Here is a 72089-nt window from a genome sequence, read left to right on the forward strand (position 1 = left end):
TAGAATTGGTTGCATTAATACAGACACACACATAGACGTACAAATAAATTATTTATTTTTCTCTCAGGTAAAAGAAGTGCAGCCATTGATATTGATATAATAGCTCTGTGAAGTGGTGAGGGCCCCAGGTTTCATTTAGGTAAAGGATTTTTTATTTGTTTTGGTTGCCCTATGGAAGAATAATGGCTGGGGACCATTAAATTAACTATATGTATATCCAGGGGTGATAGTCAAAATACTTATCAATTGCTAGAGAGGCTGTCAGTTCTCAGTGGCCCAGCCATTAACCCTTTAGTTGACAGATGGTGGAAATTTCTAAGGGCTCCTGGGGTAACAGGAAGGATATTCAGGGATCCTAGGGGCAGAGCTACTTACCAACCAGCATAGAAGTATTTCAGTATTTCTGTATCTGTCTTCTCTGTACTCTACAACTAGAAACCCTGGTAATACGTTACCATGCTTAATTTTTCCTGGGTTCATAAGGTTGATATGAGAGAGGTTTTTCATCCCAGTGATGTTTATGGTGATGGGGAATTTCTGCTAGTCTGGGTGCCCGTCATTGGAGAGTGGATAATGTACACAGTAATAAAATGGGGATACACACAGACCAATGGGGATGGAGGTAAAAACCACAGCACCATATGGAATGAAACACATGAGAAGATTGAGATAAAGGCCAAATGACTATTTGCATAAATTTTAAATGTATGCATTCAAAACAGCCATACATATTTTGCAAGGACACATGGAAACGAAGGCGATCAATAAGCTCATTAGAATGGCAGCCTACGAGAGCAGGTGGCAGTGGCAGTGTGGAAGGGGGGATAAAGGCAAAATAAACAATTAGAACAGGAGAGAGGCCTTGTGTGCTAATGATGATAATATGATGTAACTGAGGAGTATGAGTAATTTACCTTTCTGTAACCAAGGGAAGAAAAGAAAGAGGAAAGAAAGATGAATAGTCAGTCGAGCTGACCAACGCTCATAGGTGACTGCAGCTGAATTTTAAGAGGAAGCATGGGTGTATTTGAAAGATCCAAAAAGATATTTTGGTTTCCTTTGCACCACCATATCTTGTTAGGGTAGGACTGCCTTATTATTATGGTAAAAAGGTGTGATTTTTTTTTCCAAAATAAATTTTTATAGAAAATTTCTCCTGTCCCAGTGGTGGCAGAATGTGGCTTCCCAAATGGCTCAGTGGGTAAAGAATCTGCCTGCAATGCAGGAGACACAAGAGGCGTGGGTTTGATCTCTGGGCCAGGAAGATCCCCTGGAGGAGGAAATGGCAATCCACTCCAGTATTCTTGCCTGGGAAATTTCATGGACAGAAGAGCTTGGCGGGCTCCAGTCCATGTCGTTTCGAAGAGTCGGACATGACTGAGCAACTAAGCACAGTGACTGAATGGGTCACTTCCACTGACGTCCCATGGGAAAGACCTCAGTTGTATGCTCTCCCTTAGTGGTCCTAGAGGCTTGGACATGTAGACTTTATCCCTGGCCAGCAGTGTAACTTGTAGGCTGATCAACTGTCCTGGTTTGCTTGGACCAGGGAGGTTCTTGGGACACTGGACTTTCAGTTTTAAAACTGGGACAATCCCAGGAAAACCAGGAAGAGTTGGTTACCTTATCACCCAGGTAACCATTGGGGATATTACTACTGAGGAAGCAGAAGAGAAAAGATCACAAGGTTGTTCCTAGCAGTCTCCATCACAGAGAAAATCTTCCTTCTTCTGGTTGGAAAAGAATGCTATCATACAAATAGTTCTATCATACAAATGAAGGATTATTAAAACAGGTACAGGATTCCCCCAAAGGAAAACCCACCAGGTTCACTCATCAGAGGTGGTCCTTGGTGCCTCTGAATTTGCTTTCCTGAACCCTCCCTGAAGCCTGAAAGCCTGTATTCCATCCTTGTATCCATCATCCATCCATCCATCCATTCATTCATCCATCCATCCATCCATCTCATTCTTTTATTCTTAAAGCAGTAACAGAGCATCTATAATGGGCCAGGCTTTGTGGTATTGAGCTGAATAATACTACATAATGTCAATCTTCAAGGGCTCACAGTTTAACAGAGGAAGCTCAGTCCAAGGAGGCAATAGAAGTACAGAAGTATAATTGTACAAAGTAAAATGGGACCCAGTGGAAGGAACAACTAAACTGGATTTGTGGGTTAAAGGAAAGCCTCAGAGAATGGGTGGTAATGATACTGGAGGTTGAATTGGCATTTGCCAGATAGAGAAGGGAGCATTATCAAAATAGAGTAGGTAGAGTGAAGGCTCAGAGAGCGCACAAAGAGCCCAGGGGAAGGATGGAGCTCATGTGTGAGGCTGGATTGCAAGAGTGAGGAGTGTGTTGGAGTGGGGGAAGGTGTATAGGCATGGGTAAGGCAGAGAAAAGAGTGTGACACTGACGCTGGCTGAAAAGGTAGGCCTTGGCCAGATTACGAGCAATCGAGAAGTCCATCCCTTGCAGTATTCTTGTACAGACCTGAACTTCTCTGACAGAGCCTTTACTGTACTAAACTGCACTGTGTGTATTGACAAGTGGGATGCAGTATGCATTTGCCCAAAGCCTTTGACCAAGGCACAGATGTGCCACGGAACTCACCTTGGGGGTTCTCAGAGGAAATCTCCAAGTACCTAGGAGAGCATTCTTTTAACCTGATAAAAGCTAATAGAGGAAAAACAGTCAGTTCCCACTAGGAGCAGATTGAGTTGAGCAATCTTATGACAGAGCCACTGTAAATCACTTCACAAATAGGCATATCTTAGAGAAGATTGTGGAAATTCAGTCTTCAAGGCTCTCATTGCCTGGTTGCGCATAAACAATTAAAACTTATTTTTGACAAAGGAGGCAAGAATATACAATGAAGAAAAGACAGTCTCTTTAAGAAGTGGTGCTGAGAAAACTGGTCAACCGCTTGCAAAAGACTGAAACTAGAACACTTTCTAATACCATACACAAAAATAAACTCAAAATGGATTAAAGATCTAAACATAAGACCAGAAACTATAAAACTCCTAGAGGAAAACATAGGCAAAACACTCTCTGACATAAATCACAGCAGGATCCTCTATGACCCACCTCCCAGAGTAATAGAAATAAAAGCAAAAATAAACAAATGGGACCTAATTAAACTTAAAATCTTTTGCATAATGAAGGAAACTGTAAGCAAGGTGAAAAGACAGCCTTCAGAATGGGAGAAAATAATAGCAAATGAAGAAACAGACAAAGGATTAATCTCAAAAATGTACAAGCAGCTCCTGTAGTTCAATCCCAGAAAAATAAACGACCCAATCAAAAAATGGGTCAAAGAACTAAACAGACATTTCTCCAAAGAAGACATACAGATGGCTAACAAACACATGAAAAATGCTCAACATCACTCATTATCAGAGAAATGCAAATCAAAACCACAACGAGGTGCCATCTCACACGGGTCAGAATGGCTGCTATCAAAAAGACTACAAACAATAAATGCTGGAGAGGGTTCAGAGAAAAGGCAACCCTCTTACACTGTTGGTGGGAATGTAAACTGGTACAGCCACTATGGAGAACAGTGTGGAGATTCTTTAAAAAACTGGAAATAGAACTGCCATATGACCCAGCAATCCCACTGTTGGGCATACACACCGAGGAAACCAGATCTGAAAGAGACACGTGCACCCCAATGTTTATTGTGGCACTGTTTATAATAGCCAGGACATGGAAGCAACCTAGATGCCCATTGGCAGATGAATGGATAAGAAAGCTGTGGTACATATACATAATGGAATATTACTCAGCTATTAAAAAGAATGCATTTGAATCCTTCTAATGAGGTGGATGAAACTGGAGTCTATTATACAGAGTGAAGTAAGTCGGAAAGAAAAACACCAATACAGTATATTAACGCATATATATGGAATTAGAAAAATGGTAATGGTGACCCTATATGGGAGACAGCAAAAGTGACACAGATATAAAGAACAGTCTTTTGGACTCTGTGGGAGAAGGTGAGGGTGGGATGATTTGAGAGAATAGCATTGAAACATGTATTTTATCATATGTGAAACAGATCACCAGTCCAGGTTTGATGCATAAGACAGGGTGCTCAGGGTGCTCAGGGCTGGTGCACTGAGATGCCTGTCTTATGCAGGCATCTGGTCCCATCACTTCATGGCAAATAGATGGGGAAACAATGGAAACAGTGAGAGACTATTTTCTTGGGCTCCAAAGTCACTGCAGGTGGGGACAGCAGTCATCAGTCACCAGACTTCAATTCAGTCACTCAGTCGTGTCTGACTCTTTGCCACCCCATGGACTGCAGCACGCTAAGCTTCCCTGTCCATCACCAATTCCTAGAGCTTGCTCAAACTCATGTCCATCGAGTTGGTGATGCCATCCAACCATCTCATTCTCTGTTGTCCCCTTCTCCTCCTGCCTTCCATTTTTCCCAGCATCAGGGTCTTCTCCAATGAGTAAGTTCTTTGCATCAGGTAGCCAAAGTATTGGAGCTTCAGCTTCAACATCAGTCCTTCAAATGAGTATTCAGGACTGATTTCCTTTAGGATTGACTGGTTTGATCTCCTTGCTGTCCAAGGGACTCTGAAGAGTCTTCTCCAACACCACAATTCAAACACACCAGTTCTTCGGCGCTCAGCTTTCTTTATGGTCCAACTCTCACATCCATATATGACTACTGGAAAAACCATAGCTTGGACTAGATGGACTTTTGTTGGCAAAGTAATGTCTCTGCTTTTTAACATGCTGTCTAGGTTGGTCATAGCTTTTCTTCCAAGGAGCAAGCGTCTTTTAATTTCATGACTGCAGTCACCATCTGCAGTGATTTTGGAGCCCAAGAAAACAAAGTCTGTCACTGTTTCCAAAGAGAGAGGAGATGTATCATTCAGGACAGGAAAGGGGTGGTTTTCCTGTAGAGGGTAGTGATTATCAGTTGAATGGTGTGCTAACAGAAGGGGAGTTTGTGGAGCAAAGAAGGATTTGGTAGAGGGTTTAAGGAGAGGAAGCGCCACTGTGAAGATGGGACAACATGATAAAGGCTGGTGAGTTTAAGGAATTGTAAGTGTTCAACGTGCTCAGATTGGCTGGATTGACATTCAAAGTGCTGGATAAAGACTAGCAAATAAGAGCCCCCAAATGAGTAAATGTTGCCCATCGTTACTAATACCCTCTCACTCTCCACCTTGTTGCCAGAGATGAGAGCCTCTTCCTTTTCACCTGTAGACTTGTCCCCATTTAAAAACAAATGAGTACTGCTATTGCCTCCAGGGATGCTGCCCAGCTGTTTTCTGTCCTTTGTACTTTGCTGAGAACGGAAGGTCAAGGACAGCTTTGGGCGGGGAGAGGGAACAGATCACAGAGACTTGTGGGTGAGCGGGTGAGAGAAGGAGACCCTGAAAATGTGAGGTATCAAGAGCAAGGAGGATATGGAGCCCTGGAAGACAGGCTGCATGAGGCCCACTTGCTTGAGACACCTCCACTAACTCTGGGAATCTTCTCTGAAACCATGGAGGGGTGAGTCCTAGCGTCAGCTGGTGATTAACCCCTTCCAGGCTGATGCATGGCTTGTCCAGGTCCCGTGGGCAGGGTTAGTGAGAAGAAAATGGGGTGCCATATCATGGGGCAAAAAGACATTTTGGTGGGGTGGGAGGTGGGCGTATGGGAGGAAAGAAGGGGTCAGACAGATCAGAGCATGGACTTCAGTGATGGAGACTGTGGTCAGAGGAAGGGGCTTTAGATTGGGGGGGGTGGCGAGAGTGTGGCTGTGTGTGTGTGGCTCAGTGTGTGTGTGCATTCACCACTTGGCCTGGCTCAACCTTGGAATAGGAAATAGACATACTTTTTATGGTCCACGCAAAGCTTTCCTGTTATTTCATTGGCTTCACATGATCACCCTTTGAGGGAGAAACTTTTCTTATAGATGAATAAACCAGGGCTGAAAAACCAAGTGACTTGCTCTCAGGGCTCCCCACAGGATACAGCAGGATGAGAACTCAGTCTGGCTCTCCAATCTGTGCCCCTTTTACCCTACCCCCCCCAAATATGCCCAGCGTGGAGGCCTGTCCCTTCTGCCCCCAGGCCTCACAGATGCCAAGTAGGGGCTCTTTCTGAACCCCCTGTATGTGCCATCCCTCCAGTTCACATGTGCCGGCCAGACCCCATGGGAAGGACCTCACTCAGACTCTTCTGCACTGCAGATGCCTTCTGCAGTGCTTAGAGATACTTCATTCTCAAGTAAACAATGCTGGACTTCTGGGATAAACTTGGTGATAGTGATTAAACGGCTAACTAACTGCTGGGAGAGACCTGGAAGCATTCTTCTCAGGTGCTGATACAAAGTAAACATATTTTTAGAATAATCTTAGCTTTGATGATAGATGATAGATGGTGCATGAAAATTTACCTTTCCAGCCCACTTGCTAAGGCAGTGTAGATAAATGCTTTGAATCCTCTTCCACAAGAGATGGGGCAGCCTAGAGGGTTCAAAGAGTGATGGGATCAAGGTGAGAGAGCTCCCCACAAAAACATCTGTTCTCTAGTCATCTGCATGCCCATCTCGCCTTCCATGAATTCAGCATCCTTTCCTTGTCAAATGAAAATGCTGGAGGCTGAGGGCAGACGACTTTCTCTTCTCTGCCATTCCTGCTGGCCACCATCCTCTCCTCTAGCCAAACCGCCCTGTAAGGTTCAGGTTTGACCTCCTTCTAGAAGCCTACCAGACTTTATAAGCACTGTTCCCTTATCTGATTCCCACTGTGCGCTTTGATCAACCAAAAATAACTTGAGAAAACCCCCAAAGACACCATGGGGTACTTCGGTGAGGTCAGAGAAAGTGTCTTTCACTCTTTCTTCACACCCCTTTGCCCCCATCCCCTCCCGAGGGCCTGGCTCTGGGCCTGGAACTTAACAGTGTGTGTCTGGTCTTGCTAGGTGCTGGTCTGGGACAAGTGATGGGAGAGAGGGTGCTGAGTTGGGGGCGGTTGGCAGACTGCGAGATACGGGGCGGGGATCTGAGGAACACTGGGCGCCTACAGCTCGGAGCAGCTGGCTCCGAGGAATTATTGCAAGTCTGCACAACTTAAAAATCTGCAGTTTGGGGGCGGGAGGGGGAGCGCGGGGGTGGGTCCCCGAGCATCCCATTTCGCCTCCGGGCGGTTAGCTGAGCGTCCTAGCTCAGTGCTGACGGGCGGGCGAGGCCTTCTGGCCCACACGCCGCCCTCGCCGGGGTTCTGGGTTTGTTCCGAGGCGTCTCCCTCCGAACCCCTCGTCCATCCTTCGGGAAGGGGACCGACTCGTCCTCCTTTCCGCTCAGTGCTCACGTCCGCCAGCTCTTCTGACTTGGTAAGTGGAGAAACGGAGCGTATGAAACAATCTTGAAGACACTGTGCACGAGTCTTCAGGCAGCGGGGCTGGTGGTAAACAGGATCTGGGGCTGCTTCCTTCGCACTTTGTTTTAAAACAACTTGGGGGCCCCAGTCCTTGGGAATAAAATTCCGGCAAATTCGCAGAGCTGTGCTTGAGGGCGAAGAGGCGTTGCGGGAGCCGCCGGGCCCGTAGAGGAGGTCATCGGTCTCCCGCAGGGTCAAGGTGCACCCATCCCCGGAGGGCGCGCAGGTGGGAGGCGCGGGGCGCGCTCCTGCTGCTCCCGCCCGGACCCGGCGCGCCGCCCCGGGGGTGACTCTGCACTTGGGTCCGGGCGGGGGCGCGCGCCCTGTGGGGCCGCCTCTCAGTCTATCCAACAGTCCGCTCGTCGCGCGGCCGGAGTCCCGCAGCCGGCTATCGCCCGCGGCACCGCGCCGCGCCCTCGGCCCGGAGCGCCGACTGAGAGCCTGAAGCCAGGCGGCGGGCGGAGCTGCGACCAATGGGGCGGCGGCCGAGAGGGGGGCTCCGCCCCGCCCCGCCCCGCCGGCGGCTCCCGGGCGCCTAGCTCCTGCCGGACTGGACGGACAGACCGACCGACGCAGGCCACCGGGCTCTCCTCGCCGCCGGCGCGGCGGGCGCGGGGCCGCGCGGGGACGCCTGATCGCTGCAGCGCGGGCGGGCGGCCGCGCGGAGCGGAACCAGCCAAAGGCGCCGGGACGCCTGCAGGTACATGCTCGTGTCCCCTCCTCCCCGCGCGCTCCGGAGACTTCTCCGTGCGACCCCGCAACTTTCCCCATCATCTGCTGCCCAGCCCCGCCGTGGCCCAGGTCACGAGTGCACGACCCCCGCAGACCTACAGCTGCAGGGAACTTGGCGTTCTGCGGGGTGCGCCTGTCTCCGGCTCGCTCCATCCTCCGGTCCCCAGAGCCCGTCGTCGCTGGACCCCTAAGGATCCGCCTGTTGCGCGAGCCGCCGGCAACCGAGACAGTGTCTGGTCCCTCGGAAAGCCGCAGGGAGGGTGTCTAGAATCCATTCTTGGGCGCCGGGTGGGGGACGGATGGAGGCTGGAGAATCCAGGAGCGGCGTAAAGGCGGCAGTTCGCGGAGGGGCAGCCCCGGGGCGTTTCCTTAGCCGGGAAGCCGTTCCTTCTCTTCCTAGAGAAGAGGAGGAGGCGCTTTCCGGACGGCTGTAAGTGCTTCCCTGGCCGCCTGCTCCGCCTTCTCCCTGTCATTCTTCCCTCCCCTTTGCCCCGCAGCGGTGCAGGGCGCCCCGCGACAGTTGCTGGGATGAGCGCACCCCGGGCGCAGGGCGCTGGCTCCGGTGCCGCGCTGCGCCCGGGGACTGCTGGCCCGCTCCGGCTGGGAGCCGCTTGGGGCTGGCAGGGCCCTTGTCAGGTCGCCCGCCGACCGTGCGTCTGGATCAGTGGTCGTGATGGGAGTGGGTACTTCGGGGTCGCAAACTTCCATTTCCCGCGCCCGGCTGGTTGGCTGCCCGACTTCTCGAGGTGAATCGGCTGGCGAGCGAGCCAGACCTGCTGGCAGGGGCCGCGGCGAGCCGGGCTGGGCGCCTTTCGCATTGCAGGGATAATTTCGAACAACCTACCCCCCGCACGCACCCCCACCCCGCGCGCTTCTCCTGCTCTGCCTCTTGTGGTCTCTTTAGGGAAAGGAGCACCCTTTGCGCCATTGGTGTCTGAGCGTCTCGGCTAGGGACCTTGAGACGGTAGCCTAGGTCAGGCAACCCAGGACAGGGGTGGAGGGCAACGGAGAAGCACCTCTACCCGCCAGAATGACCCTGGAAGTCCTGGTTTGAGGCTGGGGCGTGGAGGGGGTGTTTCTCATCGCCCTCTGACTTGAGTTTTGTCTTTCATCTCACACGCCTCCAGAGTAGGGCAGGTTAGAAAACCAGGTCAGAAACCTTCCCATCCCTTTTCAGGTATTTGCTTAAGGGATTTGCATAAGCATTCACTTAGAACTGGGTAAGTTACCCCTTGTTGCTCCCTTTTCTGACTACTTGCAAATACCTGCCCAGGTAAACAGAATGCAAGCTTTTTCCTGAGCACCTGCTGTCTTGCTAAAAGCAGACTCCCTAGTCCTTCTTTCTGCACATGTCTCAGGCTGAGAGAGGGTGGCATTGATTGTGTGGTTGAACTTGCTGTACTAGGTTTCATTCTTTACCCGGCTGGTAAACTGCTTAAGGACATTGATTCACTCATTCTGTGTTTACAACCAGACCACAGCGGATGGGCCAGGCCTTGGTCATATGCAGTAAGGTGAAGTTTCTGCTCCTAGTTTTTTTTTTTTTTTTAAATTTCTCATCAGATTCCTTTCTTCTCCTGTTCTAATATTAAGTTAGTCATTTCAGAACTAGGAATGATCAGTATTGGGGTAGGGAGAAGATGATCATGAAGTACTCAGAAACTCAGAATCCAGAGCTTGCTGTGAATATTTTAAGGAGACTTGCAGAATCTGTTTTGCCTCTGTTTTGTGTCTGAGCCATCATTACCTGGAAAATCAGCCTGAACAAGAAAAGCCCTTAATGAATGCAGCAAAGCTAAGGTTTTGCTGGTCAAGTATGTGAGAGCAAATGGGGAGGTTGGAAGCAATCTTCGTTCTGTTCAGAAATATTAAAATATTAAAAAGCCAATGCTTTGACGCTTGAGCTTGCCAGCAAAGCACCGGCTAAGTTTTTTCTTCTTCCTTATAATTTTAAAGAAAAGGAGGGAAGAGGGGCACTTCAGCCACCTCTTCTGTGTTCAGTGAATTTTGCCTGTCACTGTCATCCTTCAGAGACTGCCTCCCTGTTCTACCAGAGTTCTCCATCTGCCCTGTGTCTGGCATTTGGGGCTGGGATGTGTGTCACCTCTAAGAGAGCAGGCATCACAATGGTTTCCCTCCTCCTCTTTTTTTTTTTAGCCATGCCTCGAGGCATGTGGGATCTTCATTCTCCAGTTCCCCAGACAAGGGGGAACCCAGGCCCGCTGCAGTGGAAGTGTGGAGTCTTAACCACTGAACTGCCAGAGAAGTCCTCTTCTTTATCCACCTGCAATGTGGGAAACCTGGGTTTAATCCTTGGATTAGGAAGATCCCCTGAAAAAGGGAAAGGCTACCCACTCCAGTATTCTGGCCTGGAGAATTCCCTGGAGTAGCAAGGAATTCCATGGAGTTGCAAAGAATTGGACACAACTGAGCGACTTTCGCTTTTCATCACAATATCTGCCTATAAAACAAAAGCATTTATTGGCTGGATAACATATGCCAGCTACTCTGCCTGGCACTTTTCCAGGCATTATCTCATTTAATCCTCAAAACACTCCCATTGGGAAGTGTGGCTTCCCTTCTTGGTCACAGTGTTTCTGTGGGAACCAGCAATAGATGGAGCCCCTGCAGGGTGCCCTGAGCTGATGGGAGACCGCAGGATGGGGCTGGACCCGAGATCTCACTAGCAGGCAAAGACAGCTACCCAGGGGGGTTTGCTTACTGTCCCTGCTGATCAGGTGTCAAAAAGGTAGATCTGCCCAAGTACCACGTGTGTGAAAAACCTACTAAGACTGGGGACCTGGGCTCCAGCCTGATTTCTATGTGCTCATGGCTCCTAGACTTACTTTGCTTCTCATTTAGCTGTGAGGATCTTGATGCTGAACATTGTTGTTACCCTGAATGAGGCACTATGATGAAAGCTCTTGATGCATTAACTCATTTCATCCTGATGACAACCTTATGAGATAGGCTCTTATAACACCCCATTTTTTATTTTATTGGCTTAAATGACAGAAAAAAAAATCTACAGTTCTAGGGGCTAGCAGTCCCAAATCAAGTTTGCACACAGGCAACACTTCCTCCAGAATCTCTATGGGGAATCTGTTCTTGGCCTAGTCCAGTTTTGGGTGGCTCCAGGCATCCCTTGGCTTATTGCTACAAAACTCTGATCTCTGCCCCTGTGAATCACCCTATTGTAGATGAGAAAAAAGAGACAATTGAGTATCATGTGCAAAGTCACATAGTGAGGATGATGGGAAGCTAGAATTCTGTCCCTGGCAGTCTGGCTGTGAAGTTGGAGCCACTGCTCTATCCCCTTTTGTGTATCACTGTAGCCCTGACCCTGTGCCCTGCGCTTAGTAGGACTCAGGCTGGGCTTGTTGGATGGTGACCTTGGAAGGTGGCTTGCTGTTACGAAGCAACTTTTTGGTTGCTTCTCCCCTTGAACTCCCCATCTCCCCTTCCCCCTTTTCCACATATCCCCTTGAAAAGAAACTTGAAAACTATGCTAGAAAAAAATATCCTTTTTTCTTTAGCCAATGTTATCCTCTCTCCAATGGAACTCTGCCCAGCTGGTAGGGAAAAAGGGAAACAGACCATAAAGGTCATGGGGTAGGTAAACATTATGGCTATTTCCAGAAAGGATGTTTATTATCAGTGAGAAATCCAGGAAAATCACAGGACATTGCCCTTTCTGTCAAATCCATTAAAAAAGCCAGCCAGTAACCAAGTCACAAAAAGTTATTGTGTGATTACCTGATGCTGGAAAAGATTGAAGGCAAAAGGAGAGGCGAGCAGCAGAGGATGAGATGGTGAGATAGCATCACCGACTCAATGGATGTGAATTTGAGCAAACTCTCTGTGAGATGGTAGGACAGAGGGGCATAGTGAGCTACAGTCCATTTCACAAAGAATCACTAAGTACATGACTCAGTGACTCAACAACAACAATAACCACCTTGTGCCCAGTACTGCAGGCACTAAGGACAGGCAGAATCTAAGATATATTCTGCAAGCTTGAACTTACAGTGGACTTGGAGACTTAAGATTAGCATGCATAAGACAGAACCACACAAAATACTAAATATGAGTCCTGATAAAAATCACATTGACTTTGTCATCTTGTCTAGCCTATTGCAGTTTGCAGAAACCTCACAAGGTTATCTGGAGAAGGAAATAGCAACCCACTCCAGTATTCTTGCCTGGAGCATCCCAGGGACAGAGGAGCCTGGTGGGCTGCTGTCTATGGGGTCGCACAGAGTCGGATACAACTGAAGCGACTTAGCAGCAGCAGCAGCACAAGGTTATCTCATTTCAGTTCTCGCAGTAATCGAGTGCAATAAGTGACAGGCTAAGGGAAGGTTAGGAAGTCCAAGTTACAGATGAAAAAAATAAGGCAAAGTGAGTGAGACTTGGATTTGGCCATTTCTAGGAAATGGCATCCCAGTCCAGTATTCTTGCCCGGGAAATCTCATGGACAGAGGAGCCTGGCAGGCTCCATGGGGCTGCAGAGAATTGGACACGCCTGAGCTAGCAACACACACAGGAGTCTTCTGACTCTAGGCCATCATTTTTGTGTCTCATAAGGAGGACAGTGGGTGGGGAGGGTCTTGGAGGAGGTGGAGTTTGAATTTCATCCTGGAGCTGGAGTTTGGCTGTTACTCTTGGCTAGCTAGAATGCTTAGTTGGGGCAGGGGAGAAGAAGAACCCTTTACTGTTGTTGTTTTATTTTTGCTTTCAGTGACCTCGTAGGTGAAACTTGGAGAGAAATCACTATTGTGATGAACACAACAAGAAAATTTGGAGTGTGCAGTCCAGTGTAGAAGCTGGTTTAGAAAAAGTCCATCCTTGTCTTCCTTTATCATTTCTTAAGATCAGCCTTTGCAACTTTGCAACATACATCTATGGGCTATAAAAGTTAACTCCTCTTGCTAAGCTCTAAGTAGTTCCTAGATTAGTGTGTAGTATTTTTTTTTGTTTGTAGACAAAGGGGTCTTGCTCTCCTTGGGATCCTGCAGAGCCTTGCTTGATGTTTGTTTTATCTTTCAAAAGTTTTTCCAGCACATTTCTGCTTACATCCTATTGATCAGAATTATGTAAGAGGCAGAGAAAGAAAGCAGCCTTTTATTAAAAAATTAAATATAATTATTAAGCTTTTTAACTGTTGTATAGTTGATTAACAATGTTATGTTAGTTTTAGGTGTACAGCAAAGTGATTCAGTTATACATGTATATGTATCTATTCTTTTTTTTTAAAATTCTTTTCCTGTTTAGGTTGTTACATAATATTGAGCAGAGTTCCTTTCTGCACCATGGTTTGTTTGCAGTAGATACCTTATAAAATTGTCTTTAATTGCACACGTGTTGGATGATAATGACCCAAGACCTCCTTTTAGCCAGTAACACTATAGATAAGCAATGCATTTCAATATTCTTGCCTGGAGAAGCTCATGGACAGAGCAGCCTGGCGGGCTACAGTCCGTGGGATCCCAAAGAGTTGGACACGACTTAGCATTATAGATGAGCAGTTAGTGCTGATAGAAGCTGATAGCAGCTGATAGCAACTGGCTTCAGTGTGTTTGCTGAAGTCCCCAACAAATGAAGCATCCTGCTGATGTCCTGAGCAGATCACCTGAGCCCAGCTGAGCACCCAGCAGATGCTCACCCACGTTGACTTAATGATTAGCTTCTGTGGTCGTATATCTATCCTCTTTACATACACAGATTTGCACAAGCTTTTATTCAGCAGGTGTTTGAGTACCTACCCTGTATTACGTACTAGTCTGGGGCTGGTGAGGAGACAGATGTTAGACAAATGAATGCAAGACTTAAGTAGTGGCAAGAGTGCTAAAGAATTGCATCTGGGAGAGTAGCAGGGATGGGGGTGCGACGCTAGTTTAGGTGGGGGAGCTGGGAAGACATTACTGAGGAAGAGACTTTTCTTTCTGAGAGGCGAAGAGGACTTTATCACATTGAAAAGGCAGAGAGAGAGATTTCCGGGCTGCGGAGGGTGTGAAGATTCTAAGACAGGAATGAACCTGGACAGTTGGAGGTACTCTAGGAGAATCAGCCAAGGTGCTGGGAGGAGTTCAGAGAGGAAAGCAGGGGCCAGGTCACGCTGTGCACTTAGGGCCAAGTTCAGGATCTTAAGAGTTTATCACCAGGGCTCTGGGGAGGAGTTCATGGATTTGTGGCAGGGGAGTGTCAGGAGCCAGTTTATGGTTCTAGAAGATCACCTGTGAAGGCTGTGAAAATGAGATTAGAGATGAAGAGACTGGAGAGGTTCAATGGCATGGCCATTGGGAGGCTGGTTAGAGGCATTTTGGAGAGGTGAGACTTCAAGCCAGCTGGGACTGAGTGAGAATGAATAGGGAGTGAGGAAGTGTAGATCCTACAGGTGTAGGTCAGTTATGAAAGGAAACAGACACGGGGTGAGGGCAGGGGAGGCCTGGCGTCTATGTCTGTCCGTGTGGAAGGCGACTGTGGCTGAGGTTAGGAAGCTGAATCCAGCTCCTGCATAAACCATCGCGCACACATCTCTGAATGGGGAGTTATACAACACTAGCTTCTCTGGTGGCTCAGAGGTTAAAGTGTCTGCCTGCAATGCTGGAGACCTGGGTTCGATCCCTGGGTCGGGAAGATCCCCTGGAGAAGGATATGGCAACCCACTCCAGTATTCTTGCCTGAAGAATCCCATGAACGGAGAAGCCTGGTGGGCTACAGTCGGACACGACTGAGCAACTTCACTTACTTACTTAGCACTTCTAGAAGGTTAGATGTTCCTCTGGCTTGGTCTCCAGTCACTGAGTAAGTTTGAGTGTGTTACTTGTCCTTCCCTGCTTTTCTCCCCACAACCTGGCAATTTTATGATTAAAAAAAATAGATGATCTTTCTACAAATATTCTTCTTCCATAGAGTCATTTAGATGTGTTAATTTGGATCATTTTTATAAATTGAATTAGGAGAACTGTGAGTGGGTATGTGGGAACATTTGTGGTGAGATTCTAAGCATTTGCTCTTTGATGATCACCAGCAAGCTGCTTTCAAATTGACTTAAATGGAAAGACATCCGTGATCAGTGTGCTGCCGGGGAGATGCGGAGCCTCTCCCAAGATGTATGGGGGCGAGGCCCGATGGGGAGCGTCAGGCATGGCTAGAAGCCAACTTTTTGCATCTCAGTGGAATCCTTCTTTACCGGGTCTTCCTCATCACATGGGACTCTTCCTCTGTACCCATGGGGATCCCGTAAAAAGATGCAAGAGAGTGACATATGGTCTATCATCTGGGAACCCACGTGTAGCAGAATATGCTGGCCTGAAGATCAACAAGGAACATCACAGGGAGCCTGATGGAGTCTTGAAGAAGTGATGAACTACCCAGTGACCAATCAATCATTGAAGGGAATGACAGCATAAACAGGACCATGGAATTGAAAATTCCTCCAAAGATCAGTGAAGAGGCATCTGCCTCTTGAAGGCTGCTTTCAGTAGTGCTCACTTATATCCTGACAAATCATTAGTGTGTTCAGATGAAAGAATGCCAGCAGACTAACATTTTGGGCTTGAACATGTTTGCATTTTTTTTTGCTTTCATTCTTCTGTCATCTGGTTTGGCTTTCCTAAGTCCTGATTGGCCTGCCAAGGTGAACCTAAAATCACGTGCTTGGGCTTTCCTGGTGGCTCAGGTGGCAAAGAATCTGCCTGCAATGCAGGAGATCCCAGTTCAGTTCCTGGGTTGGGAAGATCCTCTGGAGAAGGGAGGGGCTACCCACTCCAGTATTCTCCCATAGACGGAGGAGCCTGGTGGACTACAGTCCATGGGGTCGCAAAGAGTCGGACACAACTGAGTAACTAACAGTTAACACTTATGGTTTACTTAAGATAACAAATTTATTGGCTAAAGAGATGGGAGAACTCCAGGGTTAAAGACTGTAGTTTGCAGATTTGGACAGAGACGAGATGCCTGGATTCTGGCAAGGGTATTTCTGTGTTTTGGTCTTTGAGGTCAATAAATCATAGATTCTGGGTAGTGTTTTTCTTGTGGGTTCTTAAGATCCCAGTTTCTAAGTGTGGTACCCTCATGAGGGGGTGTCATGAGAATCCACCTGCCAATGCAGGAGATGTGGGGTGGATCCCTGGGTTGGGAAGATTCCCTGGAGAAGGAAATGGCAACCCATTCCAGTATTATTGCCTGGAGAATTCATGGACCCAGGAGCCTGGTGAGCAACAGTTCACGGGGTTGCAGAGAGTAGGACACAGCTGAGCGACTAAACAATAGCACCAGCTCATGAGGACCCTGCCCACCCTCCTCCTCTTAGTGATGAGCTCTTGCCTGACCAAGACTTAGCCCCTGGCTGTTTCAGGGTTGAAGCTTCTTGGTGAAGCTTGTCTCCTCATCCCTAAATGTGTAAATAAAAAGTGTCATCATGTAAGAGTGTCTATCTTTCTATCTTTGCGGAAGTATAAAAAGGTATCAGTATCCTCATACCTTCTCATCACCTCCTTAAGTCATACATCCTACGGTGTAGGCGCTCCGGATATGCAAAAATAGGAATCTCATGAAAGTTCATATGGTGCCTGAGAGCTTTACCTTTAAGCCGTTTCCCCAAGCTTCTGGATCTAATTAGAAATCAAATGTCAGCGTGGTGCCTCTTTTTGGTGATGAGCCCTGAATTCCCTTCTTCCAGCTCCTCCAGACTTAAAATGTGGAAGCTGCAGCACACTTTGCCTTCTCATCTCATGTCTTTTATTCGGGGCTTTGAAGTAGAGAGTATCCAGTAAGATGTACAGTTATGTAACGTGACCCTCACAGCTCCTGAGTTAGCTTTTACTTGCTTTTTTACCAGTTGCTTCTCTCACCCACATCAGCAGATAAGAGCTCACCAGCAAACCCTTCATTTGTAAGTTAGTATCAGCAACTTGGAAATAATCCCCACTTAAATGCTATTTCTGTTGCAGGGCGGGGCTGTGTTCCCTCCCTGTTATTTGACTGGAGGGCAAACTATGGTGGAGGTAAGGAAGATAATGGCGACCTCCTTCATGCACACACTGCTACACTCAGCGCCCCAACCCTCCACTAGGCCACCGCTGACCCACTGCCTCTGCCTGAGACTCCTGGACACTCACGGGCAAGTCTGGGTCAGTCTCTTGTGGGTCATGGCTCCTTTCTCCTGGGTCCTGGTGCCCCCAAGTTTCTATTTGTGCCCTCCAAGAGTCTGTTGCCCCAGTCCTGTTTAAGTTCTAGTGGCTCCATGGTGAGTTAATGGTGACCTCCTCCAAGAGGGCTTATGCCATACCCAGCTCTAGTGCACCCAGAACCCTTACCCCCACAGCGGTCCACTGCTGACCTGTACCTCCTCAGGAGACACCCAAACAAACAAACAAAAAAACAGTTCTGTCTCAGTCTCTGTGGAAGCTCGAATCAAGATTGCCTGGAGAAATATGAAAAACCTCAGATATGCAGATGACACCACCATTATGGCAGAAAGTGAAGAAGAACTAAAGAGCCTCTGGTGCTCAGTGGCTTGTCATGTCTGACTCTTTGCGACCCCATGGACTGTAGCCCACTAGGCTCCTCTGTCCATGGGCTTCTCCAGGCAAGAATACTGGAGTGGGTTGCCATGCCCTGCTCCAGGGGATCTTCCTAACTCAAGGATCGAACCCAGATCTCTTAAGGCTCCTGCATCACAGGCAGATTCTTTACTGCTGAGCCAGCCGGGAAGCCCCTAGAGCCTCTTGATGAAAGTGGAAGAGGACAGTGAAAAAGTTGGCTTAAAGCTCAACATTCAGAAAACTAAGATCATGGCATCTGGTCCCATCACTTCATGGCAAAGAGATGGGAAAACAGTGGAAACAGTGTCAGACTTTATTTATTTTTTTTTGGTCTCCAAAATCACTGTAGATGGTGACTGCAGCCATGAAATTAGAAGATGCTTGCTCCTTGGAAGAAAAGCTATGACCAACCTAGACAGCTTATTAAAAAGCAGAGACATTACTTTGTCAACAAAGGTCCATCTAGTCAAAGCTATGGTTTTTCCAGTACTCATGTATGGGTGTGAGAATTGGACCATAAAGAAAGCTGAGCACCAAAGAATTGATGCTTTTGAACTGTGGTGTTGGAGAAGACTCTTGAGAGTAACTTGGACTGCAAGGAGATCCAACCAGTCCACCTAAAAGAAATCAGTCCTGAATATTCATTGGAAGGACTGATGCTGAAGTGGAAGCTCCAATACTTTGGCCACCTAATGCGAAGAACTGACTCGTTTGAAAAGATCCTGATGCTGGGAAAGATTGAAGGTGGGAGGAGAAGGGGACGACAGAGGATGAGATGGTTGGATGGCATTGCCGACTCAATGGACATGAGTTTGAGTAAACTCTGGGGGTTGGTGATGGACAGGGAGGCCTGGCATGCTTCAGTCCATGCCTGTAGGCCAGACGTGCATGCTGCAGTCGCAAAGAATTGGACATGACCGAGCAACTGAACTGAACTGAACTGAACTGAAATGCTATTAGATGTTGGGGTTAAGATTCAGAATGCCCCATGAAGGCAGAGTTAAGTCATAAGGAGTGGAACTGGAGGTGGTTTTGAGCCGTGCACATCTGGGACTGTGTGGTGTAGACAGGAGGGGATGGAGTTGTCTCTCTAGGGTACAGGGTCCTACCCCACACATCAATCTACACAGACACACACCCTACACACTCTAGAGGAGGAAGGGTCCCATTAGTGTGGGCTGATTAGCTGATTGGACAAAGTAGACAGATCCACAAAAAGTACCGTATCGGGTAGAGAGTTCCAGTTTTAAGCATGAAAAGAGTTCTGGAGTTTCAGATGGTGTTTGCACAGTATTATGAATGCTTTTAATACTGTTGAGCTGTATACTTCAGAATGGTTGAGAGGGTAAATTTTAGGTCATGTATATTTTACCACAATAAAAAAATCAGAAAAAAAAATTGAGATTGCATTGCTGTGAAATTGCGTTTTCAAATGTTTTGGTCTCAGGACCTTTATATGCTTAAAAGGCTTTGTTTTAAACTTTTGTTAATGTGAAAGTTGCTCAGCCGTGTTGAACTCTTTGCAACCTCATGGACTATGTAGTCCATGGAATTCTTCAGGCCAGAGTACTGGGGTGGGGAGCCCTTCCGTTCTCCAGCAGAGCTTCCCAACTCGGGGATTGAACCCAAGTCTCCCACATTGCAGGCAGATTCTTTACCAGCTGAGCCACCAGGGAAGCCCAAGAATACTGGAGTGGGTAGCCTATCCCTTCTCCAATGGATCTTCCCAACCCAGGAGTTGAACTGGGGTCTCCTGCCTTGCAGGTGGATTCTTTACCAATTGAGCTACCAGGTAATGTTTATATTAGAAATGAAAATAGATACATTTCAAATTAATTATTAATTCATTTAAACTAATGATAATCTCATAACATGTTAACACATGGCATATTTTTATGAAAAATAACTATCTTTTTTAATTAACAAAATTATAAGTGACATTGTCTTTCACTTTTACAAGTTTATTTGTCTAGGTTAATAGAACACAATGGAATGCTTAGATTTGCTTCTCTGTTATGTTCTCAAATATCATATATCATCTGAAAAACTCCACAGGACACTTGCGAGAGAATGAGAAGGAAATAGGAAAATAACATCTTAGTTTATTATGAAAATAGTTTTGACCTCCTGAACCCTTTAAAGAATCTTAGGAACTCTAGAGGTCCCTGACGACACTTTGAGAACTACTTGGCTGGCTTGTGTGCATGCTCAGTCATGTCCAACTCTTTGCAACCTCATGGACTGTATAGCCTGCCAGGCTCCTCTGTCCATGGAATTTCCCAGGCAAGAATAATGGAGTGAGTTGCCATTTCCTCCTCCAAGGATCTTCCTGACCTGGGGATCGAACTCACATCTCCTGCGCTGGCAGGTGAATTCTTTACCACTGAGCCATCGGGGAATCACTTGAGAACTACTGCTACGGAATAAATCCACAGCCAAATTAACTTTTGGTTATGTTTTGTTTCTTTTCGTGTCATACTGTCTGATTTAGGACCTTCACAATTCCCTGTATTGTTTATCTATGATTTCAAGTGAAAAAACTAGGTGGCTCCTGAAAAAGAGAAGTATCATATCGTTCGTTGTTTTCAACCGTGCATTCCTATTTACTGTGGAATGAGGACTTCTGCTTAGAAGGTCAGGAAGAAAGTCTGCACTGGTCCAGAGATGGTGCCAAAGCCATCTCTGGGGCTCTGTCCACATCACTGCTGTGCTTGCTGGAGGGCTTGGGGTCTCTCCTTTTCTTCCTTCCTGTTCTACCCCGCCTTGTTCTTCCTTGTATGGAAAACTTTGAAACTCAGAGAGAAGTGAGCACCCTTAGGATATAGACTGGAGAAAGGAGAGGTGTGCAAATTAATTTTGATAAGTCAAATTGAAAACTCTTTTTTAACTCACTTTTTAATGCAACAGTAACAATAACAATTGATGAAAGCAACCACAGGATTGGAGACAATATTTGCTCTACCCATATCTGACAAAAGAAATTCTAGGGCATTTTAGGAATTTTTAATTTCTATGCTAGTCTACAGTTTGAATTTGCGACAGGTATACATGATCATAGGGCTTCCCTGGTGACTCAGACAGTTAAGAATCTGCCTGAAATGTAGGAAACCCAGTTTCAATCCTTGGGTTGGGAAGATCCCTTGGAGAAGGGAATGGCAACCCTCTTCGGGATTCTTGCTTGGAGAATTCCAAACTGGGGCTTCCCAGGTGGCCCTAGTGGTAAAGAACCCATGTGCCAATGCAGGAGATGTAAGAGACGCAGATTTGATCAGTGCATTGGGACATTCCCCTGGAGCAGGAATGGCAACCCACTATAGTATTCTTGGCTGGTGAACCCCGTGGACAGATGAGTCTGGCAGGCTATAGTCCATAGGGTCACACAGAGTTGGACATGACTGAAGTGACTTAGCATGCATGCATATGATCAAAGGGAAGAGTTTATAATCAAATATGGGGATCTCTATGTTATTGGCATTTTTGTTATTTGAGTGTTAAGTATTTACTCAAGGGTTGGCAAATTTTTTCTATGAAGGGCAAGATAGTAGTATTTTAGAATTTGAGGACCGTGCATTTTTGGTTATATCTATAAATGGTCCTAACATGATATTTTGATTTACTGTTTTTCAACTTGATGATGGTGTGAAAGCAATACACACTCAATAGAAACTATACTTTGAATTTTGAATTTTGTCTTTTTTCCAGACTCGGGATATGCCATTAGATTCTTTCTCATGATGTTGGGCAGTGGGAGCCAGCTGCAGCTCCCACTCAGTCACGTGATTCTGACTCGCATCCCCTGGGGATCTCATTATTTTATAATTTTTTTATATTGATAAAGTTTGGAGTGAGTCATAGTGGATAGTTCTGGGCAAAGCGTTAAAAAAAAAAGTCCTCCCAGCTTGGTTTCCAGGAGCTGGATGTGGATATTTGTGAAACATAAAAACATTTTTTCTCCCTTCCAAATAGTGGATTAGATGTTACATAAACCATCATATTTAAAATGTTAAGTGAAACTTCTTTTTTCACTCCATGAAATAAATAGTCTCTGTGACAACTTACTACAGCAACAGACATTTGGCTGTCTCAGAGAGTTTTGTTGTAAATATGTTGAGGATCTATGATTTAGCAAAATCTGTGACTCCTAGCAGCAATAGATGCTTTTCTACAATACTTTGGAAAGACCTTGATGTATCAGGGGCACAGACTAGGCAGAAATGATAGTTTGGTCAAACATTCTCATCCCACATCCTGGAGCCTCCAGGGAAGACTGTATGGTGTGAAGGCACCCTCCAAGCAGGCTTCTCCACTCTTGAGCAGGAAAATCCTTGTGTTTTTACCGTTAGGTGGAACATTCATTAGTCAGGATCCCTCCAGACTTCTCCCACTTGCCTGCAGTGTATCGGGTGCTGATGTCACTGTGTGTCGGTGATATTGCTGAGAAGTACAGACCTGTAAGCCCTGGCATGGTGCCTGTGTGGCTAGAGACGTGTGCGTGCATGTGTGTGCATGCATGTGTGTGCGTGCATGTGTGTGCACGTGTGCAGTCCTCACAAGAGAGTGTCCTGAAGAGATGACTCTGGAGCTCGTTTCTGGAAGACCAAACAGGAATTAACTGAAAAAGGAGGGAACCAAGGGGATAGCTTCAGTGAGATTTGGGAAAGAGAGTGTACCACATGGCTGGGGATGGGAAGGAATATGTCTTGGCCCAGGAAGAGGGTTGGAGGTAGATGGGTGGAGACAGTGGTTAGAGATACAGGCAGGAATATTCTGGCTTTGACATCTGTGGAAAGGAGTTTGAACTCTGTCCCGAACATCACACTGAGGAGCTACTGTAGGTTTATGGAAAGTGTAGACATGTTCTGACCCTTAGTTTTGAAAAGTCTCTGGCTGCCTGTGGAGAGGGAAGGGGTGTTAGTGAGAAGTAGGGGAGAGATGATGTCACTGACTTGACTACAAGTGGAATTTGGGGCATTAGAGAGGGACCTCAGTCACCCACAGATGTAATCTGACCTGTTCCTTGAGACCCGAGATCCCTTAGACTTCTACAGTATTCACGTCGTTGTTGTTTAGTCGCTCAGTCATGTCCCACTCTTTGTGACCCCATGGACTGTAGCCCACCAGGCTCCTCTGTCCGTGGGATTTCCCAGGCAAGAATACTGGAGGGGGTTGTCATTTCCTCCTCCAGGGGATCTTCCCGCCCCAGGGATCGAACCCAAGTCTCCTGCATTGGCAGGTGGCTTCTTTACCACTGAGACATCAGGGAAGCCCGAACATTTGTCATCCTCATGTTTATGTTCTAAGGTCAAGAATAGAGAACTCTGGGGGAAAGTTGAATGGGATTTTCAGCCACACATCACGTTCCTCTACCTGCAGCCCTCTAATTTCCTTTGGGTAATCATTCCTCCCTCTGTGGTTGTTGTCTTGGTGGGATGGTGGGTGTTAAGGATTCCCCTGAGATTCCTTCTGCCCCAGTCCAGCCATTGGATGGACAGACAGTTCGCCCAGCCTGTCAGGCGTCTGTCAGTGGAGGGACTGAAGGGTGGAGGATTCCACTGGTGTACTCCTTGCTCTCCCTGACCAGACCTCTTCTGTCAACTGTTTCTGTCTCCATGTCCTTCTGAAGTGCCCCAGCTCCTATCTGTTGCCACGTGTGGATCTTCAGGCTTCTCTTTGGCCCAGAGAGCTTCAGAGAGCCTTCTGATGGACACAGATTGGATTTATTAGTGAGCCACCCCTGTTGTTGTTGTTTGTATCCAAAGAGCCCTTGGTGTTGTGAGAAGTGTCTAGAGGCCTCACTTCATACCTGAGCACGAAGACTAACCTCACAGTATTTCCTACTGGTTTTGAAAGGGAAACAGGGCAAATGCAAGAACGGTATTGGCTGGAAGTGAGTGAGGGGTGTACTGAAAGAGATACAGGAGACTAAAGGCCTGCCGGTGAGTTTTGCTGGCCTCTCATTGTTGCTGTGAGTGAACCTGATGCAGGTGTGTCTACCTGGGGGGCTGGGGTCAGGGTCAAAATAGCATCAAAGAGATGGGTCAGTCTCCATGTACTTAGAATTCCAAGTCTTACTCAGATGACACTCAGGGCTCTGGCAATGCTTAATGCTAGAATAATAAGTATTTATATTGTGCTGTTCTTAGGTGGTGCAATGGTAAAGAATACACCTGTCAATGCAGGAGATGTGGGATCAATCCCTGGGTGGGGAAGATCCCCTGGAGAAGGAAATGGCAGCCCACTCCAGTATTCTGGCCTGAAAAATCCCTGGACAGAGGTGCCTGGTGGGCTGCAGCCCATGGGGTCACGAAAGAGTCGGACATGACTGAGCATGCACGGCCTTGGTCTTAGATTAAGTTTTGGGCAGATTCAGACTCAAGCAGTGTGGATCCAGAGTTTATCCTGAAGGCCAAGGGAGCCATCAGAGCATGTTAAGGTTGTGCATTTTATTTATTTATCTATCTTTTTTCCTGTTTTTTTTTTAAACTTAAATTGGAGGATAATTGCTTCACGTTGTTGTGTTGGTTTCTGCTACATGACAATGTGAATCAGCTGTAAGTGTACATATGTCCCCTCCCTCTTGAACCTCCCTCCCCTCCCTCCCATATCCCACCCCCTCTAGGTTGTCACAGAGCACCAGTCTGAGTTCCCTGTGTTGTACAAGGCTGTGCCTTTTAGAAGGTGACTTTAGCTTGGATGGTAGAATGAATTTGAGAGTAGAGAATGTGGACAGGCCTGGGGTGGGGAGGGCAGTCAGAGGTCCATTGAGTAAACCATGGGGAACACAGTGTGTCTGAATTGAAGCGGAGGCAGGAGAGAGAGGGGAAAGAAAGGGACTTGAGAGATGTTTGGGAACAGAGGATGAAGGGAAAGTGTATACGTGTTTTATTTCAAGGGCCCATTAGGACATTCGAATGGATATATCCAGGAGGCATTTCCGTGAATCCACCAGGTAGAGGGGGCTCTGGGCTGGAGATCCACACCTGGGCTCTTGAGTCGAGTTAAATTTTCAGGGAGAACAGCGAGATGAGAAACCCACAGGATGGGGGAAATGACACAAATTTGAGGTCCATAGGCTGTATCCAGGCTACAGATCCGTTGATTTGGCTTGCGGAATTAAAACATTAACCACGAAATTGATGACATTGAGAAAGTTGGGAAAGTTCCCGTAAAAATAAGATTAATGGATATCCTTGACAGCGTGGGGTCATCCGGCCCACAGATGCTCACAGATGAGGGGCAGTGATCCTTTTCTGTTAGGACTGGTGCTCTCCAGGACGTCACAGTGGCCAGGTGACCTCCTTTCTCATCTTACCTAGTCCCTGCAGCTATTTTATTTTGTGAACTCAGATTTAAGGTTCGGGAAGAGGAAGCAGAGTCTCATAGGAAACCAAGAATAAGTAGCCAGAGACGTGGCATCAGTGAACTGCAAGGACCGGGAGGTGGGCAGTGACAAATGCCTTAAACAAGCAGGTCATGCAGAGATGGGACATGAACTTCGGCTTTGGTCGTCTGGAGGTGCCTTTAGCAAAACACTTAGCATTAGGGCAAGTATTGAAGGAGAAGGAAGGATGAGTGTAAAAACTGTTTTCTAGAAGCTGTGTTGCAAGGAGGAATTTGGAAGATTTTTTTGTATTTTATTTATTTATTTATTTGACTGCTCCTGGTCTTAGTCACGGGGGATCTAGTTCCCTGACCAGGGATTGAATCTGGGCCCCCTGCTTTGGGAGTGTGGAGTCTTACCCACTGGACCACCAGGGAAGTCCCTATTTTGTGTAAATTTTTAATATGTGAGTGACTTGAGCATGTCTGTATAAGGATGTATGTGATATAAAATAGTACTTCCTTTATTTGTCCTTGACTTACCTTTTATAATTACAAGAAGTCCAGTCCTACTCTGCCTGATTGGCAGACTATCCTACCAGAAGAAGGTTGTTATTAAAACCACACGCTCCTGGGGTGTAGCATGGAGTGAGGTGTTTTATATATCTATGAAGATAGTGCTGTGAGCTTCAGACTTTATCAATATTAAAGGCAGCTTTGCTATTTTAATAGGTAAGCAGCAAAGCCTTCAAATGGGTAATTCTGCATTTTAAAAGCAGCAGGTTAAGTCAAGCAGTACCTATGTAGTGATTTCTTACGTCCGTTTATTCATGCCTTTGTAAGCTGTCCATTTCCTTTTTTAAATCATTTGCCAGGTGAAAGCTGTATGATGATCATATCAACCAGCATCACTTCTACTACATTCTGAGTTAGTGTGCTTTTATTGGTTGTATGCCACATGCCGATTTTTCTATTTACTTTTCTGTATTTGTTATGCTATAACTTGATCCATAACTTCTGTGTGTTAGAACTTATCTGTTTTGTCTTTGATGTAAAATTCTTTTTATTAAGGAATAAAATGTATCTCCCATCTGCAGTGGCCGATAAGTAAGCTCCTTTTCATCTGTGGTGACCACAGTTTCAAAAGCACATTTTGTGTGATTTTTCTTTCCTCCCAGTGGGCAACAGAGACTTTCAAATTCAACATGGTGTGGAAGCAGCCAGTAGCCAAGATATGTGATAAATGTCAACCAACTAATTGATTCATCAATCAACTCAGTATGTAATTTTTGAGAACCTCATATGTATCATGTGAGGTTCAAGGTGCTGGGGATACAGTGAAGCACAAGATAAAACTTTCTGCCTTTATGGGGCTCATATCCAAGTGGGGAAACAAACTATAAATAAGATAAAGAGACAAAGCATATGTCTCTATGTATATTAGGGATTAACAAATGCTAAGGAGAAAAAATACAGTAAGCAAGGGAGCTGGGAGTTTCATCGAGGGATATTTTAGATAGGGTAAACAAGGAAAGCGTCATTGAGAAGCTGTCATTTGAGTAAAGACCTGAAGGATGTGAGGAAGAAGGAGGTGGGATTCAATCACCTGGACGCAGAGCATTCCAGGCACAAAGATCAACCAGTGCAAAGGTCCTGAGGTAGGATTAAGGACTGTTGCAGAGACCAGTCCCTGCATTGGGAAGATCCCTTGGAGAAGGAAATGTCGAACCACTTCAGTGTCCTTGCCTGGCAAATCCCACTCACAGAGGAGCCTGGCGGGCTACAGTCCATGGGTCGCAGAGTTGGACACAGCTGAGTGAGCACGCAAACAGAGACCAGTATACCAGATGGTAGTGAAAGAGAGTGAGAAGAGTAGGAGATGAAATCAGATAAGTCAGGTCAGGGAAGGGAAATTTTAGTCTGAGTAAGATGGAAGTACTACTGGAGTAACATGAAGTGATTTACAATTTTACATTCTTAACTTTTTTCGTGCCATGGAATCCTTTGGCAGTCCTGGGGCATCTATGGACCACTTTTTAGAATAGCATTTTTAAATGCAAAAAAAAAAAAAGCCACAGAATATAAAACAATGCAACTGTATGGAAATACAGTTACCAGAATATTAAAACCAATTTATAACTTAGCAATATATATTCTTCTCTATTAATTCATTAAAGATGATCTAGCCATTTTGGATCACTGCAGCTCGTGGTGCACTGTTCTACCCAGTGGTAGCTTCTAATTTTTTCAGATGTTCTAGAACAGTGATAATGCCAAAGGTTTTTTTGTTTTGTTTTAATTTCTCTGACCATAGCTTTGACTAGACGGACCTTTGTTGGCAAAGTAATGTCTCTGCTTTTTAATAAGCTGTCTAGGTTGGTCTTAACTTTATTTCCAAGGAGCAAGCATTTTTTAATTTCATGGCTGCAGTCACCATCTGCAGTGACTTTGGAGCCCCTCAAAAATAAAGTCTGTCACTGTTTCCACTGTTTCCCCATCTATTTGCCATGAAGTGATGGGACTGGATGCCGTGGTCTTAGTTTTCTGAATGTTGAGCTTTAAGCCAACTTTTTCACTCTCCTCTTTGACTTTCCTCAAGAGGCTCTTTAGTTCTTCTTCACTTTCTGCCATAAGGGTGGTGTCATCTGCATATCTGAGGTTATTGAATTTCTCCCAGCAATCTTGATTCCAGCTTGTGTTTCGTTCATCCTCATAATGTACTCTGAGTATAAGTTAAATAAACAGGGTGACAATATACAGCCTTGACATACTCCTTTTCCTATTTGGATCCAGTCTATTGTTCCATGTCTGGTTCTAACTGTTGCTTCTTGACCTGCACACAGATTTCTTAGGAGGCAGGTAAGGTGGTCTGGTATTCCTATCTCTTTCAGAGTTTTCCACAGCTTGTTGTGATCCACACAGTCAAAGGCTTTGGCATAGTCAAAGCTATGGTTTTTCCGGTAGTCACGTATGGATTTGAGAGTTGGACTCTAAAGAAAACTGAGTGCTGAAAAATTGATGCTTTTGAACTGTGGTGTTGAAGAAGACTCTTGAGAGTCCTTTGGACTGCAAGAAGATCCTACCAGTCCATCCTAAAGGACATCGTCCTTAATATTCATTGATTGGACTGATGCTAAAGCTGAAACTTCAATACTTGGCCACCTGATTCAAAGAATTGACTCATTTAAAAAGATTCTGATGCTGGGAAAGATTGAAGGTGGGAGCAGAAGGGGACGACAGAGGATGGGATGGTTGGATGGCATCACCAACTCAAAGGACATGAGTTTGAGCAACCTCCAGGAGTTGGTGATGGACAGGGAAGCCTGGCGTGCTGCAGTCCATGGGGTCACAAAGAGTCGGACATGACTAAGTGACTGAACTGAAAACTAAATTTCTCTGGCTGTTCCTTGTGGCTGAATACTTTGGGAGACCTGGGGTGTGGTCTCATGTTTCAGCAGATTCTCTGTATGGCTACATGCAATCCATTTTGCTTCCATCACCTGGGTAACTCCCAGCTCACCAAGATGTGGACAGTACAACTTCTTCATATTCTGAGAAGAAAGAATCTATTTAAATATGTCCAGGTACTTCCCTGGCAGTCCAATGGTTAGAACTCTGAGTTTCCACTACTGGGGAATCCCTGGTTGGGGAACTAAGATCCCACAAGTCGCCAGGCACAGCCAAAAAAAAAAAAAAGAAAAAGTAAAATCAATAAGTCTAGGTCATATGGCTACATCTTGGGTGAGTCCAGTCATTTTCTGCTCTCTACCTACTATAGGCGTTTTAGTCCCCGCATATTACACGAGTTCTTTCCTCTGCTTGGAGAGCAGTCTTTCTCTCCCCTGTTCTTGTTCGTATTTGACCCAACTCTTGGGGCTCAGCTCTGATACACCTGATCAGGTAGTGTCCCTGCTTCCCCATCCCAGGGGACCCTTAACCTCCTCTCAACTGCAGCACCTTCTCAGCATCTCCTCTTGTGTTGATATTCTGCCTTGGGTTGCAGTTGTTTATTTACCTATTTACTCTCCTCCAACATTTTCTAAGCTCCTTAAGCGCGAAGGACAAGAACCATGTTGTGTTTTGTCTTCCGTTATTTCCAGGACAGGCCTTCCTTAAAGCAGACGGCATGAACAGCAGAAGCTTTAAATCCTACACATGACGCCAGAGCATGTCGGCGGAGGGCTCTGTCTCACCCGGACCTGTGAGTTAACTTAATGTCTACTCTTCTGTCTCTCCTCCCTTCCCAAGTACTGACCAAGGCTGCTTGTGATCTTTTATTTTCCCAACTAGAAATAATTGTTTTCTTCAGTGTTTCTGTAATACTTTAAAGAAATTCACAGAATGCTGAGAGGTACAGAATAGAAGGCAAAAATCACCCCAAATTCCATCATTCAGAGAGAATGTGTTTAACATTTTGGGGCATATTTGTCTAGTTTTCTTTTTTCCATTTCATAAAGGCAGACATAGTTTATAAAGATCAGATCATGGCGCTGTTGTATTATAATTATTTTCTTCTCCTACTCACCATTTTGTGACTTACTTTCCATGAATCTCTGGGCAGTGGAGTTCAGTGGATGAATAGGGCTTTAGAGCATTACTGTTTGAATTTAAACCGTCAAACCATCACTTAGGAGCTACTGACTCTGGAGAGTTAGTTTAACTTCTCTGTTTACCAGTTGCTCCCTCTGTAAAATGAACCCAATGGAAATACCACTAGTCCAAGTGTTGTGAGGATTAAATGGGTTCAGGTGAGAACACTTAGAGAGGAACCTGACCTGGTATGCAGAGCTGTTACGATCATGTCAGCATTTTTAATCGCCACAGAGTATTCTTTGGCATGGCCCGCTCCTAGTCTTATTTCATCATTCGCCTATCGATGGACTTTTAGGTTGCCTTTTTACTCTTATGAATAATTAATGATGCAGTGACATCCTTGTATCTACATCCTTGGACATGTGTCTGATTTATTTCCTCAGGATACATTCCAAAAGGTGAAACTGTGGGATTTTGTGATATACATTACTAGTGTCCTCCAGAAGATTTCCTTTAATCAATTGATACCGCTACTATCATTGCATGATAGATTCCCCACCCCCCGCCCCCTGTACCCACGGAACTGTTTGCTTTCAGTTGATCATGTTATCACTGTGTTAGTATAGATGTTGGATGCATCAGTCATGTCATTGCAAACGTGGGGACAGATAAGATTGAACTCCAAGTCTAAAGTCCCCAGGTGGGATGATTTTCCTGTCTCCTGGCCTCAGGCTGAACCCCTGCTTGTCAGCTATGAAGCTGGGGGACTCCTGCAATGTGGAGGGAGCCAGGGCATTCCTCCCTGGGGCCAGTGGAATGGTGGCAGTCGTGGAGGAGGACCGCACTGGGGTCAGTGGCCGTGTGGTTTTGCTTTTCCTTATGAGGTGCACAGCCTTCCACGGACCCTCCTTACCTTCCTGTCTGTGGGTTGTGTTTGAAGATGACTCAGCAGTGGCCTGCTGCCTTTTACTGCTCCCCAGGGGAGGTCGTCTAGGAACAGAACCCCGGGGGAGGACAGTGGTGTTCAGTTACCACGCTTGTAGCCCTTGGGGTTTCTGGGGATGGTATTGCATTCACTCGTTCTGGATGCCAAGAGAAGTATAATTTGTATTAACCTTTCAAATATCATTTAGAGGCCTTACTTTAGCAAGCACTTACTGGTTTTCTCTCTGAATACCAGAATCCCTATCAATTTATTTTTAATTCCTGAATATTTTAGACCCTGGGAAGCTTTCATTTTCTTCTTGAGACAGAGCAAAAGGAAGGAAAAAAAAACCTTGTTAATTTAAGGATTTTTTCCTATTGACTTAAGTTATTTCTTTTTTAATGACTTCTATATGTTATATTTTGGGGTTCTCATGTGGCTCAGGTAGTGAAGTAGCCACCTGCAATGTGGGAGACCTGGGTTTGATCCCTGGGTTGGAAAGATCCCCTGGCGAAGGGAAAGGCTACCCACTCCAGTATTCTGGCCTGGAGAATTCCATGGCCTGTATAGTCCGTGGGGTCACAAAGAGTCAGACACGACTGAGCGACTTTCACTATCACTTTCATATTTTATTTATTTATTATTTTATTATTGAAGTATAATTGCTTTATAATGTTGTATTAGTTTCTGTTGTATGACAAAGTGAGTCATCTATGTGGATACATATATCCCTTCCCTCTTGAGCCTCCTTCTTGCTTCCCCCACCCCACCCCTCCAGCTCATTACAGAGCACCAACTGAGCTTCCTGTGCTATTCAGCAGCTTCCCACTAGCTGGTTTACACATGGTAGTGTATATGTGTCAGCTCTAATCTCCCAGTTTGTCCCACCCTTCCCTTCCACATGTTCATTCTCCACTGAAATTTGATAATTCGGAAAAAATAAGTCATTTGGAGATATTCTTAGTAAACTACTTTCTGAATTAACTAGACAAGGTTGTATTGTTCTGATTGCTTTGGATTATAGGATTTAAATATGATTTTGCTGGCACATTAAATTCTACTATGGGGGCCTGATTGCATTATTTTAGCTTTATTTAAGCAAAACCCTTGACCACAGTTCTTACTAATGAAGCAAGTTAGAGGTAGGGTCAACTTTTACCTTTTCTTTGTACTCGTATCACATCATTACTCTTAGATTTTATTGGGAATTGGTCTGTAGATGATGAATAGGGGCAAGACTACCAAACTGATTTTGTGGAAGATCAGAGTTTCCACAATTTTGGCAAATCTGATTAGGAGTGGGTGTGGCCAGCAGGAGCACCCACCCCAGAGGAAGTAGGCCACATCTTTGAAACTGTATGAATGTGCTGCCCTGGGTGTTATCCTAGCGCTGGAAATGTTAGCAAACAGAAGACCGACTCACGGAGAAAATCACTAATCTTTACACTAGACTCAAGATTCAAGTTGTGTGACGCATGCTTTGACTTTCAACAAAAGGTTAACCTTGCTTTTATCTGTCCTCATTTGCAAAATTTTGCTTGTCTGACACCAGAAATGCCAGGACTGAATTCTAAAGGAATAAGTGTTTGGGGGAAATTTCCCCAGCCCCTCTCAGCAGATGAAGTATTAGTACAATCTGTCGTTCTGACCTTTCTGAACTTCCAGCTCCCATATAGGTAGGTGTCTGAGGTGTTTTTCACTCTGCTTGTTGATTTTGCTCTCAAGGGGACATTTGGCAGCATCTGGAGACATTGTGATTGTTACACCCTGGGGGGCAGGAAGGAGGTATACTGCTGGCATCTAGCAGGTAGAGTCCAGTGCTTGTGTGCATACTCAGTTGCTCAGTCATGCCTGACTCCTGTGACCCCATGGACTGTAGCCCACCAGGCTCCTCTGTCCATGGAATTTCCCAGGCAAGAATACTGGAGTGGGTTTCCATTCCCTTCTCCAGGAAGGATCTTGCTCCTCCAGGGCATCTTCCCATCCCAGGGATCACACCTGTGTTGCCTGCATTGGCAGGTGGATTCTTTATGACCGAGCCACCTGGGAAGCCTTCGGATAGAGATCAGAGATGCTGCTAAATGTCCTGTAGTGCATAGGACATCCCCCAGGAAAAAAGAATTATCTGGCCTCAAAATGTTAGTGGTGCTGAGGCTAAGAGTCCCTGCTATAGAAGTTTGCAAGGTCAGCATGTGTCCAGGGAAGTTGGCGCGTTGCTAGGAGGGTGCTCCAGGGTGTCACTTACCTGGTAACCTTATCACGGATTGGAGTCAGCTGTCTCAGACTTGCAACTTCAGAAACTCAGGTGTTCCAGAGCTGAATAAATAAACTTCCGTTTGCTTTACTAAGTTCCACTCTTTAAATAGAAGTGGTGGACAGAGTGGACACTTGCATCAGCTGCATAGCTTATTTGCTCTGTGTTGACAGGGAACCTGGGAACTGAAATCACCAGCAGGTGCCTCAAGGAGCTGAGAGTCAGAACAAGGGGAGATTTGGGGGTATGTAATGATATCTGAGACTCTGAGCTCTGGAGACTTAAAACCCCACTCAAGATATCTCATATCAGTGTTGGAGATGCTGTGTCTTCAGGATAAAACTCTTCTCCTGTAGAAAGTGCTGGAATGGGTCTTGGCAACCAATTTTGATTTTTGACAATTTCTTTCTCTGCTTCCATTGCTGATCGTCTGCCTTTCATTATCCGTATTGATTCTTTTAATTAATTTACTCTTTAGTCTTGTTGGTTTGGGGGAGAGGAATTGGCTAAAACCAAAAACAAAAACCTGTCAAATGTCATTGTATAACAGAGACAATTAATTTGAAGATTGATATTAGGACACTGTCCCTAACTGCAGGCTTCTCAATCTTGTGGGTGGCGCTGAAGTGACAACATTTCAGAAGAATGTGAACAGGGCAGTGACAGGTGCTCTCAGCATTCTCTACAAACACAGAGGACACAGACCTAGGCTGCAATATCACTTGGAGTGTCTGCTTTAAGTTCTCAGGCACTGGTTTTAAAGTTGAATTTTGGGAGAGCAACATTATTCCTGTGATTCTCTGGGAGAATGATGCAGGGCATTGTTATCAGTCTTGTGTACCATCTGCTCGTCCATTTGATGCTCCTCGTTCTGTTCCAAGATTGGATGTCAGGCCTCCAGGTGATGAAAGAGTCCGATCTGCCACTTAATCTTCACCTTTCCCCTTTCAGTATTGGAGACGGTCATCGTGTTCATTTTTGAAAGCTATAGTCAACCCAGCAGGAGATACAGCCAGGCTGGATGGGGGCCCAAGGATGCCACCAAGGGTCTCCCTTTGTCCTGGGAAGAGAGGAATTCTGTGGAGGCTGGAGATACTTGAATGAGCTTGATATGTTTTGCCAGGATCCTACTGAATCACTCAACAAAGTCAGAAACCAGCATAAGTGCAAAATCACAAATGCTCCAGTTTTTTATTTTTTTTATTTTTGAACAGTTGCACATAGATAGGGATGATGGGAACATAGAAACAGAACCTTTGGTGGGATTGTTCAGCAGGAAGAGGGGAATGTGTCAGATGTACACATTTTTCTTCCTCTCAAACCTGCTGGTTTGGGCCATGTTTGCCCTCTCTCCCAATCCTTCCTTAATTTTCCCCAAAGGCTAGAAGAGGATCTTGATTTTCTATACTCATTGAAATCAGGCAGACCTACCTGAGCTTGAATCCCATCTCTGGTACTCACAGGTGTGGAGCTTTGGGCAAACAGTGTCTTTGAGCCTCAGTGTTCCACCAGTAAAATAGGAAGGTTCCTGGTGTGTTGTAGGGACTCAGAAAATGCTAGTTATCATTTTACATGGAGAGGTCACACCTAGTGTATGAATGCCGTAAGCAGGGGGTGAACTGACATAAATTCACATCAGTTCAGTTCAGGTCAGTCACTCAGTAGTGTCCGACTCTTTGCAACTCTATGGACTGCAGCATGCCAGGACTCCCTGTCCATCACCAACTCCTGGAGTTTACTCAAACTCATGTCCATTGAGTCGGTGATGCCATCCAACCATCTCATCCCCTGTCATCCCCTTCTTCTCCTGCCTTCAATCTTTCCCAGCATCAGGGTCTTTTCCAATGAGTCAGTTCCTTGCATCAGGTGGCCAAAGTATTGGAGTTTCAGCTTCAACATCAGTCCTTCCAATGACTATTCAGAACTGATTTCCTTGAGGATTGACTGGGTGGATCTCCTTGCAGTCCAAGGGACTCTCAAGTCTTCTCCAACACCAAAGTTCAAAAGCATCAATTCTTTGGCACTCTTTCAGTGTCCAGTTCTCACATCCATACATGGCCACTGGAAAAAACATAGCCTTGACTAGATGAACCTTTGTTGGCAAAGTAATGTCTCTGCTTTTTAACATGCTCTCTAGGTTGGTCATAACTTTTCTTCCAAGGAATAAGTGTCTTTTAATTTCATGGCTGCAGTCACCATCTGCAGTGATTTTGGAGCCCAAGAAAATAAAATCTGCCACTGTTTCCACTGTTTCCCCATCTATTTGCCATGAAGCGATGGGCCTGGATGCCATGATCTTAGTTTTCTGAATGTTGAGCTTTAAGTCAACTTTTTCACTCTCCTCTTTCATTTTCATCAAGAGGCTCTTTAGTTCTTCTTCACTTTCTGCCATAAGGGTGGTGTCATCTGCATATCTGAGGTTATTGATATTTCTCCCAGCAATCTTGATTCCAGCTTGTGGTTCATCCAGCCCAGTGTTTCTCATGATGTCCTCTGCCTATAAGTTAAATAAGCATGGTGACTATATACAGCCTTGATGTACTCCTTTTCCTATTTGGATCTAGTCTGTTGTTCCATGTTCAGTTTTAACTATTGCTTCCTGAACCGCATACAGATTTTTCAAGAGGCAGGTCAGGTGGTCTGGTATTCCTATCTCTTTCAGAGTTTTCCACAGCTTGTTGTGATCCACACAGTCAAAGGCTTTGGCATAGGCAATAAAGCAGAAATAGATGTTTTTCTGGAACTCTCTTGCTTTTTTGATGATCCATCAGATGTTGGCAATTCCTTTGCCTTTTCTAAAACCAGCTTGAACATCTGGAAGTTCACGGTTCATGTATTGCTGAAGCCTGGCTTAGATAATTTTGAGCATTACTTTGCTAGATGAGTGCAATTGTGTGGTAGTTTGAGCATTCTTTGGTATTGCCTTTGGGATTGGAGTGAAAACTGACCTTTTCCAGTCCTGTGGCCACTGCTGAGTTTTCTAAATTTGCTGGCATGTTGAGTGCTGCACTTTCACAGCATCATCTTTTAGGCTTTGAAATAGCTTAACTGGAATTCCATCACCTCCACTAGCTTTGTTCATAGTGATGCTTCCTAAGGCCCACCTGACTTCACATTCCAGGATGTCTGGCTCTAGGTGAGTGATTACACCACTGTGATTATCTGGGAAGATCATCGTGAAGATCTTTTTTGTATAGTTCTTTTGTGTATTCTTGCCACCTCTTCTTAATATCTTCTGCTTCTGTTAGGTCCATACCATTTCTGTTCTTTATTGAGCCCATCTCTGCATGAAATGTTCCTTTGGTATCTCTAATTTTCTTGAAGAGGTTTCTAGTCTTTCCCATTCTATTGTTTTCTTCTATTTCTTTGCACTGTTCACTGAGGAAGGCTTTCTTATTCCTCCTTGCTATTCTTTGGAACTCTGCATTCAAATAAGACTGAGATAGAACTATGTTTGAGCATCTCCTGTGGAGGTACGGATCGGCAGTGGTCTGCCGCAGGGACAGGGGCTCTGGGTGTGGGTATGGCATAAGTCCTCTTGGACGAGGTCGCCATTAACCCCAGTATAGAGCTGCCAGAACTTACATAAATTCATATAGAGAAGAATTGACTGATTTTACGTGTTTTCCAAAAACCTAGTCTTTTGGACATAAATCATGGTGAGGGGAAATGAGGCAAGGTGCAAGAATTCTGATTTTCAGGGAAAGAAGAGAGAAAAAGACAGCCTAGGATGTTGTTCATGCAGCAGACATTGATACCCACTGGGCACCAGTTTCTGTAAAAATGATACATTTGGGTAAGGTCACAGTCTGTCTCTGGACCAGCTCCGTCCTGAGAAGGTGATGAGCCAGTGCGGAGCAGTGCTGAGGTTTCTCAGAAGTGCTGAATAGCCTAAGGACTTTGTTGATTTTTTTTCTTCAGTAGTTAATGTAGTCATATCAAAGCTGTTTGTAGTTGGTTAATTATCTCCTAGCCAGATTAATCTTACCTTCCTTTAAAATGTGCTGCTTTTGGAAAGGTGTCTGTTAGGGAAAGAAGCCTATATTTGTGTGCTGTACCCTTTCTAAAAGGCACGACGTTTCTACATTTCATGTGGAACACAAATATCTGAGACTAACCCTTTGAGGTGCTGCTGGGAGGCCGTGGAGGAGGAGGAGGAGGAGGAAGACGAAGATGAGGAGGAGGAGGGGGAGGACGGTAAGGGGGAGGAGGGAGAGAATAAGGAAGAGGAGAAGGTGGAGGGGGGAGGGGGGAAAGGAGGAGAAGGGAGAGGGGGGAAAGGAGGAGAAGGGGGAGGGGGAGGACCGTGAGGGGGAGGAGGGGGAGAATTAGGAGGAGGTGGAGGGGGAGATGAGAGGGGGAGGAGGCGAAGGGCGGAAGGAAAGGAGGAGGAGGCTAGCTCCTGAATTTTATTTATCTGTGTTGAAATTTCTCTACCTCTTTGCCAAGGGTCCCAATCACAGAAGTTCAGTGTGGGTAGAGCTGCACTTTTTCTGTATCCTTCCTCGTTGTCATCTCTATTAGAGGTGGAAATTTGCTGCAGGGTTGCTCTGGCCCTTGTGGGACCGGCTTGTGGTTCCTGCTTTGCTTCCCACCCCGTTGCGCCCTGGATGTTGGTAGGACACCTCCACGTGTCTGTTCTTTGGTTTGGGTCCTGTGGGCTCCGAGATGGGGGAGAGGGCCGGCGCTGCATCTCGTCTGTAATCCCAGTGCCCGGATAACATCAGGTAGCGCTTCGGCTATGATGAAAGTTTGCAGTGACTGACACAGCTGGAAGCTTGCCTTTCACTTCTTTCTGAAGCTCAGGATCAATCCTTTCTTCTTTATCTTCCCCATTTCCCCTTTGAACTTAGCATTGATTGGGAAACATGAAAATCGATAGGTAGATGCTTAGATACTACCATGGGAAAGCACCACCATGAGGCAAGGCTTACCTTGTTGGTAAGTAAAGTTTGTTGTTTTTTTTTTTGGCTTTCTTTAATTTATTCAGAGAGAAAAAATGAAGTTTATCCTCTTATTTTCATATTAACTCTCCCTCATACATAACACACACACACACACACACACACACACACACACACACACACACACACACGCGCGCGCGCGCGCGCGCGCGCGCATTAACTAGAGAACTTTGATCTAGCATGTGTAGTCATTTCTGATCTGCAGAAGACGACAGTGACCAATGAAGCAACAGTGAATTTGGCCAGCCTTTGAAACCTGTTGATTTCAAATTAGAGAAGCAGTATTCATTCTATTACTGCAGTCACACTCAAAACTTGGTCTCTAATATGGATTAAAGGTATTCAATTAGAAGTTTACAAATATGTTGTTGTTGTTTAGTTGCCAAGTCATATCTGACTCTTTGTGACACCATGAACTGCAACAAGCCAGGCTTCCTTGTCCTTCACTATCTCCTGGAGTTTGCTCAAACTCATGTCCACTGAGTTGGTGATGCCTTCCCACCATCTCATCCCCTGTCACCACCCCCTTCTCCTGCCCTCAATCTTTCCCAACATCAGGGTCTTTTTATAAGTATATCCTTGATGAATTAGCTAGGAAAATGATACTCCTGGAAGAAACAGTGTGGGAGGTGAGTGACTAACGTCCTAATTCTAGGACCTATGTTATGGATGTTTTATTGGCCTTGGTGTCAGTGGAGATGCCCCAGGTGTCCACTTCAGTCAAGATCTGAGTCCTGGAGCCTGAAAGTGGTTGAGGATCACTTTGTGATGTCTCTATAGCTATGTGACCAAGGGGAGTGATGGGTTCCTGGGAATTTGACTGGGCTCTATGATAGGAGTCTAATTAGTAAAATGCCCAGAGGATTGAGTCTGCAATAAAACTTTTTGGATGTGTTTTCTCCTTGGAGTTACAACATGACTGATATTTTCTTCTGCAGGTGAGAGTGATTTCCCAGCGATTGCTTCAGCCGCTGCAACCAGAGAACAGGATTCTTTTTGGCCGCTAAATGCCTCTGTACCCCACACTTGCCAGTGAAGGGAGAAGGCCGGAGCTTCTTGGATGATGATGGACATTCCGCTGGGCAGGATGAGGGCAGAGTGTGTGACATCAACACCACAAGGGTAAGAGCTGCCTGTCTGGTGTTTTCTCTGATGCCAGCATTTACCAAAGGAAGAGGAGAAAAACCTAGTGACAGAAATGAGGGTTAAACATCCAGGAGACTCTTCTGTTTGTAAAAATCCATGGGGCAGTTGGGGTAGATGACTGAGGAAGGAGGGGAGACAGCAGGCCTGGAAGGACACAGCAGGTCAACTTTGGAAGATCCTGTTGTCCATGTGGCCCACCCCCTTTTGTGGTTTTAGTTCAGACTTGAGGAAGTGACACTCCATACTGTGACAAGGCTCCATTTGTGTTAGCCTGGCCTGAAATGACTGCTCTGGTGCTGGAGCTGAGAAGAATCTCATTCTGGTCCCAGATTGAGGACTTATTGGCAGTACTGGGCCTGGAGATACATTTTTGCTTGAGCTATATTGGTGGCTCAGATGGTAAAAGAATCTGCCTCCAGTTCAGGAGACCCAAGTTTGATCCCTGGGTTGAGAGGATCCACTGGAGAAAGAAATGGCAACCCTCTCCAGTATTCTTGACTGGGAAATCCCATGGACAGAGGATCTTGGTGGGCTGCAGTTTATGGGGTCCCAAAGAATTGGACACAACTGCACAACTGACACTTCCTATAGTGTTAAAAACTTTTTGGATAAATTCTGATTAATGTTGAGATATCCCACGTAAAAATTAGGATTTCTGGGTTTCCCAGGAACACTGTAAGATACACCCAGATTGGCCTTCTGTTCTCAAAAAGGACTCATGCTGAGTAGCCTTTGTCTCTGAGATAAGCCTGGGTGGTTCACCACAGTCCCAACCAGCCCACTTCATTTGTGTAGCTTGTTCGGTTGTTTGGTCACTGGAGGCATGTCATTTCACCATGCCTGATCTACAGCCTTCTGCTAGCTCTTTCACAAAAACAGTGTTTTTGTTTTTTTGTTTTTTAAAAACAGTTTACAGAAAAATTGTGCAGAAATTGCTGAGTTCCCATGTATACCCTCCCCTTATCCACACAGTTCATCCTACTTTTAAGATCTTGCCTTGGTGCAGTGTTTATTACAATTGATAACCAATACTGACATATTATTATTGACTTAAGTCCATAGTGCATATTAGGGTTCACTCTTGGTGTGGAACTGTCTATGGGTTTTGACAAACATATAGTGGCATGTATGGACCATCACAGCATCATATAGGATAGTTTCACTGTCCCCAAATGCTCTGTGCTCAATCTGTTCACAGTGATAGTTTTTATTGATTCTTCCAGATCAAAATGAGTATCTTTCACTAGACCATGGGCAGTACTTAGCATAAGGGGCTGGAGCTGTGGTGATGACAAGACATGGTCCCTGCATGGAAAAGCTTGGAGTCTGGTGACAGTAATGGTCAGAGTTGTGGAGGATAAAGAGAACTATAAATGCAATAAAGAGAAGGGTAAAGAGGGTAAAGATAACTATAAGGATATAAAGATAACTAAGGATAAAGAGATCTATAAAGGCACTGTAATCCCTTGGGAGTGGGGCAGTGCAGATAAAAATGCACCTGAAAGGCTATGGAAGAAGGAGAACAGAGCTGGGAATTAAGGGCAGGGGGAATGATTCATGTGGTGCAGATGCATTCAGTGCTCCAGCACTCCACCTCTGGACCTCATCACGTCACCCTGACAACAGTCTTTAGGGTCTTCTCCAGTGAGTTGGCTCTTCACATCAGGTGGCCAGCTGTCTGCATGAGGGTTCCTCTCTGTAATGTGACTCAGTTGGAGATGTGATGAGGTAGCTACTGGAGAGTTAAGTCTCCTGTCTTGTGGCAAAGTCCATATTTTTCCACTTTCCGGTTGAATATCTTTCACCTCTGGTTCTTTCCTTTTTACAAATAGGACAGATTTCTGGCTTTTGGGTTCACTGAATTAGCCTTCTAAAGCAACTCTCCTGCTTGGAGATGAGCTGGGTGAGTTACAGGGATCCCTGGAGTTTGCAGAGGGAGTCAGCCATTCTAAATGGAATCCGGAGGAAATGAGCACCTCTCTAGTATGACTGTCCAGATGAAGGTGGCAAGAGAGAGAAAGGAGTAAGTAGGGGCAGGAACAAGGAGGTAGGGGGGCTCACCGTTTTTTTTTTTTTTTTTTTTTGAGTTCTACCTATTTATTGCTACCAACCCATCTCCCTCCACCCCCCTCAAAATGCGTGTGTGCTCAGCCTTGTGACTGCATGGACTACAGCCCTACCAGGCTTTTTTGTCCATGGATTTTCCAGGCAAGGATACTGGATTCGGTTGCCGTTTCCTTCTCCAGTTCAGTTCAGTTCAGTTCAGTCGCTCAGTCGTGTCTGACTCTTTGCGATCTCATGAATCAGCGCAGCACGCCAGGCCTCCCTGTCCATCACCAACTCCCGGAGTTTACTTAAACTCATGCCTTCGAGTCGGTGATGCCATCCAGCCATCTCATCCTCTGTCATCCCCTTCTCCTCCTGCCCCCAATCCCTCCCAGCATCAGGGTCTTTTCCAATGAGTCAACCCTTCTCATGAGGTGGCCAAAGTATTGGAGTTTCAGCTTCAGCATCAGTCCTTGCAATGAACACCCAGGACTGATCTCCTTCAGGATGGACTGGTTGGATCTCCTTGCAGTCCAAGGGACTCTCAAGTCTCCAACACCACAGTTCAAAAGCATCAATTCTTTGGCGCTCAGCTGTCTTCACAGTCCAACTCTCACATCCATGCATGACCACTGGAAAAATCATAGCCTAGACCAGACGGACCTTTGTTGGCAAAGTAATGTCTCTACTTTTTAATATGCTATCTAGGTTGGTCATCACTTTCCTTCCAAGGAGTAAGCATCTTTTAATTTCATGGCTGCAGTCACCATCTGCAGTGATTTTGGAGCTCAAAAAAAATAAAGTCTGACACTGTTTCCACTGTTTCCCCATCTATTTCCCATGAGGTGATGGGACCAGATGCCATGATCTTAGTTTTCTGAATGTTGAGCTTTAAGTCAACTTTTTCACTCTCCTCTTTCACTTTCATCAAGAGGATTTTTAGTTCCTCTTCGCTTTCTGCCATAAGGGTGGTGTCATCTGCATATCTGAGGTTATTGATATTTCTCCTGGCAATCTTGGTTCCAGCTTGTGCTTCTTCCAGCCCAGCGTTTCTCATGATGTACTCTGCATATAAGTTAAATAAGCAGAGTGACAATATACAGTCTTACGTACTCCTTTGCCTATTTGGAACCAGTCTGTTGTTCCATGTCCAGTTCTAACTGTTGGTTCCTGACCTGCATACAGGTTTCTCAAGAGGCAGGTCAGGTGGTCTGGTATTTCCATCTCTTGAAGAATTTTCCATAGTTTATTGTGATCCACACAGTCGAAGACTTTGGCGTAGTCAATAAAGCAGAAATAGATGTTTTTCTGGAACTCTCTTGCTTTTTCGACGATCCAGCAGATATTGGCAATTTGATCTCTGGTTCCTCTGCCTTTTCTAAAACCAGCTTGAACATCTGGAAGTTCATGGTTCATGTATTGCTGAAGCCTGGCTTGGAGAATTTTGAGCATTACTTTACTATCTCCAGGGGACTCTTATCTTACTCTCTTATTTTTGAAATAAGATTTTACATGTATCTTATGCTTTGTGTTTTCAGAAGACTTTTGTGTTTGTTATCGTATCATCAAAGTGTGTACATCATCTTTTATTGATCAAGAACCTCCCATCCAAGGTCACAGACCTGGGAAGTGGCACTTCAGGCACAAGTTTTCAGAGTCTTAACCTTGTCTTCTTTTCTTTAGGTGCTTCTGATAGTTCAGCCTGGATAAGGGGACCTAGTGGATTGATTTCTTTCAGTGCAACAATTAAAAGTTGGGTTTGGGTTATGAATCTTCTGAATTAGGGTGACCAGGGACCTATGCCACCAGTGTGTTGTGAGCTGCACGTAATGCTGTGGGAACACGGATGTGGAAGAGACCAGGAGGGAGTTTCCTTGCTCTGCTTGGCCAGTGGGACTCACTTTACATCCAGGCTTCCTCATGGGCTGGGAAGAGCCATTTGGAAGGCTACTGGGGGGACTGGCTCCACTTAGAAGCCTCTGGATACCCAGGAAATGCTGATCCCTGCAAACAAAGACTTAAATCTAGAAGGCTCTTTGAGGCTTTATGTGGCCTGCACATTGGCTCTGGGCATGTCCTTCTAGGTGTCTCATAAAGAACTATTTCTTTCTCAGGATTGTGCTGTAAAAAGACACTCTGATCCACAAAGATCTGAATCAAGGACCACTAGCATCTCCATTTCCAAATCCACAGTCAAGGTGGACCATGCAATGCCTCTGACATTTCATTACACTTTTTGTTCCTCTGTGACCCAACACTGACTTCTGATTTTCTTTTCCTTACATGCTACCCACCCCAGTGCATGGGGAGCTTGCTCTGAGAGAAGGTCCTCACCAGGGAAGGCTCCTGCTGAGAGGATGCTCAATACTTGGGTGTGGATGGAATTTAGGTTTTCACTTCTGTTTACATTTGTTTCATTTTATTTGGAATATTCTCACACAGCATGGCTGGAAATAGAATTTAACATGATAGTAAAGAATCCGCCCACAGTGCAGGAGACCAGGGTTCGATCCCTGGGTTGGGAAGATCCTCTGGAGGAGGGCATGGCAACCCACTCCAGTATTCTTGCCTAGAGGATTCCCATGGATGGAAGAGCCTGGTGGGCTAGAGTCCATGAGATCACACAGAGTTGGATATGACTGATCGACTAAGCACAGCACAGCACCCTTTTAAAAAACATATATGATTTTTCTTTGAAAGTCAATAGAATGAAATACAGCTTTTCCAGATGATTATTCCATAAAGATGGCATTATTAATGCAGAAAAATGCCCCCCTCTTCTCCCTCGATGATAGAACTAATGTAGATTTTGAACAAGTGGGAAGGACAGAAGAATCTAGGGCATTTTTGTTTGTTTGTTTGTTTACTTTTATGGAATTGATTTTAAAGAGTGGTTCTGCCCAATAAAGCAAGTAGAAGTGGCTTGTATTTGTTATGCCTTTCTTACTTTTTTGAGCAAATCAAGTGCGTTATCAAAGCCACCTATGCACATGTGTGCATGAACATGTGTCAACCTTTAAAAGACACAGTTTTGAGAGCATTTATAAAGTGAGTTTGAGAGCATGAAGCAGAGAGAGTGGTAAGAGGTTAATGGCTTTGGAAAGGCTTTATAGATGCCACTTGGAGAGAAGTAGATCAACGTGGTGTTTAGTTTAAGCTGCCAGAGAATATCTTGGATTTTCGACATCTTTTTTCTTTCTTTTCAATCTTACAATCACCATGAGTAATTTGTGTTGATAGTAGGCAGGAGGATTGATGCAATGAAGTGAAGCTCTTGAGGAAGAAAATGAAAATAGCACTTGAGTTTTCTACCTCATGGCCAGAAGCCTTTGGTACACATAGATGTGCCTGATCAGAGACCGCATGTATCCTTGACATGCTAGTACCAAATCCCTTACCAGAGTATATAGCATTCTTTATTGAGGCTGACTGATAAAATATATAAAATTGAAGACCAATCAGTTAAAGACCTTCCTCCTTCCAGTTAAAAAAGTTAAATGTTTGAAGCATAGTGGAAAAAGTTTGCCCTATAAATCTGTATAATGTTGGCTAAATCCTGAGCCTCAGGTTTCTCTATTTGCGACATGGGGTATAAGATCTACCGCTAGGACTGCGGGAGAAGTAAACGGAGTCATTCATTCAATGATAATTACTCATTGCTTATACTGAGGTACTACGTGAGTTGCTGGGAATTAAAGGGTGCACAATAATGTATATAAAACGTGTATCACAGTGCATAGCCACACAAGGTACTTAGTAGATTTTTCTTAAAACATTGTTTGATGGAGAATTTTAATATGTACAAAAAAAGAGAGAATAATTTGTTAAATTCCTCTATACCTGTCACTCAGCTAAAATAATTGTCATAATTATTAATTCATAGCCATCTTGTATGATCAGTGACTCCTCCCTCTCCTCCCAACCCCACACCAATGAATTATTTTGAAGTAAATTTTCAATGCAGTAAAAATTTATCCATAAAATCTTAGCATATATGTCCAAAAGATAAAGGTTTTTTTAGAGCACAATTACAATACCATTAACACATTGAAAAATTGAACAATTATAGTTTTACGTTATCAAGTGTCTAGTTTCGTGTTCAGATACTCCTGATTTTCATATATATATTTTTGAAAGAATTTGGCTAGCTTGAATCAGTATCCACACAAGCCACACACTGAATCTATTTGATGTGTCATTTATTTGATCCATCATTTGTCCTGTATAATTTCCCACAGTCTCGTTTTTGCTGATTGCATCCCTATAGTATCTTTGAACATGTTCCTCTGAAATATCCTATTTGATTTTAACTGTTAGACCTAGAGCTAGATCAAATTTATGTCTTATTTTATTTTTTGGCTGGGATAGTTTAGAATTGTGTATGTGTTTGCATCAGGAGGCACATTCTGTCCTGTCTCTTTTTGTTACACTGGCTTGAGCAGTGAGTTCAGGTATTGTTCCTCTGAACTAACCATTGTGGAATTCCCTATTCAGTTTTTAACTGGGTTTTAGCAGCCGTTTATGAGCACACTCAGGTCTGTTATTTTATTATGAGTTGCACAATGGTGAGATTTTAATTCTATCATTCCTTCACTGTTTTCCAAATTGGTCATACCATTTTCCACTACAACTCATTATGCTTGAAGATTCTGATTTCTCTGCATCGTCACAAACACTTACTGCGTTATAACATAAGACTTGTATTATTACTTTTTGATTCTATCCATCCTAGTTGTGTGAAATGGTATCTCACTGTGACTCTGACTTGTGTTTCCTAGTGAACAATGATGTTGAACATCTTTTCATGTGTTTTTTTGCCATTTATATATCTTCGAAGAAATATCCGAAAGATCCTTTGCCCAATTGTCTTTTTACTGTTTTAAGTTTTTTTATTTTTTATTTTTTAAATCTATTCTGGATTCTAGACTCCTATTAGATCTATCAAGTCAAGTCAAGTGTTAGTCACTCAGTTGTGTCTGACTCTTTTCGACCTCTTGGACCACCAGGCTCCTCTGTCCATGGAATTCTCCAGGCTAAGAATTCTGGAGTGGGTTGCCATTCCCTTCTCCAGTGGATCTTCCTGACCCAGGGATTGAACTCATTTTCTCCTGCATTGGAGGCAGATTCTTTACCATCTGAGTGAGCCCCAGCAAAGCCCAATACTTGCAAATATTTTCTCCTAATTTATGGGCAGTTTTGCTCAGGATTTCCAAATTCCCCTTCGTAAGAGTTTCCCTCCATTTTGTTTTCCGGATTGCAGTGTGCAGAAGTAACTGCTTCCCCACATACTTAGTAGAGTATGTAGCTCAATTTTTGTATTTTTTTCCCATTTTGGTATTAGATATGATTTGTTGTTGGTTAGTCGCTAAGTCATGTCCGACTCTTTGTGACCCAATGGTCTGAAGCCCTCCAGGCTCCTCTGTCCATGGGATTTCCCAGGCAAGAATACTTGAGTGGGTTGCCATTTCATTCTTCAGGGGATCTTCCCGACCCAGGGATTGAACTCACGTCTCCTGCTTGGCAGGTGAATTCTTTACCACTGAACCACCTGGGAAGCCCATTAGATATGATACTGCTCCGTAATTTTAATGTGCGTTTATCTTGCTTTGAGCAAGGTAGAACATTGTTTTCCTGTTTTAAGATCCATTGACATTTTTTTGGTAAACTGTCTATTCATATCTGGCCCGTTTTTCTATATTGTTTTTTTTTCTTCTCTGTCTAAAGCCTTTTATATGCTAGGTATATTAACCACTTGTCTGTGATATAAGTGGCAGATATTTTTTTAACATTGCTTATGGCATGGTTTTCTATACCAAAATTTTACTTGTATATAATCAAAACTTTTTTTTTTGTATTTTTAGTCAAAATTAAAGAGATTTGTCTCACTTATAGAGGAATTGACCCAAATCTTTATTTAGTATGTGTATAATTCTCTCTCTAAATATGGTTCACACTATATGTATATTATATACATTCCTTTATAGGTACATTTACATATAGCTTCATGTATAAAATATATATAACTATATATAAGGTATACTATAAGTATATATTAAATATATATATGAATGTATAAATATACCTTTGACACATAGTATTTTCTGAATGGGGGTGAACAATGCTGTTAAATGCTGGTGTGAATATAGCAGTCTTGCAAATGTTCATCATCTGCTTTCCTTACTTACCTCTTCGAGTGGGTGGACCAGCACACTGCCGAGCAGGGAGCCCTAGCTTGAGTTTTGCTCTAACCCTTAATAGCTGTGTGATGCCCATCTCTTCTAATCCTGCTTCCTCACCTGCAAAATCTCAAGGTAATAGTGAGGAGCAGATGATACAAGGACTGATTGTAATTGGCCAGGGACTAGCTTCATGTAAGGGAAACTTGCTAGTTTATAAAGGTGAGGTCTTCCCTGCTCTCCACAGGCTGCTGTGGGCCAGACGTAGCCAGAAACCAACAATGTACCCTGGCAGCCATGATGTAGAGAATCTCATCTTGTCCTCTGAGTGGAAGCATTTGATCTGATATAGAGATGCTTTCTTTTTTCTCTCCTCTGAAAGTCCCATAATGAGAGATCCCTGGTTTTATGATATGTGTCGCTATTGTGGTTAGGATTTGTGGAATGGGGGCTTCCCTGGTGGCTCAGGTGGTAAAGAATTTGCCTGCCAAGCAGGAGACCCAGGTTTGACCCCTGGGTTGGGAAGATTCCCCTGGAGGAGGGAATGGCAACCCACTCCACTATTTTTGCCTGGAGAATTCCATGGACAGAGGAGTCTGGCAGGCTATAGTCCATGGGGTCAAAAAGAGTTGGACATGACTGAGCGACTAACACTTTTTGTGGAATGCGTGGACCTCAGAACAGGCTCCTTTTTATTGGCATAGAGTGAATACAAAGCAAGGAGGACAGAACAGGAAGATGGCTATTATGGTTGATAACAATGTTCTTTTGAAAAGTGGTTTTGGAACAGTTGGGAAATGGATGGCACACTCTCTGATTATGAGACTGACTTCAGCAGGTTGTATCATGAAAGGAGACTGTGGCTTTCAACCATTGTGGGGTTCCAGGAAAGCCAAGGAGATAAAAAATAATCCACCAGAAGAAAATGTCCATGAAACCCTTAATGCTAGCTTAGCTAAAACTCGTTCCTTGGAACATTTTACTCTTGTACTTGCCATGAACATAAGCCTGCTTTCAGAGATCTGAGGTTCCATAAATATTTGGACCACGCCATGAGGTCTGATTTAGGCCTTTCAAAGAAGATCTCTAACTAAAAATAGAAAGCTGAGGCAGGAAAAAAATCATGTCTTTCAGAGAGGTCAGCACATCTGTGAAGTGTTTTGCTATGCCAGGCTGTGGTCTCTGGTTTCACGGGAACATTGTCAGTGCTGGTACGTCCAGAGCAAATGGAGCAAATAGCCTTGTATTCTCTCCCACAGTGAGCTTCCTCCTAGGGTGGATGGCAGAGGGCTGAGTTTTCAGACTGTGTTCTCTGGAGTGTCCTTTTCAGAGGTGGAATCTCTTGTCTCGCTGACAGCTTTGTCTCTTTGTAAACATAAGGACAAGAAATTCCTACCTGACCTTTATGTTTCCTCTAATGATGTCATCTGGTTGTGCAGAGTTGAAAACACATCTTCCTTTTGACTTTCTTCTTCCTTATCTTTTTCTTCCAGTCAATGACCAAGTCCTCTTGATTCTACTTTATTTTTTGTTAAGTCACTAAGTCGTGTTCGACCCTTTGCAACCCCATGAACTTCAGCATACCAGCCTTCCCTGTCCTTCACTGTCTCCTGGAGCTTGCTCAAACTCATATCCATTGAGTCAGTGATGCTATCCAACCATGTCATCCTCTGTCACCCCCTTCTCCTCCTGCCTTCAGTCTTTCTCATCATCAAGGTCTTTTCCAATGAGTCAGCCCTTCACATCAGATTGCCAAAGTATTGGAGCTTCCGCTTCAGCATCAGTCCTTCCAATGAATATTCAGGTTTGATTTCCTTTAAGATTGATGGGTTTGATCTCCTTGCTGTCCAAGGGACTCTCAAATCTTCTCCAGCACCACAGTTCAAAAGCATCAATTCTTTGGCGATCAGCTTTCTTTATGGACCAGCTCTCACATCCATACATGACTACTGGAAAAACCATAGCTTTGACTATATGGCCCTTTGTTGGCAAAGTGACATCTCTGCTTCTTAGTACCCTGTCTAGGTTTATCATTGCTTTTCTTGAAAGAAGCAAGTGTCTTTTAATATTGTGGCTACAGTCACCATCTGCAGTGATTTTGTAGCCTAGGAAAATAAAATCTGTCACTGTTTCCACTTTTTACCTTTCTATTTGCCATGAAGTGATGGGACTGAATGTTATGATCTTAGTTTTTTGAATGTTGAGCTTTAAGTCAGTTTTTTTACTCTCCTCTTTCACCTTCATCAAGAGGCTCTTTAGTTTCTCTTCACTTTCTGCCATTAAAGTGGTATCGTCTGCATGTCTGTGGTTATTGATATTTCTCTTGACAGTCTTGATTCCAGTTTGTGAGTCATCCGGCCTATCATCTTGTATGATGCATTCTGTATATAAGTTAAATAAGCAGAGTGACAATATACAGCATTGATATGCTCCTTTCCCAATTTTGAACTAGTCCATTGTTCCTTGTCCAGTTCTAACTGTTCCTTCTTGTCCTGCATACAGGTTTCGCAGGAGGGCAGGTAAGGTGATCTGGTATTCCCATGTCTTTAAGAATTTTCCACAGTTTGTTGTGATCCACACAGTCAAAGGCTTTAGCATGGTAAATGAAGCAGAAGTAGATGTTTTTTTTGGGATTCCCTTGCTTTTTCTATGATCCAGTGGATGTTGGCAATTTGATCTCTGATTCCTCTTGCCTTTTCTAATCCTGCTTGAACATCTGGAAGTTCTATGTTTACATACTGCTGAAGCCTAGCTTGGAGAATTTTGAGCATTACCTTACTAGCATGTAAAATGAGTGCAGTCTATGATAATTTGAACATTCTTTGGCATTGCCTTTCTTTGGGATTGGAATGAAAACTGACCTTTTTCCAGTTCTGTGGCCACTGCTGAGTTTTTCAAATTTGCTGGCATATTGAGTGGAGCCCTTTCACAGCTATAAACTTCTTAAATTTGTCACCTCCTCTTTGTACACACCACTGCTGTCTAAGTTTGCATCCTCTCACCTGTTCTGTTGTAACCCAACCTCCTTAGCCCCAGTCATTTCTGCCAACAGTCTTCTATCTTGCTGTCAGTGGGGTCTTTCTAAGTTATAGTCACAAATACAGCCATGTGTACTTATTGATTAAGGTGATTTAGCAATCTTATCTATAGGATCAAGTCCAGACTCTTTATTTTATTTTATTTTTTTAAATATACTTTTTTGATGTGGACCATTTTTAAAGTAAGTGAATTTTGTTACAGTAGTGCTTCTCTTTTATGTTTTGTTTTTTCTTGCCACAAGGCATGTGGGATCTTAGCTCCTCAACCAGGGATCCAGCCTGCACAACCTGCATCAGAAGGCGAAGTCTTAGTCCCTGGACCACCAGGGAAGTCCCATGTCTAGACTCTTTAGATTGATTCACAATTCTCCTCACAGTCTGACTTATCCCCACCTTTTGATGTCCAATGTTGGGAATGTCCTTTGCTCCCATTGCTCAGCTCAGATTAAACCTTTAACATTTACTTGAATAGAACCTCTGCTATGAAGCTTCTCCAGACAGAGGTCATTGGTGTTTTCCCAGTTACCCCAAGGATGCTTGACTCACTTCGGTCATAATACTACCTACATTGGGTTATTGGATTATAATAAGGAAAAAAAACAGAGAGGGGTGGGAGGGATATGTGTGTAGTGTACATAGCATGGGCTTTGGAGTTTATCAACCTGTGTTTAAATCATGGCTTTACCATTTGCTTATCTTGTGATCTTGGACTTAATTTCTCTGAGTGTTTATTTTCCTATATGCCTACTGTGTAGTACTGAAAGGATGAAATCACATGATATATGAAAAAATTTATTAGTACTTGGTTGGAATTCAGTACACGACAGTCTCCTACCTTTCTTTTATTTGCATCATCAGCTCTGAGGAATCAGGATTGTATTGGATGATGGTCAAAACCTATTATTTTCTCTCTGAGAAATAGTTTTGGTACATCTTCGTTAGAGTCAAGACTAAAATAGCCGGTATATGCTGGGCCAGTATAGACTTGAGTATCAAAGATTGGGAGTGTGTAGGAGACTGTTTGTGAAGGAAGGAAGGAGATGGCAGAGGAGCATAGTTGTATCAGGAAACTGATACTGCAATTAACTTAAAAAGTTTCCCTAAGTCACTTTCTTCCCTCGTGGATGTACCTGAAACCCCATCCCATGAAGTGTAACTATATCTTTAAGATACTAATGGGACAAGGAGGTAATTATATCCTCTTTATTGCCCACATCCAAATATGGGGAATAGAGCTTTCCCTAAAATGAGTGAAACATGGGAGCGTAAGAGGAAACCCACATCTTTTGTAAGAGCTAATCTGAGCCCTAGTGATGTGTGGCTTGTGTACGAGGTGCAGAGCAGAGAGCTGTTCCTAAGGGTGCTTGACCAAGCCCTAAGGACCAGGAGAGATGAGCTACAAGCCAGGCAGTAAATAGCCTGCCATGTCTGAACTGAGCATTTCCAAATGAAGAAGCCTCGTGCTTGAGGCTGGAGATGCTTGTATTGCGTAAGTGATCTCAAATGCATTGCTTTTGGGGTATGGCATGATATTATGAATGCTTCAAAAATAGAGAAATAGGAATTGGAAATTCATAAAAATTATATGGCAGTCTTTTCCAAAAAATGGATATATAAACCCATTTTTAAAAAACCCAAAACCTATTTTATGTTGAATTTCTTCTAGTCAAAAGGGGATAGTGTATTCTTTTTTATTCCTTTTTGCTTTTTTTTTTTTTTAATGGTATGTAGTCTTTCTTTGTTAATAAGATGACTTCTGTTTCATTTATTTATTTTTTCTGGTTGAGTCATGTGGGATCTCAGTTCCCCAACCAGGGATCTAATCCACACCTTCTGCGTTGGAGGCGTGGTGTCCCAACCCCTGGACTGCCAGGAAAGTCCCTCTGTTTTTGCTTTTAACATAGCCCATCATCCTGGAAAGGGCAGATTAAAAATAAGCTTGGCACGGCTGCTCGGAACAGGGCTCATGCCGTCTTGTGTTCCTTCCAGGGCCAGCGTGAACTCCCTCATCTCCCTTCCCAGCCAGCTCTCCACCGCCTGGATCCACCATGGTGTTTGGTGAGTTTTTCCATCGCCCTGGACCAGACGAGGAACTTGTCAACTTGAACGTGGGGGGCTTTAAGCAGACGGTCGACCAGAGCACCCTCCTGCGCTTCCCTCACACCAGACTCGGGAAGCTGCTCAGCTGCCACTCGGAAGAGGCCATCCTGGAACTGTGCGATGACTACAGCGTGGCCGATAAGGAGTACTACTTCGATCGCAACCCCTCGCTGTTCAGATACGTCTTGAACTTCTATTACACGGGGAAGCTGCACGTCATGGAGGAGCTGTGCGTGTTCTCATTCTGCCAGGAGATCGAGTACTGGGGCATCAACGAGCTCTTCCTGGATTCCTGCTGCAGTAATCGCTACCAGGAGCGCAAGGAGGAGAACCACGAGAAGGACTGGGACCAGAAGAGCAACGACGTGAGTACCGACTCCTCCTTCGAAGAGTCGTCTCTGTTTGAGAAGGAGCTGGAGAAGTTTGACAAGCTGCGATTCGGCCAGCTCCGGAAGAAGATCTGGATCCGGATGGAGAACCCAGCCTACTGCCTGTCGGCCAAGCTCATCGCCATCTCCTCCCTGAGCGTGGTGCTGGCCTCCATCGTGGCCATGTGCATCCATAGCATGTCGGAGTTCCAGAACGAGGACGGGGAGGTGGACGACCCCGTGCTGGAAGGCGTGGAGATCGCGTGCATCGCCTGGTTCACGGGCGAGCTGGCCATCCGGCTGGTTACCGCTCCCTGTCAAAAGAAATTCTGGAAGAACCCTCTGAACATAATTGACTTCGTGTCCATCGTTCCCTTTTATGCCACATTGGCTGTAGACACCAAGGAGGAAGAGAGTGAGGACATAGAGAACATGGGCAAAGTGGTCCAGATCCTCAGGCTCATGAGGATTTTTCGAATTCTCAAGCTTGCCCGGCACTCAGTGGGACTTCGGTCTCTTGGTGCCACACTGAGGCATAGCTACCATGAGGTTGGCCTGCTGCTTCTCTTCCTGTCCGTGGGCATCTCCATCTTTTCTGTGCTTATCTACTCTGTGGAGAAAGACGACCACACCTCCAGCCTCACCAGCATCCCCGTCTGCTGGTGGTGGGCCACCATCAGCATGACGACCGTGGGCTATGGAGACACCCACCCGGTCACCTTGGTGGGAAAGCTGATCGCCAGCACGTGTATCATCTGTGGCATCTTGGTGGTGGCCCTTCCCATCACCATTATCTTCAACAAGTTCTCCAAGTACTACCAGAAGCAGAAGGACATCGATGTGGACCAGTGTAGTGAGGACCCACCAGAGAAATGTCAGGAGCTCCCTTACTTTAACATTAGAGACATTTATGCCCAGCGGATGCACGCCTTCATCACCAGTCTCTCTTCGGTGGGAATTGTGGTGAGCGACCCCGACTCCACAGATGCTTCAAGCATTGAAGACAACGAGGATGTTTATAACACAGCATCCTTGGAGAATTGCCCCCCAACGTGAGCAGGGACCTTTGTGCCTGGACCTTGTGTCCCTTCCCGATGTTAGGTTAACACAGCTTTATCAACCTTAATGGGTTCGTTAAAATCATTTACTTCTCAGGGTGTACTCTTCAGCCATAGTTGGACATTTCATTGCTCTGAAATGATAGAAACGTCTTTATTTTTCTCAGTGAGGCGAATGAAATGCCTTGCTCTGAAATTTATTTTTTACAAGAGAGTTGTGATATGATTTTGATTTTGCAAAAAAATATTATGGTATATGGTATTGGGTGGGATTTCTTGCTGCGGCTTCTGTATCATTCTTGTGTTTATCATTTACTCACATTGAGCTAACTAACAAATAGAATCAAAGGCCCAGCTGGAGGCTACATGCATGTAAGATCCACACAATGAGGCAATGCATGTCAATCCATGTTCATGTTCTAGACATGGACAATAGGAGCCTAATAAATTGCCTAATTCAGTACAGAGAATGTCTTGGTGGTATGTTTTATGTAAAGTAACTATATTTCAATACATTCACAATCGACATGGGAGGGAAAATGCTCTTTTTAGCACATCAAGAGCCCTTTCTGTATATTTTTGAATTTTGGCTATACATCATCAGTGGGCTAGTTCTTCTGTTCAGTAGAGTTGGTGGAGGTTGGCAGGTGGAAGGGTCATGTTCATGATTAAACCACACTTTGCAGTGTAACCTGATTATTCATGTACACGTTTAGGACATACTCAAATTGGTATATGTGCATGAAACATGTGCCCCTACAGATCTGTTTCCCGTATTTATTTTCTAATTTTTAACTGCTAGAATAAAACCTCATCACCTGAAAACTATGGAGCAGAGTAAACTTACTCACAGACAGAGATAACATTCAGTGGCTGGAAGAAAGGAGAAATGCTGTACAAAGCCACAGATGTGACTCACTGTGGCCAGAGGAGTGAGATTTAAATCACTGAACATGGCTATGCCAGCAGCTGTGAAATGAGCCAACATTTAAAAATAGCCCGAGAGGTAGTCATGTCCACCTCTTATGTTTCTACTCATCCTAATGGGAGAAGACATATTAATACATACTCATTTCCACAGCAGTGACAGCAATTCTATCCAACGTGGAGTGAATGTAGCTAAAATCTTAATTTTGGAGATGTATGGCTTCCCTGGCGGCTCAGATGGTAAAGAATCTGCCTGCAATGAGGGAGACTTGGGTTTGATCCCTGGGTTGGGAAGATCCCCTGGAGGAGGGCATGACAACCCACTCCAGTATTCTTGCCTGGAGAACTCCCATGGACAAAGGGGCCTGGTGGGCTGCAGTCCATGCTGTTGCAGAGTCAGACACAACTGAGCGAGTAAGCACCACCAGTGGCGACTCTAACTCATGCTGTCAGACTGGGTTCTTTCCATGAGATCTTCTAAATGGAGGAGCTGCATGGATTTATGATCCAGCTTTTCAGGTTTGCAGATGTGTTTTGTTGAAAGAAGTTTGTTCTCTCTGGGTTATCTGATGAAGGTAATTTTTTTGACTCACCACTCCTGCTATTTCCTTGACTTTTGAGATGGTCACAACTAACAGGATTTATAGTCACTTTTAAATCTGGAGGCTTATTACATGTATGTGTGTCATCTCCTGGGACTTCCCTGGCGGCTTAATCGGTAAAGAATCCACCTGCAATGCAGAAGACCCAGGTTTGATCCCTGGGTTGGGAAGATCCCCTGGAGAAAAGAAAGGCTACTCACTCCAGTATTCTTGCCTAGAGAATTCCATGCACAGAGGAGCCTGGTGGGTCCATGGGGCCTGCCCATTTGAAGAAATGTTTCTTTTCCCCCAAATGCCTTTGATGTTGGCATAATTATGTTGACTCTGAAACATGGCAATAGGATTTGGAACCCAATTTTATTTAAGACTTCCCAAATAGTAATGAAGTAATTGAAGACTGCTTAAATTGTAACAGTAATAGCAGTGAAAGTGAAAGTGAAGTTGTTCAGTCATGTCCGACTCTTTGCGACCCCATGGATTGCAGCCTAAGAGGCTCCTCTGTCCATGGGATTTTCCAGGCAAGAATACTGGAGTGGGTTGCCATTTCCTTTTCAAGTAATAGCAGTAGTCATAGTAATAGCAATAGTAATGGTGATAAACAGCAATGGCAATAATAATAATAAGCTACTACGTAAAGGCTTTACCTATATAATCTCATTTCTTCCTTACAACATCCCTAGCAGCCAGGTTTGATTAATGTTGGGTCTGGGGGATTGGGGAGAGCAGGGAGGGGTTAGGGAGTGAGTGTTTTAATAGGGACAGAATTTCAGTGTAGGAAAAGTTCAGGAGATGGGTGATGGTGACAATTACACAACCACGTGAATGTGTTTAGTGCTACTGTACAGTTAAACGTGGTTAAAATAGTATATTTTCTGTTATGTGACTTCTACCAAAATTAAAAAACTAGGACACAGGTCATAGGAAAATGGCTCTAGTTCTCATGGCAAGTAACAGACTTGGGCTCAGAACCCCGGGAGCCAGATTCCGGAGCCTGTCCCTTGAACCCTGCACTGCACTGCCTCCTGCTGCGCTGGGTTCAGGAGTGGATTTAAGGATCAGGGCCATGCACATCTGAAGAGGCAAAAAGCAACAAACTCTGTCAGATGTTTATTTTTCCAGTACGTGAGTAGAAAGGGGAAATACTGGCATATGTACCTTCCTCCTGCCGACTCACAAAGCTGACACAGTTGTTGACAGAGCAGGGTTTTCTAGAAGCTGGAGCAGCCTCTGAGGGTCCTTCCCTGATCCTGAGTGGCGGACGCAGTGGGAAACTTATGGTTCTATAAGAATCCAGAGCATCTCCCAATTAGTGGGTCTTTAAGAAGAGCTTTCTGGATCCTTTTACTCTTGAGTTCTTACAAGCTGTAAAGGACTTGTGTTTCTGCCTGTTGTTCAGTCACTTGGTCATCTCCGACTCTGCGACCCCATGGACTGCAGCTTGTCAAGCCTCCCTGCCCCCTACCATCTCCCGAAGTTCGCCCAAGTTCATGTCCATTGAATTGGTGACGCTATCCAGCCATCTCCACTGGTATCATGCGTTAATTCCTAGGGGTGGCTGGCCAGAGCACGTGATGGCTTGTGGAGTGAGCAGTGGGCTTTGCCAGCTGGAACCCTCTCTCCCAGAGCCTCACCTCAGTCCCTGCCGTGCGCTTCAGGTGAAATTTGTATCGCATCGTTAAGTCTGTAGCCACAGAGCTGCAGACTTCTTGTGTTTATGCCTCTCCCCGCTTTCCCGCGATGCACGCGGGTCACCTGTTGGTCATCCCCACGTGGTGAGAAGGGGGTTCCTTCTTGAGAGAGGAGCTGAGTCAGTGGCTGAATGCCCACTGCATAGGGATTCTGGAGGTGAAGTGGGTGCTGAGGACAGAGGAGGAAGCCAGGCAACCTGCCCTAAGCGGCATGGCTTGATCAGTCCCAGCCACTGGGGTTCATTCGTTCCAGTGGGACCAGACAACCTCGCAGAATTTGGTCTTCTAGTTCTTTCAGACTGCCTGTCCCTGAGTTGATCAATCCCAGCCACTGGGCTTCATTCGTTCTAGTGGGATCAGACCACCTCGCGAAATTTTGTCTTCTCGTTCTTTCAAACTCCTGTCCCTACCCTGTGGCCACTTCCTCCATTTCCTTGGATTTGTTGTATCATTCTCAACAGCAGCTCCTATGTTGCTTTGAAATATCCTTGGAGCATCCAAGGACCTATCCCACCAAGCATGGTTTCCTCCCTGCCAGTCCTTCTCCTTTGGAAATAGTTTTAGTTTCTTGTGTCACCACTCAGCATGACCTGAGTGCTTACTGGGGTGTGTGCTCAGGGCAGGCACTGAGAATACAAGAATGAGACACAGTCATTGGCCTCAGGGAATCTTTAAAAGGCTAATGAGAAATGGATAAATCCATTGACTTTCTTCTGTGTGTGTGTGTGTGTGTGTGAGAGAGAGAGAGAGAGAGAGAGAGAAGGAAGGCTTCCTGGAGAAGGTGACATCCTCTGTTGGGGATCATTGGTCTCAGATCATGGTGAGTTCAGTTCAGTCTTAGGGATAAAGACTTCACTGATTGAGGACAGGTCCCAGTCATAGACATGGCTAATCTCTGCCTTCAGGGCTTCTTTCCCCATCCCTGCTGACCACCCCTCTTTAGTTAAAGGACCTTCTGCCTTTAGTTGTAATGATCCCCCTTCTTTTACTGTGGGGGTTTAGCGATGCCCATATAGGTTGACTTTGTGTCTTTGCTTGCTTGTCCTCCTTTTGGTTTGTTTGCTGTTGCCAGCAATATTTGGTCACAGTTGCTTTTGTATGTGCCTGAGCTCATCCTCCTGTGTTGATATGATATTTAACTAAGAGTTTTGGGGGCACTTGGTATTGTCCCCGTCTAGAGGATTAAGATGGGCCATTGCCTTGGGACTTCCATGCTCTGAGACCCCTGTTCTGTTTTATAGAGATTGATTGATGTTATTGAAGAAGGTTTTCTAAAGTCCAGAAAGGGATGAGTCATGCTTTTATTTTGACCTAGAATAATAGCAGTTGCAATATGATTCAATTTAAGGTTAAAGGTTTGCCTTGTGGTAGTAAAAAAGAATTTCTCAAGTTCTTAGGCAAACCCTGTGGCTGGTCCCATCTGTATGTTTAGTTTAAGGAAGAAGTAGGCATCAGGGGGGCTTTCCAGGGAGTGTTAGTGATAAAGAACCTGCCTGCCAATGCAGGAGACAGGGGTTCGATCCCTGGGCCCGGAAGATCCCCTGGAGGAGGGCATGAATACTCCAGTATTCTTGTCTGGAGCATCCCGTGGACAGAGAAGCCTGGTGGGCTACAGTCCACAGGGTGCAAAGAGTCGGACATGACTGAGTGCACGCCCCGGTCACCTGGGAAGCCCATCATGTAGCTATAGTAGTGGTAGTGTAGTCGCTAAGTTGTGTCTGACTCTTGTGACCCTATGGACTGTAGCCTGCCCATGGGATTCTCCAGGCAAGAATGCTGGAGTGGGTTACCATTTCCTTCTCCAGGGGATCTTCCTGACCCAGGAATCGAACCTGGGTCTCCTGCATTATGAGCCTACTATTCAGCTTCTGCTATTATCGAAACATTTTCTCTTCCTCAACTCACTTTCTCTCCTCCCCAGGTTATTTTGAAGTAACTGCCAGTCATGTCATTGAATCCATATATTTAAAAGAATACATTTTAAAAATATATTTAAAATCCATACATGCAAATCCATATATTTAAAATCCATATATTTAAAAGACTAAACTTTTTCTAAACACAATTGCAGTGCCATTAGAAAACTTAAAAATAATTTCTCAGTACTCTGAATGATATAGTCTTAGAAGATATTGCAGAGCCGTTACTTTCCAGTTACCTGGCATCTTTAAACCTAGTTCAGGTAAGAATTTCTACAAATCGTGGCTAAAAGAGTCACAGGAAAGCAAGGAGCCTCAAGAAGTAATTGAAGTGATTTCTGCTTAGACCTGCAAATTATCCAAGACACACAACTATTTCTTCCAGATTTAAAAATCTCCAGAGGCTCAGCGAACACACCTTACAGCTTACATTTAATGTTACATCTTACAGCTCAATGTTGCCAGCATGGCGTCTCGGATGGTAAAGAATCTGCCAGTAATGGAGGAGACCTGAGCTTGATCCCTGGGTTAGGAAAATCCTCTGGAGAGGGGCATGGTTACCCACTCTAGTATTGTTGCCTGGGAAATCCCATGGACAGAGGAGCCTGGCAGGCTACAGTCCACGGGGTCACAAAAGAGTGAGCAACTAACACTTTCAACACTTGCCAACAGCAGTTTCAAGTTCTCTCATCCTTGTTTCACTCTCCCTAAAGGAGGAACCAACTACAGTGGCCCCTGAATAAGGAATGTCTGTCTGAGCCATTCAGTTTCCATCCTGAGTTCTCGTCTCCTTAAAAATCTCTAAACTCATCTTGAGTTCTCTAAAGAATGCCAGTTTTGAAAACTTAACTCAGTTTTTTTCCAGGAAGGTAAGAGAAGAAGATAAAATATTTATTAGGTGTTACTCAATTTGAACAACAGTCAAATGAGGGAAGGTATTTTAGTAGAGAGCTTAAATGACTTTCTCAAGAGTGATCGTTTCCTGAGGCTGCTGTGACAAATCATCACCAACTGGGTGACTTAAAACAATAGAAATTGATTCTGTTCCAGTTCTGGAGGCCAGAAATTTGAACTGAGTCTAAAAGAGGCTAAAATTGAGGTGCTGGCAGAGCTGCTTCCTTCTGGAGTTTTGGGAAAGTGGGGATCAATTCTATGCATCTTCCAGCCTCTGCTGACCGCCTGCATCCCTCAGCTTGTGGGTGCACCACTCCAGTCTCTGCCAGTGTGATCACATTGCCACCTTTTCTGTGTCACACTTCTCTCTGCCCCCCTTTTATAAGGACACTTGTGATTACAGAACTTCCCCTGTGGCTCAGCTGGTTAAGAATCTGCCTGCAATGCGGGAGACCTAGGTTCGATCCTTGGTTTGGGAAGATCCCCTGGAGAAGGGAAAGGCTACACACTCAGGTATTCTGGCCTGGAGAATTCTGTATAGTCCATGGGGTCACAAATAGACACAGGTAAGCGACTTTCACTTTGTGATTGCAGTTAGATTCCACTCAGATAATTCAGGGTAATCTCCCCACGTCAAGATCTCCAGTTTAACCAAAGCTGGAAGTACCTTTCCCTGTAAGGTAACAGTTCCAGCTGCCAGGAATGAGGCCCTGGATATCTTCCAGGGCCCATTTCAGCCTACTATACCAAAGTTACACTGTTACTAAGAAGCTTTTGTTTTATTTATTTATTTATGGCTGCACTGGGTTTTTGATTCTTTGCTCAGACTTTCTCAAGTTGTGGCCAGCAGAGGCTACTCTTCCTTGCGGTGCATGGGCTTCTCATTGTGGTGGCTTTTCTTGTTGTGGAGCACAGACTCTAGGCACAAGGACTTTCAGTAGTTGCAGCTGGTGGGCTGTAGGGCACAGACTCAGCTATTATGGTGCAGAGGCTTATTTGCTCCACGGCATGTGTAATCTTCCCAGATCAGGGATTGAACCGACATCCCCTGCCTTGGCAGGTGGACTTTGTTATCCACTGTGCCACAAGAGAAGTCCAAGAAGCCTTCATTTTAATCACATGCTAGTATAAATAATCGTATTGGTTGGGAGAAAGGAACACTGGGTAAGAACATGAGTTTTGGCATCTGATAAGCTTGTGCTGTAATTCTAGCCTGGTCTGTAATCATAGACAAGCTCTTTAACCTCTCTTGAGTCTCATCTTTTCATCTATGCATGGGGTTGATACCAGTCTTCTCAGAGAGATAGTATAAGGATTAAATTGGCTAGTCAATATAAATGTCTGGTGTAGTGCCTGGCATATAGGATACGCTCTGTAAATGGTCTTCCATGTTATTTTAGTGCAAGACATCTTTTGATTTATCTCAAGTGGTACCCAGGCAGGACCTGATATTTTCTGTCTGATGTAGTACATTAATGAAATCAAACACAATTTATACTGACACCTGTAAGAAAGAATTTACAGGTGTCAGTAGAAAATTTGTTTATATTTGAAGTAATATTGTGTGAAAAGACACTGGAGCTAAAATAAAATTAAGAAATATAAATCTAAAACAGAGGAATCACATTTAATATTGGGTCAACTTTTAAGTGGATAGTAAGGGCTTTTGGAAAACAGAAAATGTCACTGAGATGTAACGAATTTGAAGATGGAAAAGAGCACTGGACCTGGAGTCAGAATACCTTTTGTTTACATCCACATCTGCTGATTTCTTTCTACATGGACTTGGAAAGCCACTTCACCTCTCTAAGCCTCAGTGTCTTTTTTTTATTTTTATTTTTATTTTTTTTTGCCTCAGTGTCTTATTGTATGAAAAGGGAACAAGATCACAGTTGTAAGGATGTAAAATGCTTCACACATGTTCCACAAACACTGCATAGTAAGAAGCTATCATGAGACCTTTTTATAAGTAAGACAGAGAAGAAACTACACGTGTGTCTATCTATGATGGACTTTACTGCCTCATTAAAAAAAAAAAAATCAATGAACGTGGCTCCTGAAGTTTTGTGCAGCTTTATTTGAACACAGATTTCTTTTCAAATGAATCCTGTAAGCTACCAATGTGAGTATACATTTTGTTGTGAAGTTCCATGGTGCTGTAAGGCCAGATGTATGAAGCACGCAGAGAGCTCTTTTTCCAGTAGCAATTATGTGATGAAATTGCGCCTCGTCTGCAGCAGGCAAACCGGCTCTATTCCCATTGGAGTAGGAGCACGTGCTGTGGTATTTATAAACTGTAAAAGATGTTTGTCAGCATGCACAGCACATACTTCCATCCCCAAGTACTGGCAAGAAACAGCCTCATTGTTTCTGAAGAGCTACTGATGGATTCATAAATTCTGTCAGCAGAGTTATTGCTGCATGGGATTCTCTCCATAGATGGCAATGATTCTAGGACGTGCAGTTCTGATTGTGGACTGAATCAAGTACAAGGGCCCAGATCAGACTCTTGGCCCATTCTTCCCTGGATCAATCTCAGCAGATTCGAGAAGCAAGGGAAGAGTCATAGTGTAGAGTCCTTGGTGACATAGAGAAGATGGATCATGGAAGGTCAGCTCACTTACAGTCTTCATCTTCATCCCTGCCCTTGTCCACCAAGAAGGAAGCTTTCAGAACCATCTCAGATATGTTTCACTGCCATGCTGGGGGGTGGGATCTGCAAAGACCAGGACATTTGAATGCTTTTCAGGTTCTCAAGGGGGTTGGTTCTGTTAGGATAGGGGCAAGAGTGGTTCATAGTTTCTATATATTTTGTCTCCTGGCCAACCTGGCTGCCTAGCTCATGAAAGTGAACTACAAGTTCACAGCCATCGACCAGACCCTCTTGTTCACAGCAAGAGACTCAGGCCCTCTTCACTGGTCCCTTTCAGCTTCCAATGGATCTGGGTGTGATCTGGCTCCTGACTCTCAGGCTTGGCTTTTGTTTATCATCTTCCTGTCAGTTCAGTTTAGTCCAGTCGCTCAGTTGTGTCTGACTCTTTACAACCCCATGGACTGCAGCACGCCAGGCCTCCCTGTCCATCACCAACTCCCAGTTTGCTCAAACTCATGTCCATTGAGTTGGTGATGCCATCCAACCATCTCATCCTCTGCCGTCTCCTTCTCCCACCTTCAATCTTTCCCAGCATCAGGGTCTTTTCCAATTAGTCAGTTCTTTGCATCAGGTGGCCAAAGTATTGGAGTTTAAGCTTCAACATCATTCCTTCCACTGAACATTCAAAACTGATGTCCTTTAGGATGGATAGGTTGGATCTCTTGCAGTCCAAGAGACTCTCAAGAGTCTTCTCCAACACCACAGTTCAAAAGCATCAATTCTTTGGTGTTCAGCTTTCTTTGTAATCCAACTCTCACATCCATACATGACTACTGGAAAAACCATAGCCTTGACTAGACGGACCTTTGTTGGCAAAATAATGTGGATCTTGGCAAATGATTTCTCTGTTCCTCACATAATTTGCCCTCATATCCTCTGTATATTTGTCTCTTCATTTCAAACCATTTTAAATGTGAATCTACCCCCAGCTGGCCTCTCAGGAAAACCCAAACCCCAACCAGCTAGGGATCAGCCCAACCCCCTGAAAGTTCTGCAGGGAGAAATCACATTTCTGGCTGTTAGAATCCATGAACTCAGCTTACTGATGTAGGACCAATTAGACTTCACTCCAGGCTTCATAGCAAGGGTTATCAGCTAACAGTGGGAGCCCAGGGTCAAACCTAAGAAAATGCATGATGGTAGTAGGGTTTTGAAGGGACCACCCTTCCCCTTGCATATTCTTGGGATCTCCAGTATAACTAGCAGTTATAACCAGCAGTCCCAGCTGCTCTTGGTGGTTAAGGGACTTTGTGGAGTTGGGTAGTTACTTGTAGTAGCTTCTTAGGCTGTTATAAGAGGACCCTAGAGCTCTTGGGGCTTTTCAGGTATCTCAGTGGTAAAGAAGCCACCTGCCAATGCAGGAGATACAGAGACACAGTTTCGATCCCTGGGTTGGGAAGTTCCCTGGAGAAGGGAATGACAATCCACTTCAGTATTCACAAAAGTGTTGGATGTGACTGAGTACTCACTCACTCACTAGAGTGCTTATTCTGTGTGATTGCTTTCAAGGATCCAGATTACTTATTATGATTTTGCCTGATTTACAATTTCATTTGCCCAATGTACGTTTATTAAGGGCTCTATGTTAATATATATTTATTTAATACATATGTCTATAATTCTGATATACATGTGAAAAGGACACAGATCCTGCTTCCAGGAAGCTCATATATATGGTATAATGGAATGGGCACCTGAGCTGAGGCGCCCGAGGGAAAGCAGGAGCAGAGTACACGCCTTGGAGGGTCTTCCCTGGTGGTCCTGTGGTTAAGACTCCGAGCTTCCACTGCTGGGAGCACAAGTTGGATCCCTGGTTGGGGAACTAAGATCCCACATGCCACGCGACACAGCCAAAAAAAAAAAAAAGAGAGAGCAGAAGCCTTGGAGTATGGACCTTATTGAGGGTCTGTCTTCATCACTTACTTCTCTGCTTGTGGTCAGGTTTTGAACCTTTCTGAAGACCTCTGTTTTCTCAGCTAGTCAAAAGGGGCTAATCCAGCCCATTTCACAAGGTTCAGATAATGCACATTAAAGATGCATGAAAAGAAAGTGAAAGTGAAAATGAAAGTCACTTAATCATGTCCAACTCTTTGCGACCCCAAGGACTATACAGTCCATGGAATTCTCCAGGCAAGAATACTAGAGTGGGTACCCTTTCCCTTCTCTAGGGGATCTTCCCAATGCAGGGATCAAACCCACGTCTTTTCCTTTGCAGGCGGATTCTTTACCAGCTGAGCCACAAGGGAAGCCCAAAGATGCATAGTGGGGGCTCAATAAACATTATTTTCCACTTTTTTCCATTAGCCAGTATTGCACTCTTGGCTAAGCTTTCTAGATAAGAAGAACTGAAGCCTTAACATGTATTTAGTGACACTGAATAATATGGACAGTAAGCCAGATGATTCAGACTTGCCATCTTCTTGCTCTTTACCTCATCCATTGCCTGGTAAATTTGTGTTGGCTCCTCAGAATGATATTAAATGCCCTTAGTGCTCTGAGGTCGAGAGCAACCCCTTTCACCCCTGACTGATTGCTGATACTGGCCTTTTTGTCTTCCCCTGATGATCATATGCGTTCTGAGTCAGGAGCTCCCTGACCACGGGAACCTCCTTGAACAGCTACAGACTTGCTGAGGTTTGTGAGTTCAGTGTTGCCTTGTCAAACAATGAGGGATTCTAAAAACAACATGGGCCCAAAACAACTGCCTCATGAACAGTATTTGAGTGATGACAGTCATCACCATGGCCCATAAACATTTTGGCAAAGGTTTCCATCCTTCACTGAGTACCAGACTTTTACAAGGGAGCCGCACGGTTTTGTCCTGGGACAAGTCTCCTTCATTTATGATGGTTAAATGCTTCAGTCCATCTCAGTAAATCATCTGCAATCAGCAGATCTAATAAAGCTGGAGTTTTAAAAGTAATTTTGGTGCCTTTGGGATGTGCGGTTGCATTTGAAGTAGCAGCTGTACAGTAATAATATTACATGTGTCCTTGGCATCGGTTTGAATGCTTTATATAAACACACTCATTTAATCTTTACAACAACCCCATGAAGTAAGTTACCACCTTTACCCTCATTTTACCGTTAAGAAAACTAAAGAACAGAGGGGTTATGAAACCTGCCCCTAGTCACCCAACTGCTAATATGGAAGCTAGAATTCGAACCCAGGCAATTGGTTTGACCTCAGAATTCATGTTCTCAACCGTTACAATATATTGAACATCAAGTGTTAGTCACTCAGTCATGCTCAATTCTTTTGCAACCTCATGCCCCCCCAGGTTATTCTTTTCATGGGATTCTCCAGGCAAGAATACTGGAGTGGGTAGCCATTCCTTTCTCCAGAGAATCTTCCCCACCCAGGGATCAAAGCTGAGTCTCTTGCATTGTAGGCAGATTCTTTACCATTTGAGCCACCAGGGAAGCCCCACAATATACTGACTCAATACTAATTTAAGTCACACAGTTAATGGTTATTCAGAAATATGATTGGTGAGATTTTGACTATCTCAAAAGGCTGAGTTTTTAACCTTTAGTGAAAGTGTGACTTCCAAATCTGAATGTTGAAAATCGGTTGCTCCTTTTCTTGTCATGGCTGTTTTTATGGAGACCCTGCTCTGTGATGAGGATTTTCTTAATTTGAGGGGGAGAAGCCTGGAAGATCATTAGAAACAGTCCTGTAGAAGACTGTGTAGAATCTGAAATTTTACCCTGCTTGCATGGTCATGACTCTGTCTGCCATAGATTCACAGATGCTGGTGGAGAACACAGGATTCCGGGCCCAGAGACAATGGGAAGTTCATTCATCACAGCAATAGCAGTCACCAGAGTGTCAGCATTGACACCTGCTTCCAAGCCCGTTTCCTTAGAGTGATGCAAAGTGGGCCTGAAGAAGACTCTAGAGCTGAGGGATCTCAAATGTCTTATATTGGGAAGTAAGCATGTCCACCCTTTGCCCCAGAGAGTTGCATTAACTTTATCATATTGCACAGTTAGCAAACTTACCTTTTGTTTCCAGGCACCACCTGGAGACACTCTTTCCATTGTCTGAGGCTGTTTGTTCTACAAACATCCTTGAAAAAGTTGTTTAGAATGAAAGCAATTCATGGGTCTCTTGTGTTCCTTCTCATCTTGTGAGCATGAATTGTCTCCTAACAGGTCCCTAGACTCCTAAGAAGACTCTAGAATCTCATTGTGTGGGTGTGAACAACAGACAGGAAACAACATCTGAGTAATATAGAGGGATTTTATAGTTTGACCCCAAATATAAAGGGCCTCTTGGAGGGGAAAGTCGTTGTGAGCTGTGGGGAGTATAGAAGTATGAAAGAGGAGAGATTACACTAAGCAGAAGAAATTGGAGAGTGAAAAAAGGGTGAACATTTTACGCAGCTTCACAGCTGAGGCTAGGTGTTCAGTCATACAGGGCTTTGCTCTTGGGGTCAGACCTGATCTCCAATCATGGCTCATTTGTTTGTTTGCTCTGTGTCCTATGCAACCTCTGTGAACCTTCCGGCTGTTGCTTATTGACTTTTTCTTTCCTTTTCTAAAGGGTATGGGTACTTATTACCTGCAGATGTAGAGGTCAGAATTTTGATCAATATCATAGTGAAAAATGACAAGACCTTTGCTTATCTACACCCGCAATGAAGAGTTAAGAAAAAAGTTTCTTTGTATTGAGGAAAATGGTGATGTGGCCACAGTTACTCAGATTGTTTGAATAATTGCTGATCCTTCCTCTCTTAACCAGTGAGACACACCCAAGCGATCTCTCTTCTCCAGTGAGTTTTCTTTGACTACCCTAACTCAACCTAGCTTCTCTTTCTGATCATGTCACTGTTGCTCCCAGCTCCTCAGTTGTGCTCACTGTCAAAGGATGAAGTTCTGACTCCACAGCTCAGCTCATGTAACCTCTGTGAACTGGCCCAGCTCTGCCACTTCTGCTCCGTCTCCTCTTCTCTGCCCCTTAGACTTCACTAACCAGCTAGACTGAAAGTGGTATTGTTCGTACTCACACATACACACCCAACTGGTTTTTCAGCTTTTCATGATTTTGCTTACACTGCTCTATCTCTCTCGAAAGCTTTCTTTCCTGCGCATTCCTGTTCATCCTTCATGAATATAGCTCAAGAATTCCTTCTCCTGTTCCTTTAAAAATAAAACAACTAAACTTAATGTTCCTAGTTAATTTCTCACCTTTTCCCTCTGATCTCTCCATCCATCCATTCATCCATCCATCATCTATCTATATCTTGCTATATTTACTCCCATGGTAATATAAAATGTGTATATAAGTGTCTCTCCATTAGACTGGTTTTTAAAGGCAGATAATAGGCCTTTAGTGGATATTTGTCTAATGAGTGAATGAAAACATTTAAATGATTTTGTGAATGAATGACTGCTTTGGGGCCAACAAGCATACATCTGAGTCAAGACTCTCATGGCACGTGCACAGTGTATCACAGATTCATAGCCTCTCCTGCACGTGTGAATGCAAAGGAGGGTGGAGGGTAGGGCTGGCTCTGGGCACAGCCTGTCTTCTCCAACTCTTTCTTACCTTCTCACCCCTTACACTGCCCATCCCTGTCACTTATCTCTTTCTCATGGCAGATTAGTCAAAGCTAGAAGCTAGGATTAGAAATTTGGGGGGGTGGGGTGGGATAAATTTCCATGTACTCTCATCTCCCTTCCTTCTAAGAACACTTTGGTTTTTAGAGAGGTAGGCTACAGTCCATGGGGTCGCAAAGAGTCGGACATGACTGAGTGACTTCACTTTCTTTCTTTCACTTTCATGAAGATGCAGGGCTTCCCAGCTGGCACTAGTGGTAAAGAATCTGCCTGCCAATGCAGGAGACACAAGAGACACGGGTTCCATCTCCGGATCAGGAAGATTCTCTGGAGAAGGGAATGGCAACCCACTCTAGTATTCTTGCCTGGAGAATCCACTGGACAGAGGAGCCTGGTGGGCTAGAGTCCATGGGTGCAAAGAGTTGGACATGACCGAGCATGTGCACATGCACACATGAAGATCCAAGCGCCTTTAGCCCTCCTATCCTGGGAGAATCCTGAACAGTGGATTCAGAGCTCTGCTCCAGACCTTTCTGCTCTGTCCACAGGAATGAAAGTGGACTCTGCTCTCTCTTATGCTCATCCAAGCTTTCAGGGTCATAGTGAGGTCATAGTCCATCTCTGTAAGCCTGTAGACAACTTTGAGAAAACCAGCATTATCAGGGAAGGCGGTAGACAAGTTCGTTTTCTCAGGGCATCCCAGTGGCAACCTGGCACCTAACTTCCATGAAACTGAAGCCAGAGAAGTTTTGGGATATGACCTCCACCTTTTTCTGAGGCATGAAGTGTGTGTGAGGGCTCTACAGACGTTCATCGCTTGTGCCTTTGAATTCTCAAAGAGAGACGCAATTCAGTGAATTGGTGGATCTGAGTTGGAGATGACCTTGAGATGGACCACAAAGCCATGGAAAGCTACGCTCGAGTTCGGTAGGGAGACTTTGACCTTGAGGACATTTCTGGAGAAATCAGGATGATAGGTTGAATTCAGTGGCACATTCTAGCCCTTCCCACTTATTCAGTGTTCTGTGGGGTGTTTGTGTACACCCATGCACACATTTTTATATATGTGTGCATTTTAGAAGAAAAAAAATGCAGGATTCAGTTGTCTGGTACACTTCAATTCAGATCTCTAACTAGCTGAGTGATCTGTATAGCTTCTTCCATCTTCAGTTTCCCCATCAGTAAAGTGGGGAAACCACCCAATTTAGCTATCATGAGGGTTACATGAAATAAAATACGGAGAGTCCTTGGGCACAGTCCTCAGTGAATATCGCGTGCTCAGTAAATGGTATCCATTGTTACTATAGAAACAGGCTGCATTTATTTGTTTGGTTACTAATACTCTACCTTATTCCAGAAAAACACTGGGGTCACTTACAGAGAGTTAAAAGAGATTAGTTCCCCAAACATGGTCCAACCCCAGCTACCACTTCAATCAGGACTCTGGAATAGAGATGAGAGAAACAAGAAGACAAGGATGAATTACTTGAGGAAGAGGTGGTCACATAAAATGCATTGGTAAGTATGCAGAGATATACACTTCAACAGTAAATATTTTAAAATTATTTGTACCTTGACTCATTTTAGGAGTTTTTTGTTTTTTTTTTTTATATGGACCATTATAAAAGTCTTTGTTGAATTTGTTATCCTATTGTTTCTGTTTTATGTTTTGGTTTTTTGTCTTCAAGGCTTGTGGGATCTTGGCTCTCCAACCAGGGATTGAACCCTCACCCTCTGCACTAAGAGAATGAAGTCTTAACCACTGGACCACCAGGGAAGTCCCTATTAGAAGGTTTTAATGTAGTTTACAAAGATATACTCATCTAACATGACAGCGTTAAAAGACCTGCATCATATCCATTCCTGCCCTGACTGCTGCCCCAGATGGCTTTAACTTGTACATTCAGAACAAATGCCAGAAAGTTAATATTAATTAAAAAAGAACGAAAATGAATTAGCAGAAGAAAAGTTGAATTGAGCTGAGATGTAAAGTATGTGGTTTCTATGAGCAGTAAGTGGCCTCTGGTATCCACCCTGACCCTTTATGATTGCATAAACACTAACCAGGGCAAACTTGAGACCCTGAGAGATCATGGTTTTCTGCAATCATCTGGCTTCCCCTGCTTTGCTTCCAATCATCTCCTCTCCTGCCTCTGCCCTGACTCTCGACTTTGATTCCTCTCTGTTGTGCTCCTGTTCTCCAGTTTATGCACCAAACCCTGTCGTCATCTGACTTCAGCAAATCCCCTGGGACTCTGGTTCAGGCCCCCTCTAGCACTCTGCTCCTGGCTGCCCTATCTTGGATTCATAGGATGCGAATCCCCATATGGACGGAGTTGTCTGGAAGGATGGGATATGCTGCTCAGTTAGCAGCCCCACATCCACTCTGATCGACCCCCTTCTCTGGTTGTTTCATTTGCCTGACTGTTTCTCCAACTTGTCTGCCTTTGCTCTGAAGCCTGGACTTGGGACCCTTCAGTTCTCTTGACTGTGTGTCGGGCATTGGACTACTTTGTTCTATGGTGGTGGTTTCTGTGAGTCGCTGGCAGGCTTGTCAATTTGCTGATGGGACATTGTGCAAGCATAATCAAGGCAGCCACTTATAAAGGGTTTTCAGGTTTCTGCTAAATAAAATATTTAGACATGGGAGGGCTTGCTTCTTGGCTGTAAAACAACAACATCAATGCAAACAACAGCAGCATTCTCTTCAGTTTTTGAGCACTTCTGTGGCAGGTGCAGTGCTAGACACATTATACTTGTTCTCACAAAATCCCATGACTGAAGGATAATATTTAGCACTGTTCTAAATTAACAAGTAACTGTTCTAAAAAAACAAGTAACAAACTCAGGTACAGAGAGGTTAGATTTTCCCAAGGTCAATGAGCAGAAGTTTTAAACAGGATTATAAACTATGTCTTCATAACTCTATTGCCAACTTTCCCCATGTCATAGCATCTTCTGGGTTGTTTGGCCTCATTCATGGCAGCCAAGGGACCTGCCTGGAAAAATTCAGGGAGGAGGGTCCACACTTGGGGCCCCTGTGTGAAAAGTGCCTTGACCTCTCAGCACACTCTCTCTCCACATAGCTACTGAGGTCAATGTTCAATCAAAGTGAAAGCTCTTACTTATGATTGCTGGGGGGAAGGATGGGAAAAATAGATAAATTAGGGAATTGGGAATGGACATTTACAGACTGCTATGTTTAAAATGGGTGACCAACAAGGACGTACTGTATCCCACAGGGAACTCTGCTCAATGTTATGTGGCATTGAGATGAACATGTATACACTGCTATGTTTAAAATGCATAACCAACAAGGTCCTACTGTACAGCCTAGGGAACTCTGCTTAATGTTATGTGGCAACCTGGATAGGAGGAGAGTTGGGGGAGAATGGATTTATGTAAATGTATGGCTCAGTCCCTTCGCTCTTCACCTGAAACTATCACAACATTGTTAGCTAATCGGTCATACCCCAGTACAAAATGAAAAGTTTTTTAAAAAGTGAAATATTTTGCTGCAATGCTAGTTATAATCCATAGCAATTTATTTATGTCTGCACCCATTCTGCCTTCTTTCCAGTCCATGAAAGTCTTTCTCAAAACCATTCTCTTCACCTCTGTCTGTCCATTTGTTTACTTGTTCATCCTTCATTCATTCAGTACTTATCAGTCACCTGGTGGGTGCCTGACACAGTGCCCAGCAGAGGGAATAACACTTGCTCATCCATCAGTGCCAGCCTTTCGGGGCTTCCACCCATCTGTCACCCCCTTTCTGTCACTGATGTCCTGTCTCTGTCTTGCTGGTTTATTAAAATTCAGCTTATAAAAATGCCCCAGTCTTTTTCATCTTCTGCCTTCTTTTGTCATCTTACTTTTCCTCTTCTCCACCAAGCTTCTAAAGAATTGCCTGCAGTTCCAGAAGTCCCTTCCTTTTTGCAAAATCCGCACAGTCTGGGTCCTCCTCTCCTGGCACTGGCCTTGCCAGAATCGCTCCACTGCACACTCTGAGTCCCCGCCTTGCTGGGTCTCTCAGCTGCACTGGACAGCTTGGTCCCTCCCGCCTTCTGGAAACCACCCTTGTGTCTTTGACCCTACTCTCTTTGACCCTGAATGTTCTTCCTCTGTCTCCTTTAGGGCTTGCTCATGCTCTGCCCAGCACTTCAGGATGGGTCTGTGCAAGCTTCCCCTTGCCCCGTGCTCTCCTTTCCACGTGTCCTTCCTCTCGTGGCCCCA

At 44.6% G+C, this 72089-nt stretch overlaps 1 protein-coding gene across 1 annotated transcript; it reads left to right on the plus strand.

Annotated features, from left to right (window-relative positions):
- Positions 1 to 7958: 7958 nt before the first annotated feature.
- KCNS3 (potassium voltage-gated channel modifier subfamily S member 3) lies at positions 7959 to 54064 on the plus strand. Its single transcript, XM_065927195.1, has 4 exons — positions 7959 to 8097; positions 29101 to 29201; positions 38615 to 38798; positions 52072 to 54064. The coding sequence occupies exon 4, from the start codon at positions 52131 to 52133 to the stop codon at positions 53604 to 53606; it is 1476 nt and encodes a 491-aa protein (XP_065783267.1). The 5' UTR covers positions 7959 to 8097; positions 29101 to 29201; positions 38615 to 38798; positions 52072 to 52130; the 3' UTR covers positions 53607 to 54064.
- Positions 54065 to 72089: the final 18025 nt, after the last annotated feature.

Source organism: Muntiacus reevesi, chromosome 3, assembly GCF_963930625.1.
Source record: "Muntiacus reevesi chromosome 3, mMunRee1.1, whole genome shotgun sequence".
Classification (NCBI taxonomy): Eukaryota; Metazoa; Chordata; class Mammalia; order Artiodactyla; family Cervidae; genus Muntiacus; species Muntiacus reevesi.

Excerpts from the sequence above, each read along its gene's own strand:
- KCNS3 (XM_065927195.1), top strand. The coding sequence starts at position 52,131 with ATGGTGTTTGGTGAGTTTTTCCATCGCCCTGGACCAGACGAGGAACTT.